Here is a 72,089-nt window from a genome sequence, read left to right as displayed (position 1 = left end):
TGTCAGTTATTTCCCTTCCTATGATATGTCTGCATCTAGAAGATGAACACACGGAGGATTACATATAATTTCAAGCTCGAATAGAAGGAAAACCTGGGGCGATGTATGGTTCTATTGTCTAAGTTTCATCTATCTAAACCCTTTCTTAAGACGTATCCAAGACCCATGCAACCAGGTTCCTCACAGATTAAACTTGGCGGCTCTGATACCACAACTGTAACGACCCTGTTCCAACAACAGGGCCACTACTAGCAAAAGAAAACAAAGTAAAGCAAAACCACATGGATTTTTTTAAAATACATGACTAATAACATGTTTTAACTAAAAGGAGAGTATTCTTATTCCAATAACCAATGGCCTATTACAATTTAAATTGAATAACTAAAACAAAATGAGTCCAAAGTACTGATAAAAATGAGTCAAGCATGAAAACAATTAAAACTACTAGAGGACATGACTATATCGTCATTTCCCAAACCATCTACGAATCACTCTCCCGCCTTGAATATGGGTCGCCTAGACTTGCTCTTTAGCGAAGGCGCTATCAGGCTCCTCCCCTATGAAATCTGGAGGGGGGAAACTAAGTTAATAAAGCAAGGTCATTTGCCTAAAAAGGAAACAAAAGTAACATAAATGACAATTCAGCATTATACATATGGTTCTCATGGCATTCACATATAATTTTTTAGAAACCGATGAAACATAACCGTTATTGCTAGGAACATAAAATTGCAATGACATGTGAGACCAATAGGAAAAAATAGCGAAATAAAGCAGATACAGGTACGTGGCCACATAGTGTCTCAGGAAACAAGAGTACTAAATAGAAGCCAATTAATATGTTTCGGGCATACAAGGGGTTGTCTATCAACATATGTATATATACAACGACCTCGTCACATTGTGGCCAACGAAAACCATATATATATATATATATATATATATATATATATATATAGACATCCCATCCGTAGTATGGGGCAAAAAGAAAAATAAGAATAGTAAAGTCATGTATATATATCACATGTCCTAAAAATACACATCCTATGTACAACATCTAATAGGGTTATACACAAGCAATTCAAGGAATACGAATACGAAGAGAATGCGAATGGGCATAGAAGACATAATATAATTACAAATTATCATCTATTGTAACCAGTGTGTCAGTCTTAGTCATCACTTGCCTTGCTCTTACTGGGTATGTGATATGATAAGGTCTTGGTCTGAAAGTAGGAGTGCTGAAAGTAAAAGGGTCTTTTTATCTCTCTTCCTCCTCTTTCTTTCTTCTCTTTTTCTTTCTTCTCTTTCACTCTCTTCTCTCTCTTTATTTTCTTATAATTCATTGCATTGTAGTTCTTTATTGACTTTACTGTTCTAGACATGTGCGGCAACGCATGTCACGAGGTGTTCGATATGAGTAAGCCATTATGGATGGCTTTCTTGATTATGTAATGGTATTCTAAAGTTTCATCTCGAAAATTTCATCATTTGCATAGATTTTTTTATAAGATTAAAAAATGTCATCATTTGCATATGTTTCCATACGTTTCTGTGATTTTATAAGATTTCCATGGAAACTGAAATATTTCCACTTCCTTGCTGACTGAAACCGAAATTTAAAACCTTGCCCACACCTTCAAGGTGAGATTCCTTGAATCCATGGTGAGACTCAACCATTTGTGACTAAACCATCTATCTCTATGTCTCTTATGACTGTTTCTGTTTGTCCCTCTGGTTTAGCTAGTTTCATTTGTGTTTTCAAAGTCTAAATTTAGGGCAATGAATTTTTCGCCCCCTGAGGATGATGCTCCCCCCTTTTAACGTGATTTGACGTCAAAAGCGTTAAAGTCTGCCCACAATTCACGTTAGGTGCGCGCATCATCCTAGAGAGAGAGAGAGAGAGAGAGAGGGAATCATGTCCCTAAATTTATTATCTCCTTGTTGGTTTTGTGTTTCTATTCGTTGTTTTCTATCTTTCATTCCTTCTTTCGTATAGAATAATGACACTATTTTTTATATCTTATGGACGTAGTGAGGCGCTATGTTCTATTCTCTCTTTTTTATTTATTTCTATATTTCCCTTAGATTATCATTTATGGTTTTTTCCTTCTATTTCCATTCCCACTATAGATTTCAGCAATCCATGTTATCATCTTGTTGTCAGAAAATCTCAAATTTGCAATTCCTGCAAATTCTGCAAATTCTGGAATTTCATGCATTTTTTTGTAGTTTTCTTGAGTCTCTTCCTTCCCATAGCTTCCCTACATCAGGTTCCCTAAGATCCAGTGGTGTGATGCCCTAGAGATCTATTTTCTTCATCTCATCTTATGTAAGCTTTCTTCTGGTGCTCTTTGTAAGCCCAATGGTTCCCACCTTGGCATTCCCATCTTATTTTGATGATTCCAATACACAAGTGATTTAAGATCACTAATGTGTTTGATTGTCTAAGTTGTAGATCTTAAATGTGCTAAGACAAGATTGGTTGGATTGAGGCCAAGAAGCCCTCATGGGACCACATTCGAAAGGCCAAAGACAACGGAGATCCAAGAAGGATAAAGACTTGAAGAATCGCATTGAAGATCGAAGTCTATTAGATTGTATAAAGATCCAACCTTAGTTTAGATTTTAAGAGGCATAAATAAAGTAATCTCACACACCCCTAAAATGTTTAAAAGATTGTCCTTGTGGTGTTCCAACAATGTCGAACCCTCATAACAATCCCAACTTGGTTGAGAGTTGGAAGCCCAATAAAACAGAATTGAAAATCTGCTGCTGATAGGCTTCTCGGAACTCCGAGAGAATTCTCGGAGCTCTAAGCTCGGAACTCCGAGAAATCCTCGGAGCTCCGAGAAATCCTCGGAGCTCCGAGATTTGGTTCAGTAGAAATTTTCCAACTTCTGTTTGTATTCCCGGAACTCAGAGAAATTCTCGGAACTCTGAGAATTTCTCGGAACTCTGAGAATTTCTCGGAACTCCGAGACCACTATAACGGTCAGAATTATAGTCGTTGGGAATTTTCGCAGGAATTACCACAATGCCCCCAACGGTCATATTTGGTTTTTCCTATATATATGGGTATTCTAAACATCCCAATGATCAATCTTAATACTCTAAAAACATACTTGAACATCCTAAGAGTGATTCAAACTTGTTTATGCCTCTCATCCTCTAAGATTAGGATTTGGATCATAGGCTCAATTTGTACATCTTCTACAAATCTTGTAAACCCTTGTGAGGGATTTTTATTTCCTTCTTTCTTATTCAAGAAACTTGTATTGGCCGAGTGTTCGGAGAAGCGTAGCCCACTCTCCGTGGTGAAGATTGCCACCAAGGTTAAAGGCGATCGGAATTGTAATCGGCATTGATCTTCGCCAAAGTTAAGAAGATCATATAGTGAAGCCATCAACGGGTTTGGTTGGTGGAGTGGAGTAGGCCTCGCGTTTGGAGGACTGAACCACTTTAAATCTCGGGTGCACTCTCTCTTAATCTCTTGCTTTACATTTGTATTGCACCTTTAGATTTAACTTGTGTGCTTGAATTTCATCTTGATCTCTTAATCTTCAAAATTGGGTTTCAGTTTTTCAAAAGATTAAAACTTGTTAGCAACCTAATTTTCACTCCTCATTTGTTGCCAATTCGGGACTGTAGACACCCCCATTTTGCTACGCTTTAAAAAGCAAAAGATTCGGTAGTATAATTGAGTTTTGAATCCGTACTCAGCATTAGATTAGGCATCCATGCATTTTAGGGTAGATTTCATTTCATTATGAGAGTTTTGAAGTTGATTCGCAATCCTGAAGGTCTCTAGGGGGTTCCTTTGGCCTCTGAAAGATGAAAGTTCAAGTTTCCAAGCAAATGAAAAAACCTGCTATTTTTAGAATTTTCAGGGTTTCCCTCATTTTTGCCTATTTTGCACTGCTGGGGTATTTTGGTCATTCCCGATGTGTCTCGTTTGACCCCCGAGTTATATTTGAGAAATCTTGAGTGATTTTACAATTTTTTGAAAAAGCTGCTATTTTTAGAAACGCATGGGGCTTCCACATTTTCATCATCTTATGGATATTTCAATCATTTCTCATATGTTCAAAACCATCTCGAGGGTACGGCTGATGGATTTTGAGTAATTTCGTAAGTTTTAGGAAACCTGCTAAATTTATATCTCTCAAGATTTTCTCTTAGTCTTGCACTTCGGGGGTATTTTAGACATTTTCAAACATATCATATTTGGTCCCTAAGTTGTGTCTAAGAAATCTTGAGTCCGTTCATAAATTTTTGAAAATCTGCTATTTTTCGAATTTCTCAAGGTTTTCCCTAGTCTCGCCAAATTCTAGCACATCGGGGTAATTTGGTCTTTTCCTGTGTATTCCTTTTGATCCCCGAAATATGTCTGAGAGATTATGAATGATTTCCTGAATTTTGGAAAACCTGCTAAATTTAGAATTTCTCAGGAGTTTCGCTTGATTTGGAAATTCTAAGTGTTGAGGGCATTTTGGGTATTTTCAGGGGATACCAAATGATTCTGTTTAATACTGCTCACCGAAAGGACCCAATTTTAAAAGTTTCTATTTTTGAACTTTGACCACAAAGACTTTCCATTTTTAATTTTTCCCTTTAGGGGTGAACCAATCTGAAGGTATTTTGGTCGCATTTGGATGTCTAACAGTCAAGTATGGGCATTTTGGTCCGAAAAGTTATTTTCCAAAAAAGATGGTCCGATCATGTGTGAGGGATGCACCATAAATGTCAAATGGGTTGGGTCCATATATAGAATGTTGAATTTAGAAAGATTTTGTTGATTTTTTACGGAAAACCCGAAACCCGTGTGAATGGCCCATTGGGCTAAAGCCCGCAAAGATGGAGCTCATGTGGGTTCACCCATATGGGTTAACCACCATGGTGGGCGGTCCACATGGTTGACCCACATGAGTTGAGCACCCAACCTTGATGATGTCACAATGGTGACATCATATTTGTTAAAAGAAAAATAAAAAGAATAAAAAATGAAAAGAAGGAAAGAAGAAAAAGAGGAATGATTGCTTAAAAAGGTTTTCTTCCAAAGAAGCAATGTGGAATGAGAATAACATGTCTTGATTGACAAGAAATTAAGATTGGAATCAAATCTAATTTGGAAACAAGAAAGAAAGAAAGCAAGAAGGGAAAATTGGAAACAAGCCAAAAATGGAGCTTTCACATTGGAAATTACTATTTCTCTCTTAACCCTAACTTTTTTTGTATAAAAATCAAAGCAAACAATCCAAAAAACGATTGGAAAAAAATCCAAATTCGTCCTTTTTCTCTCTCCTCGCAAGAAAAAAAAATTTCTCTCTTTAAGTGTGATCTCTCTCTCAAGTGTTCTTCACAAAAGGAATTCTTGAATTCCTTCTTCTTCTCCAAGGCATCACACAATCAAGAATTATTGAAGTGTTCTTTCTACCTTTTTTTAGTGCATAAAAGGGTTGGACAAAGCGTATATCTTGGATCACCAACCCTAGAGACAAGGATCGCGATCAACGGTAAGGATTCCTCATCTTTGTGAAGTAGAAAAAGCATGCTAGGATTTTAATTTTGATGGATCAAATCAACGAGTTTTTCTTTGAAATTCCAGTATGTTATAATATAGATTATGAGTTTTCAAAATCCAAAATTTGATCCAAAAATTAATTTTCCTCCTTTTAAAAATGATTTTCTTTTGTTTTTATTCAATATGGATTTAAATTAGATTATCAAAGCAAGTGTTTGAAAACATGGTTCTTTTTAAAAGATGATATTTTCTGAGTTTTATATAAAATACAAAACTACTGGAAACTTAATTTCCAACCGCGGTTCAGCCGTTTTATTTTTCATTCTATTTTTCAAAGAATAACCCGAAAAGGGTTATTTCTTGATGAATGGAGCCAAAAGTATATCAAATCATGTCCAAATTTAGTGAAAGTTTGTTTCCAGTAGTTTTACAAGATTTTTAGATCACCCAAAAATTTTCATATTTTTTAGAGTTTATTTAATTGGATTATTAATTATTTTAAATTTCGGCTATTTTTAATAAATACCAAATCATTTTAAAAATTGATGAAACTTTCCAGAATTAAAGCCTAATAATAAATGGAAGTTTTCATTGAAAAATATATTTTTTAAAAATATGATTTTTACTGTTTTCTAATTGCTTCCCCGTTTTACGTGCCATAATTCCTTTTCTTATTAAATTAATATATTTTCAAAAAATTTCTTTATAAAACAGTAACTTTGGTTACTGGAATGTTAGAGAAATATTTTCAATTAATTTTGCAAAGATTTAATAAGGTTTTACAATTTATTTTAATAAACGAGTTTTAACGCCTAGGAAACAAATTGATCTCTTATATTTAAAAACCAATTTTATGGAGGAGATTTAAGTTTTAAGTTTTGAAATTTAGGTAATAAATTCTATAATCTATTATATATCTACTGAAATTTTTCATTTGATTTTAGGATACCATTAGGTTTGCTTTTTAAGTAATTCTTTGGTTTCATCTGATTTTTGTGTGAATTTAAATGAGCATCAAATCGTCATAAAAATTCATGAAAGTCATACAGTAGTCTAATATCATGATTATATTTATACTATAAGAGTTTAAGTTGATTTGAAATTGATATGCTATAGGTTGCTGTGTTAATCTATAATCTGATTTGGATTTTGAAAAATCGAGAATTGATATCAACTGTTAATGATAATTCATGAAATATTTCCAGTAAGCCACAATCATCCATATCTTATTACTGGAAACGTTTCAACTGATTTGGAGTTCGATTGCTTAGGGTTACTGTGTATTCCTAGCAATCTGGTCTTAATGATATTAAATCACAATTTAATAGCAAATCAATACAAAAGTCAGTAAAAATCTCCAAAAAACCTTAAGTTTTCATCATAAATGCAATCCCTGTAGACACCCCATTTTGACAGGGCCCTAAACCCGCATATTCGAATGAAATCTCGAGGTCAGGCGGAAAATGAATGAATGTAGGGCCCGCTGATGTGGGACCCGTTTGTGTGGAGCCCGCTGATATTGGACCCGTTCGTGTGGAGCCGCTGATGTGGGACCCGCTTGTGTGGAGCCCGCTGGTGTGGGACCCGCTTGTGTGGGGCCCGCTTGTGTGGGACCCGCTTGTGTGGGGCCCGCTGATGTGGGACCCGCTTGTATTCAAAGAAAGAAGAAGGAAGACATCATCATTTTCTTTTGATTTTTAAAATGGGCGTAATGAGTATGTTTTTTGTTTTCTTTGGGTATCCGATGCATGTAATGATTTTTTTATTTTTATTTTTAAAAAATTAAGAAAATGGGGGGGGGGACATGAGGGGGATAAGGACTCATCATGAGTTCTTCTCCTCATGATGAGCCTCCCCACTCAAAGGGAGGTGGGATCTCTCTCTCTCGCGGAGGAGAACCAGAGGGAGGGAACCAGAGAGAAAAAACCAGAATAGAGGAGAACGAGAACCAGAGAAAAAAAAAACAGAGAAAAAAAAAGAAAAGAAAAAAAACCACAACTTCTCCATCTTCCTCCTCCACCGAGCCACCACCACTGCCATTCCCTCCTCCACCAGCCACCATCGACAACCCTTCCATTTCTTCTCCTCCACCTCCATTCTCATCTGTCCACCGCCGGCCTCATCTCCGACTCCAACCTCTGCAACTTCCGGCCACCCAACCATCTCCGGCCACCCAATTTCCTCCCTAAGCCACCATCCGAACCCCATCTCCACCCAAACAAAAAAAAAAAAACCTTTCTTAAAAACCCATTCTCACCTTCTTCTCATTTCCCTCCACCTCCATCTCCATTTTAACCACCACTTCCACCCCATTTCTGGCCAGCCACCACCTTCCCATCTTCCCACCGGCCAGCCACCTCCTCCACCATTACTCCTCTGCCATTTTCGTCCCAACCCACCTCCATCTCCACACAGCCACCACCTCCCACCGGCCAGCCACCTCCTCCACCATTTTTTCTTTCTAAACCCATCTCCACCTCCCGAAACCCACTTCGATTTCCATCCTCTCTGCCATTAAAAGCCAATCAATCCAAACCCATTTTAGAAAAACCCAAAAAATCCACCACCACCTCCATTAAACCCTCTCTCAAAACCTACCAAACCCACCTCCACCGTACCCTGCCACCTCTGCAACTCCATCGCCCATTCCAAAACCCATTTTGCCCCTTTCCACTGTTTTCCACATTTCTGCAGATTTCTTCTCCACCCATCTCCGACCAACTCCGGCCAGCCGCCCATCCTACTCCGGCCAGCCACCTTTTTCCCTTCCACCTCCCCCCATCAAACCCTCCTTCCACCTTCACCCTCTTCTCTGACAAGCTGTGCCGGAATCCGGCCCTATCTCCGACCAACCACCATCTCTGCTCAAACCCATTTCGTTTTCGCATTGCCCACTATCACACCCATTTGATCCCTTCCCATTTGATTCCACCCCATTTGTTCCACTGCAAAAAAAAATAAATAAATAAAAGGGAAGAGAGGGAGTTGCAGAGGGAGAGGAAGGAGTTTTAAAAAAAATAATAAATTTAGAAGAGTTCTTGTATAAATATATATATATATATATATATATATATATATATATATATGTATAATATATACATGTGAAAGAAAGAGAGGAGAGGGGAAGAGAGAGGGGTTTGCTGCCCACCCTTACGGCCACCATTTCCACTGGCCGTCTCCGCATCTTTCATCACCTCCGCCATCTCGAACCGCCTCCCATAACAATATCGCCCCCTACACTCTCGATCGGACCATCTTTCATCTCCTCCCTCTCCACCTCCGTCCACCATTGAAGCCACCCACATCCCCTGTTTTATGCATGATCTATTTCTAACCCATTTCATTTCACCAAACCCTCTTCGAACCCCCCCAAATTTCCCATCATTTTCGTTCTTTGTATCTAATCCGAAGAAAGGAGAAGAGGGTCATCACATTGCCGTCTAATACCGCCATCGTCCCTCTCACATCGGGCTGCGTCTGTTGCCTTTGCGTGTCCGTGAATCCACCATTGCTAGCGGACTTCCCAAAGAATCAAGGAGCTGTCCGTAGCATCAACCTACTGTAAGTGTAGATCGCCACCTTCAAATCTCTTTGTGCCTTGTTCTTGATCTTACGATATTTTTAATGTGCACATCATTGCTGCTAGCGTGGTGCTGCGATTTACATATGTTTTGTGTGGAGTTCGAGATTGTCATTAGCATTCGATACCTTCGTCGATTTTTGAAAAAAACTTCCCCGGCAGAGGCTATGACGGAACGTATCTTGAGCCAACCCCTTCCCTTCCTGCCTTAGAGTCTTCGCAGGTTAAGGGATTTCTTCCTCTTTAGAGTCAGTCCTAAAGAGTTTAGGAGTCAGTCCTACCATCCTAGGGTTTAGGTGTCTGTCCTACCCCTGTAGAGTTTAGGATTCTGTCCTATCCCTTCATAAAATTTAGGATTTCGTCCTTCCATCTTTCAGAGTCAGTCTTCAGCATAGGAGTCAGTCCTTCAGTCTTTCAGGGGTCTGTCCTATCATCATAGGGCTTAGGATTCTGTCCACGCTCTCATCAAGTCGTGCGTTTTTTCTATCCACTCCTGCAAGGTATAGGATGCTGTCCAACCCTTGCAGAGTTGTTATTCTGTTCATTCCCCCCGCAAAGCATAGGATGCTGTCCAACCTTTGCGGGGTATCAGGAGTCTGTCCTCCCCTTGTGATGATAGGATTCTGTCCTCTTGTGTCGGAAAAAAATCAAAAACATCTGAAAAATCAAAAATCTCAAAAATCTCGAGTCATTAGAGTGTAGTTAGGAAAATCTGTTCCGAACTACGGATGGCTTGATCCCTAGCTGAGGGGTACGTAGGCAGCTCAGGCGTGCAGCTGGCATCTTGAGTTCAATCACAGTTTCCTTCACTTCATCATTTTTGTAAATATTTCTCACCTTCCGTCCGAACTACGGATGGCTTGATCCCTAGCTGAGGGGTACGTAGGCAGCTCAGGCGTGCTGCTGGCATCCTGAGTTCAGTCACTCTTTATTTTTACACCATTTTTTAAATCACCATTTTACAAATATTTCTCATCTTTTCGTCCACCCAAGTTCAGTCAAACCTTTCAATAAAATCATTTAAACCCTTCAAAAAAATCATTTCAGTATCCAAAAATATCTTTCAAGCTTTTCCCAAAAATACAAAAAACCAAAATGGGCAAGGATGGTGATTGCAAGGTCACTCGGAGCCTTCTTTTCATTTCATTTCCGATTTTGATCGTGGTTTGCCGGTTTTATCGGTTTTCCGACGCTTTTATCGCGTTTTGGGACGGGCGACGACGTAGCGTGGCCCCTTCGCAGGGATTGTCCTCGCTGAGCCCAACGATAGGCTATGACGATCGTGAGACCTATCCGATCTTCAGCGGATCAGGATTTTTGAGTTTGATTCATTAGAATCGCTCCCTGAGCCTATCGTACGCTCCCTTTTATTTTCCCTGGCATTCTCGGTCCTCATGTACCGTCGATTTATCGATTCATTTCTCTCCTCGCATCTTTTGTTTATCGTGTGTTTGTCTTTGGTTCCTTGTGTGTTTACTCTCAGCTTGCTTATTATTTGTGCCCTTAGTTTCACATGCTTAGCTGTGGCTATTTACTGCTTTTCTGCTTACCATATCTGATATTGCTTGTTTAGCTGTAGCTGTGCATGCGGATGTTACTGCTTTCCTAGATGTGATGGGTTAGGAGTAGATGCGGTGAGTTAGGATTTGGATGTCTATTTTCTTTTGCCCATCCCCGGGTCATGCATGCTTAGATAGACATTTTCTCGGGGATGCTCGTTCCCATTTCACATGATTTTCACCCAAAATTCTTCAAAGTTAATAATAAATGGCATAAGAGACCAGGTGCTCGCACTTGGGCGAATTGGGGGCGCCTAACCCCTTCCCCATTCGTCATCAGGCACGGACCTTTTGTATCTCTGGTTATCTGTTGCGACAGAGCACAGCATGGGATCCAGGGCCCACTTCCTTGGATGGCGACTCTTTCTTTGTTCGAGGTGCGTCTCGAATCCGGGCTGGTCCCCGAATCGAGAGGTATCTCACTTCACATCGCCGCTCATGCTGTGAGGGGCACTCTTTCGAGAGTTCCTTGGCGGGGCTCTCCTTCACGTGGATGATCCCGAGACTCGCGTGGGAGGCACTTCCCCCCGCCTCTCTCGGATCGCGGGTCCACAGGCTGGCGACTCTGCTGGGGAGTTTTTGAAACATTGCCTAACTCTGTAAAAATGCCATTTTTAATTAATTTTGAGGAAATTTGGGTCAAAACCAAGTTAAATGGGAACTTTATCGTTAGAAATCCAGGGGCACCAAGTAGGTGCGTAAATAAAACAAGGGATTCACACACTGCACATCATACATTGTCATATTCTTTATTTCTTTCGTTATTTTCATTATTGGCCTCAGGGAATAGATATGACGCGCACCAGATGGGAGCCGTTGTATCTATTTCCGAGCTATGCGCCGGAGCTGCAGCCGTAGACACTGGGTGTGCTGGTGTTCTACAGCAGCCGATGAGCAATGAAAATACTCTGTATAATGCTGGGTGTGCTGGCGTTGTACATCAAGGGTATGGTCATAAGCATAGTACCCTGCAGAAATGCCTGGGCCCTACTTTTATTTCATTATATTATGTATGTATATATTAGTTGCTCCCTTTAGAACCAAAATTAGGGAACCCTTGCTAGGACACTATATATATGTACTCATATAGGACGAACATATGTTGCTTACGCATGTGAAGCCTAGAGTTAGGAGCCTTGTCAAATTTATAAACTAGGGTAGCTCACCTGGCGTGGCTACAGCGCGGTCCTAGTACACTCATCAGTCGGTCACGAGTCGAGACCTCCTTGGCTCCGCTAGTTAGACTAGGGTTGGTGCCCCTGGTTAGGATGTATATATATGTATATATTTATTATTAGATTAGGGCTTGCTTCTTAGTCAGGTTTCCTTCTAATCTAATCAATTAGTCCTCTCTATCCATTCTGTGGTTTATCATCAGATGCTTGGCTCTCTTAGCCATGATCTATCTCCCATGAGTCTGATCCTTTGATTGATCCTGATCAGACCGTGTTCCACATGTCGATTGTGAGTCTATCTTGCCACTATCATTATCGGAGTGTGTGTTCTTGCTAAGACCCCTGCTTTATCTTGACCATGACGGCATACTCTTCATATTTAGTGGCTGAGACCCTCCTAGTATGGCCGTTATGCTGCCGAATTTTCTCCAAATACTTTGAGTGTGGTCATCATCCTTTTAGGCTTGTTGACGAACCATGTACTTGCCGTACCACATCTTCATGTACAGTTGTTATGCTGTCGGATTTTTATCCAAGGGAAGGATGTCTTTGTATTGCCTTTTGTTTTAACTTGCGCATTACATTGCCATGCGATTAATTCTCATTGAGCCTAGTGTTTATGGTGTCCATGACAGGAGTCTTAGTCACTCGCCTACCATTAACCCCAAAAGAGCTTTCATCTCTGAACTTGCTTGGTCTAGCTAGTCCGTTGTACCTATTTCCTCTCACATTGCCTAGATGGCTGAGTATACTGAAAATCTCATCTTGACAGAAATGAGAAATATGATGGTGATATCCAGGACCTGATAGACGGGGATCCCCTCTCTTCTTGAACTCAAGTGCTTCCAAGAACCCTACACCTAACCGTGTTGCACCTCCTACACCCACCATGGGAACCACTCTACCCTTTCAACCCTTCATAGATCTCACCACCTTTACCTGTACCACTTCTGGGCTGGAAAATGATTAGGAAGGGAAAAGAAAAATGTCAGAGCTTGAACTCCTTGAAAACATCATACCAGAGAAAGCCTTGCCATTGTCAGGTGCTAAAGAACAATTTGAGCTGGGTCAACAGAGACTGAAGAGGCCCTCCCTTCTGAGATTCTAACTCCAGGATTGCTCTCTCCAATCATTATCATCATTAATGAAGGCACGTTGTCCTTGAACTTTCAGCGCCAATCCGTTGCCTCTGATGAAGTATCTCATCTTTGAAATTTGTCTTGAAGTGTGTATACCAACCTCCTGTCAAAGTTGGTAAACCTAACCGTGTCAATATCAATTCTAACTATGTTGTGTTTATTGGTCTCTCTCATTGTGAACCAATGTCCAATCTTTTGTTGAATTTGATGGAGAGCCTATCGTGGCGCGTCAAAAATCAATGTATGTACTTCAAACATTCAATGCAACGAACATTTGATTCCAGTGTCGTCAGTATTCTTGTATATGTTCACTCTTGGATCTAATGTTAATAAACAAATTAAGACACCCTCCTCGGACGAGGATGCCGATGAAATTCTCCTCGAGATTTGAAAGATGATCAGACGAGAGGAAGAGCGTCGAGCAAAGCCACTTAAAGATGAAATCGATACCGTGGATAGTGGTATCCAAATCCGAAACTCGGGAAATAAGAATTGGCAAAACTTTATCTCCCGAAGAGCGCAAAGAATCGATAAACCTATTTACAGGCGTTCAAGGAAGCGTTGCTTGGTCCTAGGAGGATAAACCGGAAGCGTGCCTTGGCATTGTTCAACGTACATCACCCTCAGCTTCAGACATCAGGTCAAAAAAGAGAAAATTTCAAATGAAGAATACCACACATCAAATGAAGTTAATGAAAAATTGAGAGAAGACTTTCAGACAACAAAGTCATGAGCATAGAACATGAACTCTAAAAAGAACACTTGGGCTATACATTCCGATGGAATTCAAGTCAAAGTAATCAAAGAGTAAGGGCATTCCCGCATTTCAAGTGAAAAAAAAAGAATGAACAAAGAAAACAAAAAGATAGAATCCAGAGAAGAAAGGAGAAGGGAGCATGCCCCACGTCAACTTCTTGAGACCGTCAGAATCTCAAAAAAGCAGAGCTGATAAATAGATTGAAAGATTTCAAAATCTTCAGCATTCAGAGAAGACCCAGAGTCGTAGAATCCCGAATATCAGTGCGAGATCCCAAAGAAAAAGTGGGAATTCAATCAGTCTAGCTTGCACAGTGCAGATGAAGTCTTGCCAGGAAATGCCGCCAGACTCCTCAAAAAAAAAAGAACAGCGAGGAAAGTTCAAAGCCATTGAACCGTAGCCACTCAAGAAGCTTGTATGCCAAAACACCAGAAGGCCATCCTTGGACGCCTGCGCTTTAAACGCCAAAAATCCCAAGTTTTTAAAAAAAAAAAATCATTTTGCAAACACCTTCGAGCCTCAACAAAATCAAACATTATTTTCAAGCACCCACAAACCAGGGGTAGTTCGTTCCGAACTACGTCTGACCTGATCCCTTTCTACAGGGTACGTAGGCAACCTGATCAATTCAGGTTCGGTCAAACTTTGGAATAAAAGTCAAATTATTCCCTTTCAACCTTTGGAATAAAAGTCAAATTATTCCCTTTCAACCTTTGGAATAAAAGTCAAATTATTCCCTTTCAACCTTTGGAATAAAAGTCAAATTATTCTCTTTCAACCTTTGAGCTTAAAGCCAAATCTTTCTGTTCCAAACCCCAGCAAACTACGCGGACCTGATCCTCCATTTTTGGGGTACTTAGGCAACCTGACAAATCCAGGTTCGGTTGAAACTTTGAAATCCAAAGGAAATATCCAACCCTTTTGAACCCAAACACGCCTAGAAAGTCCTTCTGGTAAACAAGCAGAGGTTCAAAGTAAAAAAAAAACGGAGTCTGAAGACCCGCTAGGGTGAAAACCCGAGAGGGCGGTCTAGGCAAAATTTAGGGTCATTCACCCGCTAAGTTGACAACTGAAAAGTCGGCTTAGGCAAAAATTAGGGTATCAAGCCCGCTGGATTGAAAACCCGAAAGGGCGAACCAGGCAAAAGTTAGGGCAAGCGGTCCGTCAGATTGAAAACCTGAAAAGGCAATCTGGTCAATGGCAATGACTTCCAACAAAAAGCGAATCATTGAGATGGAGAAACAGTCTTCAACTAGGGTAAAATCTCAGAGGCCAAGTAGTGCCAGCAACTCTAAACTAGGGGCATTGAAACCGAGCAATCTGAAAGGGATAATAACCATGACATAAATACCGAAAGAGGAGAGTAGTGCCTTTTGACACGGTCTTCGAAATACTCTAAGAGTGGCTAAGCCATACCCTTGAAAAATAACACATCAGATCCAAGAGCGAAGTCGAAAGCGAGTCGAGTCCTTCGAACAACAAGAGTCTTCTTTGATTGAGTCCTTGGAAATCTGTTCCTCCTTCATATTTGTGTTCCCTTTCCTTGCAAAGTCCAAACTGTCGGGTGCTGGAAGAATGGGAGCGTGTCCTCCAAAATGCAAAGAAAATTCAGAGTAACTCCTGGTTTCAAACTTACCAGAGACCTTAAGCCTCCAAAAGTGAGCAATGCGAAAGAAGGGATTCTCAGACCCAGCCATCATGGTGATTGTCCTACTCTCTCCATACAAAAAAAAACTGTGCAACCTCAAGCCTTCGTGAAACGAAGCATCTTTTCTTCAACCATCATTGTCCTGCCTCTTTAAAACTCCTGTCATGGAAACACAATATACTAGGGGCATCTTTTATGACTCGCGTCATAAAAGATGTCAAGCACACAAAGGCAATCAGTAATAAGGCCTCCAGCAAGTTAAGATAAGAGGGGTACGAGCACATCTCAAGCCAAACCTCTAAACTCCTCAGTTGATTCCACTCTTCAGAAGAGTCAATTCTCCAAGAAAATCAGTTTCCCTAGCGAAGTCTAGAATTTGCTCACGCAGCCTTCAATCTCCAGCAGAATTAAGTTCTCTCAGAAGAAGTGGTCAATACTCAGAACCTCAGCAGATCATGTGAGTCTGGTCCTCAGCAAAGAACTCGCACTCCCACTTTCTCGGCAAGAGACAAAGCAATTTTCAAAGGAATCAATCTGAATCAATAAGTCAATCAATCAAAATCAAAAGAAATATCCATCCCTTCCAAAGTCCCCTGAGGCATCCCTTCCGTGTAAGACCCCTGAGGCATCATCTGTGTAAGACCCCTGAGGCATCATCTGTGTAAGACCCCTGAGGCATCCCATCCGTGTAAGACCCCTGAGGCATCCCATCTGTGTAAGACCCCTGAGGCATCATCCGTGTAAGACCCCTGAGGCATCCCTTCTGTGTAAGACCCCTGAGGCATCCCTTCTGTGTAAGACCCCTGAGGCATCCCATCTGTGTAAGACCCCTGAGGCATCATCCGTGTAAGACCCCTGAGGCATCCCTTCTGTGTAAGACCCCTGAGGCATCCCTTCTGTGTAAGACCCCTGAGGCATCCCATCCGTGTAAGTCCCCTGTGGCATCCTTTCCAAAGTCTCCCTGAGAGCACCCAACCAAAGTTTCCCTGAGAGCACCTAACCAAAGTCTCCCTGAGAGCACCCAACCAAAGTCTCCCTGAGAGCATCCAACCAAAGTCTCCCTGAGAGCACCTCACCAAAGTCTCCCTGAGAGCACCCAACCAAAGTCTCCCTGAGAGCATCCAACCAAAGTCTCCCTGAGAGCATCTAACCAAAGTCTCCCTGAGAGCACCCAACTAAAGTCTCCCTGAGAGCACCTCACTAAAGTCTCCCTGAGAGCATCCAACCAAAGTCTCCCTGAGAGCATCCAACTAAAGTCTCCCTGAGAGCACCCAACCAAAGTCTCCCTGAGAGCACTTCACCAAAGTCTCCCTGAGAGCACCTCACTAAAGTCTCCCTGAGAGCACCCAACCAAAGTCTCCCTGAGAGCACCTCACCAAAGTCTCCCTGAGAGCACCTCACTAAAGTCTCCCTGAGAGCACCTCACTAAAGTCTCCCTGAGAGCATCCAACCAAAGTCTCCCTGAGAGCACCTCACTAAAGTCTCCCTGAGAGCACCCAACCAAAGTCTCCCTGAGAGCACCCTCACCAAAGTCTCCCTGAGAGCACCCTCACCAAAGTCTCCCTGAGAGCACCTCACTAAAGTCTCCCTGAGAGCACCCAACCAAAGTCTCCCTGAGAGCACCTCACTAAAGTCTCCCTGAGAGCACCCATTCCGCGTTGTTCATCTATCAAGATGCTGTCTTCTCAGATCCCAATCTAGGAATGATCATGATGCTGTCTAATCATTCCGCTGTGTTCATCTGTCAAGATGCTGTCTTCTCAGATCCCAATCTAGGAATGATCATGATGCTGTCTAATCATTCCGCTGTGTTCATCTGTCAAGATGCTGTCTTCTCAGATCCCAATCTAGGAATGATCATGATGCTGTCTAATCATTCCGCTGTGTTCATCTGTCAAGATGCTGTCTTCTCATATCCCAATTCAGGTTTGATCATGATGCTGTCTAATCATTCCGCTGTGTTCATCTGTCAAGATGCTGTCTTCTCAGATCCCAATCTAGGAATGATCATGATGCTGTCTAATCATTCCGCTGTGTTCATCTGTCAAGATGCTGTCTTCTCAGATCCCAATTCAGGTTTGATCATGATGCTGTCTAATCATTCTGCTGTGTTCATCTGTCAAGATGCTGTCTTTTCAGATCTCGATTCAGGTTTGATCATGATGCTGTCTAATCATTCCGCTGTGTTCATCTGTCAAGATGTTGTCTTCCCAGATCCCGATTCAGGTTTGATCATGATGCTGTCTAATCATTCCGCTATATTCATCTGTCAAGATGCTGTCTTCTCAGATCCCAATTCAGGTTTGATCATGATGCTGTCTAATCATTCCGTTGTGTTCATCTGTTAAGATGCTGTCTTCTCATATCCCAATTCAGGAATGATCAAGATGCTGTCTAATCATTTCGCTTGTCCCAGATCCTAATTTCGGTTTGATCATGATGCTGTCTAATCATTCCGCTTTACAATCTCCAAATCCCTGAGTGGCTCAATTAGATGCTGTCTAATAATTCCATTCTGCAATTTGTGAGAGTCTGTCTCACTCCCCCTTTGAGAGTCCATCTCAGTTTTCTTTTCGAGATTTTGTCTCGTCAATCCATCTTATCATTCCCTCTCGATGAGAATCTGTCTCGTCGCGTCAATCCATCTTATCATTTCCTCTCGACGAGAATCTGTCTCGTCGATCCATCTCGTCACCCCGTTGCATCACTTCCGTTCGAAATCTTGGGCCAGTCAAAATGTGTTGTCTGCTCGGCTTTGGCTTTCGTGCGACAAGCACACTCTGCCAAAGAGGGGCATCTGTAGACACCCCATTTTGACGGGGCCCTAAACCCGCATATTCGAATGAAATCTCGAGGTCAGGCGGAAAATGAATGAATGTGGGGCCCGCTGATGTGGGACCCGTTTGTGTGGAGCCCGCTGATATTGGACCCGTTCGTGTGGAGCCGCTGATGTGGGACCCGCTTGTGTGGAGCCCGCTGGTGTGGGACCCGCTTGTGTGGGGCCCGCTTGTGTGGGACCCGCTTGTGTGGGGCCCGCTGATGTGGGACCCGCTTGTATTCAAAGAAAGAAGAAGGAAGACATCATCATTTTCTTTTGATTTTTAAAATGGGCGTAATGAGTATGTTTTTTGTTTTCTTTTGGTATCCGATGCATGTAATGATTTTTTTATTTTTATTTAAAAAAAATTAAGAAAATGGGGGGGGACATGAGGGGGACAAGGACTCATCATGAGTTCTTCTCCTCATGATGAGCCTCCCCACTCAAAGGGAGGTGGGATCTCTCTCTCTCGCGGAGTAGAACCAGAGGGAGGGAACCAGAGAGAAAAAACCAGAAGAGAGGAGAACGAGAACCAGAGAAAAAAAAAAACAGAGAAAAAAAAAGAAAAGAAAAAAAACCACAACTTCTCCATCTTCCTCCTCCACCGAGCCACCACCACTGCCATTCCCTCCTCCACCAGCCGCCATCGACAACCCTTCCATTTCTTCTCCTCCACCTCCATTCTCATCTGTCCACCGCCGGCCTCATCTCCGACTCCAACCTCTACAACTTCCGGCCACCCAACCATCTCCGGCCACCCATTTTCCTCCCTAAGCCACCATCCGAACCCCATCTCCACCCAAACAAAAAAAAAAAAACCTTTCTTAAAAACCCATTCTCACCTTCTTCTCATTTCCCTCCACCTCCATCTCCATTTTAACCACCACTTCCACCCCATTTCCGGCCAGCCACCACCTTCCCATCTTCCCACCGGCCAGCCACCTCCTCCACCATTACTCCTCTGCCATTTTCGTCCCAACCCACCTCCATCTCCACACAGCCACCACCTCCCACCGGCCAGCCACCTCCTCCACCATTTTTTCTTTCTAAACCCATCTCCACCTCCCGAAACCCACTTCGATTTCCATCCTCTCTGCCATTAAAAGCCAATCAATCCAAACCCATTTTAGAAAAACCCAAAAAATCCACCACCACCTCCATTAAACCCTCTCTCAAAACCTACCAAACCCACCTCCACCGTACCCTGCCACCTCTGCAACTCCATCGCCCATTCCAAAACCCATTTTGCCCCTTTCCACTATTTTCCACATTTCTGCAGATTTCTTCTCCACCCATCTCCGACCAACTCCGGCCAGCCGCCCATCCTACTCCGGCCAGCCACCTTTTTCCCTTCCACCTCCCCCCATCAAACCCTCCTTCCACCTTCACCCTCTTCTCTGACAAGCTGTGCCGGAATCCGGCCCTATCTCCGACCAACCACCATCTCTGCTCAAACCCATTTCGTTTTCCCATTGCCCACTATCACACCCATTTGATCCCTTCCCATTTGATTCCACCCCATTTGTTCCACTGCAAAAAAAAAAAAAAAAAAAAAATTAAAAGGGAAGAGAGGGAGTTGCAGAGGGAGAGGAAGGAGTTTTAAAAAAAAATAATAAATTTAGAAGAGTTCTTGTATAAAAAAAAAAAAATATATATATATATATATATATATATATTTATAATATATACATGTGAAAGAAAGAGAGGAGAGGGGAAGAGAGAGGGGTTTGCTGCCCACCCTTACGGCCACCATTTCCACTGGCCGTCTCCGCATCTTTCATCACCTCCGCCCTCTCGAACCGCCTCCCATAACAATATCGCCCCCTACACTCTCGATCGGACCATCTTTCATCTCCTCCCTCTCCACCTCCGTCCACCATTGAAGCCACCCACATCCCCTTGTTTTATGCATGATCTATTTCTAACCCATTTCATTTCACCAAACCCTCTTCGAACCCCCCCAAATTTCCCATCATTTTCGTTCTTTGTATCTAATCCGAAGAAAGGAGAAGAGGGTCATCACATTGCCGTCTAATACCGCCATCGTCCCTCTCACATCGGGCTGCGTCTGTTGCCTTTGCGTGTCCGTGAATCCACCATTGCTAGCGGACTTCCCAAAGAATCAAGGAGCTGTCCGTAGCATCAACCTACTGTAAGTGTAGATCGCCACCTTCAAATCTCTTTGTGCCTTGTTCTTGATCTTACGATATTTTTAATGTGCACATCATTGCTGCTAGCGTGGTGCTGCGATTTACATATGTTTTGTGTGGAGTTCGAGATTGTCGTTAGCATTCGATACCTTCGTCGATTTTTGAAAAAAACTTCCCCGGCAGAGGCTATGACGGAACGTATCTTGAGCCAACCCCTTCCCTTCCTGCCTTAGAGTCTTCGCAGGTTAAGGGATTTCTTCCTCTTTAGAATCAGTCCTAAAGAGTTTAGGAGTCAGTCCTACCATCCTAGGGTTTAGGTGTCTGTCCTACCCTTGTAGAGTTTAGGATTCTGTCCTATCCCTTCATAAAATTTAGGATTTCGTCCTTCCATCTTTCAGAGTCAGTCTTCAGCATAGGAGTCAGTCCTTCAGTCTTTCAGGGGTCTGTCCTATCATCATAGGGCTTAGGATTCTGTCCACCCTCTCATCAAGTCGTGCGTTTTTTCTATCCACTCCTGCAAGGTATAGGATGCTGTCCAACCCTTGCAGAGTTGTTATTCTGTTCATTCCACATTTTTTCTATCCACTCCTGCAAGGTATAGGATGCTGTCCAACCCTTGCAGAGTTGTTATTCTGTTCATTCCCCCCGCAAAGCATAGGATGCTATCCAACCTTTGCGGGGTATCAGGAGTCTGTCCTCCCCTTGTGATGATAGGATTCTGTCCTCTTGTGTCGGAAAAAAATCAAAAACATCTGAAAAATCAAAAATCTCAAAAATCTCGAGTCATTAGAGTGTAGTTAGAAAAATCTGTTCCGAACTACGGATGGCTTGATCCCTAGCTGAGGGGTACGTAGGCAGCTCAGGCGTGCAGCTGGCATCTTGAGTTCAGTCACAGTTTCCGTCACTTCATCATTTTTGTAAATATTTCTCACCTTCCGTCCGAACTACGGATGGCTTGATCCCTAGCTGAGGGGTACGTAGGCAGCTCAGGCGTGCTGCTGGCATCCTGAGTTCAGTCACTCTTTATTTTTACACCATTTTTTAAATCACCATTTTACAAATATTTCTCATCTTTTCGTCCACCCAAGTTCAGTCAAACCTTTCAATAAAATCATTTAAACCCTTCAAAAAAATCATTTCAGTATCCAAAAATATCTTTCAAGCTTTTCCCAAAAATACAAAAAACCAAAATGGGCAAGGATGGTGATTGCAAGGTCACTCGGAGCCTTCTTTTCATTTCATTTCCGATTTTGATCGTGGTTTGCCGGTTTTATCGGTTTTCCGACGTTTTTATCGCGTTTTGGGACGGGCGACGACGTAGCGTGGCCCCTTCGCAGGGATTGTCCTCGCTGAGCCCAACGATAGGCTATGACGATCGTGAGACCTATCCGATCTTCAGCGGATCAGGATTTTTGAGTTTGATTCATTAGAATCGCTCCCTGAGCCTATCGTACGCTCCCTTTTATTTTCCCTGGCATTCTCGGTCCTCATGTACCGTCGATTTATCGATTCATTTCTCTCCTCGCATCTTTTGTTTATCGTGTGTTTGTCTTTGGTTCCTTGTGTGTTTACTTTCAGCTTGCTTATTATTTGTGCCCTTAGTTTCACATGCTTAGCTGTGGCTATTTACTGCTTTTCTGCTTATCATATCTGATATTGCTTGTTTAGCTGTAGCTGTGCATGCGGATGTTACTGCTTTCCTAGATGTGATGGGTTAGGAGTAGATGTGGTGAGTTAGGATTGGATGTCTATTTTCTTTTGCCCATCCCCGGGTCATGCATGCTTAGATAGACGTTTTCTCGGGGATGCTCGTTCCCATTTCACATGATTTTCGCCCAAAATTCTTCAAAGTTAATAATAAATGGCATAAGAGACCAGGTGCTCGCACTTGGGCGAATTGGGGGCGCCTAACCCCTTCCCCATTCGTCATCAGGCACGGACCTTTTGTATCTCTGATTATCTGTTGCGACAGAGCACAGCATGGGATCCAGTGCCCACTTCCTTGGATGGCGACTCTTTCTTTGTTCGAGGTGCGTCTCGAATCCGGGCTGGTCCCCGAATCGAGAGGTATCTCACTTCACATCGCCGCTCATGCTGTGAGGGGCACTCTTTCGAGAGTTCCTTGGCGGGGCTCTCCTTCACGTGGATGATCCCGAGACTCGCGTGGGGGGCACTTCCCCCCACCTCTCTCGGATCGCGGGTCCACAATCCCTAACCTTTTTTAAACAGAAACCTTAGGGTTCATAGATTGCCTTTGTAAATTGGCTATTTTATGACAATTTAACTGCCGAGATCGCAACCGTAATCGTATACTAATTGCGATTAATCCTGCATAATTGGAGTACGTAAATTATAGTATGATATTGGCTCCGAGGTCCACTGTCCACAGAAATCCTGAGAAATATGCCAGGCAATAAGATACTATAATTTATGTGCTAAATTATACAAGGGTTGAGAGCACGATTCCCTTCCATGGTTGTGATTCGAGGCCAAAACTTACGAACCATAGAGCTTTTGGTATTCCTTAGATGTTTAGGAATAAAAAATCTTCAAAAATTGAAAATCATTAAGTTCAACAAATCAAATTAACTCGATCCGTGTCTTAGGAGCCGTTGGATTACGGTCTCCTATCGTAGGAACCTTTAGGGCCCCTTAAGAACAATTACGTCACGTTGTGTCCTAGGTTTTAGGGAGTCCTAGAGTTAGGAGTCCACCCTCATCACAGGCGTTTGCTATGGATAGCAACCGTGCCATAGATCTAGTTACACTAGTCACCTCACTTTTCCCTAGGACAAACCTAGTTACCTAGGATGTAGGTTCACCTGCATTATTCTAAGGGATGTCTTGCACATAGATAGGACCATATAGCATCTTAGATGAAGTCCTAGGATAATAAAATCTTCAACTTGAATTAAATAATTTCTCTTAAAACTGTTGAAACAGTCAATCCAGTTTAGATCGATGTCCTAGATGAGTTAGGCATAAGTAGCTTAGTTCAGGTGCACCGAACTACGGAGATTCTGATCCCAGTGAGGCTTGGGTACGTAGGCAGCTTGGATGCTTGATGGCATACCAATCTCGAGTCGGCCCCACACACAAATGGTGGGGTTTTGTATATTAGTTTTCTTATAAATTATTAATTAAAATATGTAGGATTTCCCTCAAATTAGCATTTTAGGAGAACTTTCACTTAGATTGAATTCAAACAAATTAAGAGAATCAAGATACACATTTAGGAATTACATTGAAATTAGATCTTAGGATGCATGTCACATAGTTCGCACATTAATATAGAGTTAAATGAGCCATTTAAAAGAAATTCAAAAGAGTTAACTTTTGAAATTGAAGACCGATTATCGGGCAGGAATGGTGCATGTGGTGGTAACTCCCCATGCCTTCCATTCTCGTAACCAGGTAACGAGTCTAGATTTCTAGTCAATTATGGGTCCTAGATCCCACATCTAGGTGGCGACTCTGTCACTCTCTTTTGCGTGAAATTCGGATTGCCTTAGTGATCTCAAGTTCACGAAAAAGATGAATTAAATCACACCTTACTAGGCTCGGCGGCTTACCCCTGCCCTTATGGGTACTGGGTTGCACGTTTGTTTCCACCCTATGGCTTGGTTGCTGCCTGCTTGGTTGGGTAATTAAAATAATTAATAAAAAGCACACGCCATTCGCGTTGGTACGAGAGACCAAGAGAGAGCGTGGCGGCACGCGCTCCACCCCTCTCGCGGGATCGGGTCCCACAGGGACTACCCTTGGAATTTCACTTGGTATCAGAGCCTTGGCTCTTAAAAGATTTTCCTTTCTTAAAATCTTTGGTAAAGTTTTCTTTAAATTTCAACAAGGGAAAGATCATAAGATCTTTGGCAACTTTCTAATTGTGAAATGGCAAACAAAAATGGAACCGAACTTCTGGAAGGCCATTCCACAACTAGACCTCCTCCTTTCTTTGATGGGTCCAACTATAGACATTGGAAGACAAGGATGCGCATCTATCTTCTTTCAATAGATGTGGAACTTTGGCATATTGTTGAAAATGGATACATTTTGCCTTACAAGCCATTTGAAGAATGGAATGCGGTAGAAAAAAGGCATGCAAATTTAAATAACAAAGCTATAAACTCTTTGTTTTGCGCCTTATCTACGGAGGAGTTTAATAGAGTAGCTCTTTTTTATTCCGCCAAGGTTATTTGGGATACTCTTGCCGTTACCCACGAGAGAACATCACAAGTCAAGGATTCCAAAATAAACTTGTTAAAGAGCAAATATGAAATGTTTAGAATGGATCAAAATGAAAGTATTTCTGAAATGTATACCCGATTTTCTAAAATTTCTAATGAATTAGCTAATCTTGGTAAATCTTATCCTACTGATGAGCTTGTGAGTAAGTTGCTTAGGTCTCTTCCTCCATATTGGGATCCAAAGGTAACCGCCATACAAGAATCAAAGAATCTCAAGACGCTAACCATGGAGGAGCTTGTAGGATCTCTTATCACTCATGAGATGCTCCTCACTAGCCGACAAGAGGAGAAGAAGCCAAAAGAGAAAGAAAAAGAGAGTAGATCCTTAGCACTCAAGGTGAAAGCGGACTCATCATCCTCAAGTGAGGCGGATAATGATGAAGAAGAGCTTTAAGAAAATTTAAAAGCTTATGGAGAAAGAAGCATAAAAATGATAAAAAGAAGAAGAAAGTGAAGTAGAAGGAGGAATAAGGTGTTACAATTGTAAGAAGACCGGACACAAAAGACCGGAATGCCCTCTTCTCAACTCATCTTCCTCGAAGTACAAGGGAAAGAAGAAGGATTGGAAGAAGCACAAGGTTCTTGCAGCCGCTTGGGATGCTTTGAGCACCTCGGGACAAAGCTCAAGTGAAGGGGAAGCAAAAAATGATGATCTTTGCCTCATGGCACTCTCCCATGAAGTTGAGGTAAATTCTAATCTCTCTTATAATTCATCAAGTAGTGATAGTGAAAAAATATCCTATGATGAATTGTGCTCAACCTTGCATTCTCAAATTTCAAAAAATAAAGTTAAAAAAAATCTATTTCTAAATTAGAAAATGAACTTGATGTTTTGAAAAATGAGTCATCTTCTTCCATATCAAAATCTCAAGCACAAATTGAAAATTTTAAACTTGAGATTAAAACCCTTAAGGGTTGTTTGGATGAGAAAACTTGCCAAATTGTTAAACTTCAAGATGTGGCAAGCTCTTCCAAGTCTTATGAAGATGACACTAATGATTTTCTAAATCAAATAACCCATCTTCATAATGAAAATGAAAGGTTAAGATTATGTCTCCATGGATTCCTAAATGGTGATAAAATAATTGACATAATCTTAAAGAAAGCTAGTCATAGACCTAATCATACATTTTATGATAGGACTAGCTTATCTAACCCTCATGTTAGATGCCATTATTGTGGAATAAATGGTCATTACCAATTCCAATGTGCATCTAAGATTAGGGATTGTGGTGGAACCAAGAAAGCGTGGGTTCCCAAAGCCCCCATATGATTTTCATCATATGTGCTTAGATTAGGCGCTTGCCTTTAAAATTGTATATCTTTATCTTTGAATTTTAAAAACCCCTCTTGTATTGAATTTGTTTTCCAAATAGGGGGAGTTCTTTGTTTGTCTTTTTTCTTGAAAAAGGGGGAGATTAAAATTGTAGATTTTATCCCTTTAATTTTTCTTTTACCCCATCTTTTTTATAGATGCCAAGGGGGAGAGAAATCTAATGTAAGGAAATATATGCATGCTTTTATTGAAAATCTCTTGTGCTTGTCATCATCAAAAAAGGGGAGATTGTAAGCCCAATGGTTCCCACCTTGGCATTCCCATCTTATTTTGATGATTCCAATACACAAGTGATTTAAGGTCACTAATGTGTTTGATTGTCTAAGTTGTAGATCTTAAATGTACTAAGACAAGATTGCTTGGATTGAGGCCAAGAAGCCCTCATTGGACCACATTCGGAAGGCCAAAGACAACGGAGATCCAAGAAGGATAAAGACTTGAAGAATCGCATTGAAGATCGAAGTCTATTTAGATTGTATAAAGATCCAACCTTAGTTTAGATTTTAAGAGGCATAAATAAAGTAATCTCACACACCCCTAAAATGTTTAAAAGATTGTCCTTGTGGTATTCCAACAATGTGGAACCCTCATAACAATCCCAACTTGGTTGAGAGTTGGAAGCCCAATAAAACAGAATTGAAAATCTGCTGCTAATAGGCTTCTCGGAACTCCGAGAGAATTCTTGGAGCTCCGAGATTTGGTCCAGTAGAAATTTTCCAACTTCTGTTTGTATTCCCGGAACTCCGAGAGAAATTCTCGGAACTCCGAGACCACTATAACGGTCAGAATTATAGTCGTTGGGAATTTTTGCAGGAATTACCACAATGCCCCCAAACGGTCATATTTGGTTTTTCCTATATATATGGGTATTCTAAACATCCCAATGATCAATCCTAACACTCTAAAAACATACTTGAGCATTCTAAGAGTGATTCAAACTTGTTTATGCCTCTCATCCTCTAAGATTAGGATTTGGATCATAGGTTCAATTTGTACATCTTCTACAAATCTTGTAAACCCTTGTGAGGGATTTTTGTTTCCTTCTTTCTTATTCAAGAAACTTGTATTGGGCGAGTGTTCGGAGAAGCGTAGCCCACTCTCCGTGGTGAAGATTTCCACCAAGGTTAAAGGCGATTGGAATTGTAATCGGCATTGATCTTCGCCGAAGTTAAGAAGATCATATAGTGAAGCCATCAACGGGTTTGGTTGGTGGAGTGGAGTAGGCCTCGCGTTTGGAGGACCGAACCACTTTAAATCTTGGGTGCACTCTCTCTTAATCTCTTGCTTTACATTTGCATTGCACCTTTAGATTTAACTTGTGTGCTTGAATTTCATCTTGATCTCTTAATCTTCAAAATTGGGTTTCAGTTTTTCAAAAGATTAAAACTTGTTAGCAACCTAATTTTTCACTCCTCATTTGTTGCCAATTCGGGACCACCCTTGGAATTTCACTCTTCTTGTTGTAAACTTGAAATCGTGTTTGTTTTTGCAATTCTAAGATTCAAAGGTCTTGTGGGACATTTCTTTGAGCATTAAAGGCTCTAATGATCAACTTTTATCTTAATTCCTATGGACAGATTGCATTAATTTTGTCCAAAGCCTTCTCAATTTTGAGATTTAAAGGTTCTTGTGAGTTACTATTTTTGCTCTAGAGCATACTTAAAACGTACACTCAAAATCCTTAATCGATTGAATCTGATTGTTTTTTCATACCATAAAAAATATAATACCTTGGTTTTCTTAACTAGTTCTGATGTCTTAATATGAGAGTAGGATGTCCAAGGGAGAATTGACGGAAACACAGAGAGACCGGTTGATGACTAATCGATTTATCAGAATTTTGTCACATGATAGTAGGATTCTCATTATCTATAAGCTATGCTAGTGGAACAGATTTGAACCTATGAGTCATGCAGGAGATCTCATGAAAAGGGTCAAAGTGGACATACTAGATTTTAATGGTAGCACTATCTCAAAAGTATTCCTTGATTGGCTACCTGCCATAGAAGAATATTTTGACTGGTACGACACTATCAATAACCAAATAGTGAGACCTCCTACAATGAAGATGGTTGGTCATGATAAGATATGGTGGAGGAATGTTGAACTGAGACTTCAAAAGTTAGAGCAACCACCTATCACTCATTGGGAAGAGATGGAGAACCAGTTAAAGGATACATATATTTACTGGAAATGTTTCAGAGAAATGAGTATTGCTTAGATGTGGTGAAAGGTTAGAGAGTGGAGAAAATGAGAAGACAAAGAACAGTCCATGATGGTGGTGGAGGATGGAATATGATCTGTATTCCCTCCTCCACGACCATATCTGTAGACACCCTCATTTTGCTACACTTTAACCAATAATAACCTAATATATTGATCCGTGGAATTTCATTGGTAAAGTATGCATCCTCAAATTTTCTGAAAACCGAAATGATAAAGAGATGTACCTGGTGAGATGATTAGATCCGAAAAATTGAAAAATACCCTGATTGGTGAATTTAGTGTGTTAAATCCATGTGAGAGCCCATCTATCATGGATTTATATGTTTTAGGTCATTAATATCTCGATCTGACTTTACGGATCATCAATCGGGACAAAATAAGCTAGGGTCATTTCACAGCCCGGGACCTGATTCCATTCCGAGACCCGATTTCCGTAAATCGTTAGATCAAGGGCAGATCTTAACCTGGGTGTCTTTCCTTACTAAGAATTTGTGATCATTTAGTCAAAATAGGATCGATCAAGGTTAATCTCAAATTCAGATTAAACATTGTGTCACTTAATTGAGCAAAAACCCAGTGAAAAATCACGGATCAATGTGGGTGAACGAGAGCCGTCGAAATAATTTAACCAAATTATCAACAACAGTGCTTTCAGTACTTTAATTGTTGTCAAAATTCATATTTCAAAGGTTAGGATCAGTCATCAAAAATTGATTAAGTTGGTTGGATCAATCGAATCGTCAATTTGATCAACGGTTGGAAAAACGATTCGCTGTTAAAAACCGACGGCTCGCATTGGTCAAAAATTCTGAAAATAATATTTCTATGGCAACATTGGGCTTAAATGAAAGAGGAAAAATCAACGATTTTAATGGCGAAAGAATTATCGAAATCGGACTTCAAAATCTCCTGAAAACCGCGTTTTTCGATTTTTACATTCAAAATATTTAAAAAATCTTTTACAAGATTCTGGGAGATTTGGAGGCATCATCTCGTCCATTCTTTCGATCGAAATTGATCTCAACCACCCAATCTTATTCCATATCATTGCAAAGATTTCAGGATATTTGGAGACCCGATCTCACCCGTTCTTTCGATCACATGGAGATTGCAGTTAATCGCAACCATCCAAATTGTTGCCATTCTCTACAAAGGCAACCAAATTGGACATTTCCCTTGCCTTGAAATTTGCTTCCAAAATCTACAAAGATTCCAAGGACAAATGGCATCATCTTGGACCTTGAATTGTTCCTAAATCTTTAGTACTTAATCCTGGCCGCATAAGTGCCTGCCATTTTTAACATAGCCATGGCTTAAATGGAAAATGCCAAAGAAGAGGGAGAATATTCTAGAAAAATCCGATCTTGGCCATTCTTTCCCCTTCCTTTTTTCCATCACTCAATCTCCACCCTACACCTCTAGGCCCTAAAGATGGCAACCTGGCTCATCCCTCACCTATAAATACTCATGCTCTCTTCTTTCAGAAAAGAGAAAAAAAGAGGAAGAACACTCAAAGAAAACTACTTGAGAAATCCTCCATATCCCCGCCTTCAAATCTTGTCCTATTCAAATGATACCCAAAATCTCCATCACAGGTAGGTGCACTATTCTCAGATTTTTTTCAGGATTATTTGATATTTTTTTATGTATTTTTGCAAGATTTTTAGCATTTAATTGAATTTAATTCAATATTATATGTGTGTGCTCAAAATCACGATCTACATGAGTGTTTCAATTCCAATTCGTCCCGAAATTTAATACACTGATCTATTTAAATAGACTAAAATAATCATCGGATTGGATCGGACATTTAATCAAAGGATTTCAAAAATTTGAGTGATGAGTGGAATTTTATTTAAAATAATGGCTGAGAAATTACAAAATTTGAAAAAATAGCCATCTCAGGATGATCTATTTTTTGGAATTTTAAATTTTTCTTGTGTTCATCATACCAGAACAAGATTAAAGGACGTTTTCCGGAGTCGTAATTTCCTCGAAAATCGTGTTTTAAAAATGGGAAACTCTTCAAAAATATCTTTTCGACGAAGAAAAATAAAACATATACTAAATGGATTCCAAAATTAATCAAATTTTGTGAGAAAATAATATGGTACTGATACATTCTACCATGAATTTTTAAGAATTTTTGGATTCTGTTTGATATATTATTTAATGCTTTCATTGAAAATTATCAGATTTTGTGAGAATTTTTACTGAAATCAGATAACCATTAAAATTCACAAAATTTTTACAGTAGTCTTATATTTCATATGTATTGCTGCTGTAAAAGTTTCAATTTATTTGGATCTTTTTTCCTATGGGATTTAGTGTTAATTCATAATCTAGTCTGAAAATTGACAAATCCGAAATTGATAGTAAATAGTTTTTAAAATTCACGAAAATCTCACAGTATGCTATTTTTAGTTATATCTTACTACTGTAGAAATTTCAATGAATTTTGATTTCTATTTCTAGTAGTTTCTGTGTTATTTTTACAATCTGGTCAATTAATTGTTAAATCAAAATTAAATATGAGCTTAATGTTAAAATCTGTAAAAATCTTTCAGTAAGCTACATCTTATCATATCTTGTTGCTGTAGAAGTGTCAACTCATTTCGAGTTCGTTTGCAACAGTTTCACTTCTAAAATCACTCATATGATTAAAATTGATAAATCCTATTGAAATTTCGAAATTAATTAAAAATCAGTTTAAAGCTTCTAAAAGAATCTTAAAATTCTGTCACATGTTCACTCATCAATTCATTGAAACAGAAATTTTAGGATCTTTAGATTTTCCTGGAAAAATGGCCAGTGCATCCATGATCGTATCTCAATTGCAACCGATCTTTGACAATTTGATTATTTAAGCTATAGCACGTTGTTGGCTCCGAGGTTACTGTCCACGGAAATCCTGAGATATGCCAGGCAATAAGGTGCTATAACCTAAGTATTAAATTGCACAAGGAAAGAGCGCACGATTCCCTTCCTTGGATGCTATTCTGGGCCGAAATTGGTGAACCCTAAAACCATTGGTAATCCTTGAATGTCCAGAAACTGAAAATCCTTAAAATCTGAAATTCATTAATTTCAAGAACTGAAATCGATTCATCTCGTGTCTCTCGGAACCATTGGATTATGGTTTCCGTCGTAGGAACCATTAGAGCCCAATTTAGGAACACTGGTGTCAGGTCGTGTCCTAGGTTTTAGGGAGTCTTAGGTTTAGGGAGTCCTAGAGTTAGGAGTCCAGCCTCATCACGGACACTTGCTATGAATAGCAACCGTGCCATAGGTTTAGTTACACTAGTCACCCAATCTTTCCCTAGGACAAGCCTAGTAAACTAGGATGTAGGCTAACCTGCATTAGTCTAAGGAACAACTTGCATTAAGATAATAATCATATAGCATCTTAGATGAAATCCTAGGATAATAAAATCCTCAACTTGAATTAAATAACTCCTCTTAAAACTGTTGAAACAGTCAAATCCGTCTAGGTCGGTGTCTTAGTTAAGTTAGGCATATGTAGCTTAGCTTAGGTGCACCGAACTACGTCGACTCTGATCCCAGTGAGGCTTGGGTACGTAGGCAGCTTGGATGTCTGATGGCATACCAACCGCGAGTCGGCACTACAACAAATTGTGATGTTTTGTATATTAATTTTCTTGTAAATGCTTAATCAAATCACTTAGGATTTTCCATGAAATTAGAATTTTAGGAGAACTTTCACTTAAATTGAATTCAAACAAATAAAGTAATCAAGGTACACACTTAGGATCTACATTGAAATTAGATCATAGGATGCATGTCACATAGTTCGCACATTAACATAGAGTTGAGTGAGCCATTTAAAATAAATTTAAAAGAGTTAGCTTTTGGAATCGAAGACCGATTATCGGGCAGGAATGGTGCATGTGGTGGATAACTCCACATACCTTCCATTCTCGTAACCAGGTAGCGAGTCTAGATTTCTGGTTAATCATGGGTCCTAGATCTCACATCTAGGTGGCGACTCTGTCAGTCTCTTTTGTGTGGAATTCGAATTGCCTTAGTGATCCCAAGTTCACATGAAAAATGAATTAATATCAACAATAAAAATGCACACGCCAATCGCGTGGGTACGAGAGACCAAGAGAGAGCGTGGCGGCTCGCGCCCCACCCCTCTCGCGGGATCGGGGTCCCACAATATCAATTCAAGGAAACTATAGCACCGTCGATAAAGGAATGAGAGGTTGCAAAAAAGATTGTAGAGAAACTTCTTGATACAACTGTTTTATCGAATCAAACGTGTTCAAAGGTTTGCAAAGGGGTTAGCCAATTGAATATTACTATTATGTTTTAAGGCACTCAATTGAGTTTATAATAAAGATGGGGCCCTCAATTTCCCAAGACCTGTTAAGTGGGGGGAGAGTTAAGTCATTGAGTTTAGAGGGGGTTCTTATTTTTGTGAGAGCCTTTTTGAGGTTAGGGTTTTAGCCTAGTGGGCACATGAGTCCTGTGTTTATGTCGTAGGAAGTTTCTAGGCTTGTGTGAGAGAACTCTATATATTATAAAGACCTTATGGTCATCATTGTTTATGTTATATTATGAATAAATGAAAAAGAACATTGTTTGTGCAAACTTTGGATGAGTGGTTCTCCGTCGATCTTGGTGTGATGCCTCAATCAACCTAGAGGTGTGATGCCCTAGGATCTAGTGGTGTGATGCCCTAAAGATCTATCTTTTTCTTTCTCATCTATATAAGTTATTTCTCAACCTTATCTCTAATTCTTTTCTTTTTATATACTTAAAATTATTGCTGTTTTTGCAATTCTAGGATTCAAAGTTCTCCTTGGATACTGCTTTTGATGTCTTGATACTGAAGGTTCTAATGATCAACTTTGATCTTAATTCTCTGGATTGCATTAATTATGTCGTCTCTGTTTGTTTCTATTTTGAGATTTAAAAGTTCACTTGAGTTACTGTTTTTTTATCTAGAGAATACTAAAGGTTAGAAATATGCACCCAAGACCCTAAATCGACTGAATCTGATTGGATTCTTTATTCCATCGAAAATATTAAAACTTGGTTTTCTCTGCTAGTTCTGCATCACTTGTTGTGAGCACCACTTTTTGATTGGTGGCAGTAGATACTGAACCAAAATTAATGTACAATGGCTTGGCTGGCCTGTCTTTTTAGTTGCGGAATCGCCAAGGTCCACTAACTGTCAGGGATAGCAGTTTCCCCTTCCAGGGGGCGAGCTAGGTTGATTTACCTGCCGACGCTGGGGAAGGCTCGTCGAGACCTCCATGCCATCTTTGGCTCTTCTCTTGCTAGTCAAACAATCTTAAAACTTCCAACAAGTAAAAGCCTATCCCTTGCATTTCTCAAGCAGCGCTTTGTTAGCAGAGATTCCAAGACCAATGATAAAAGCTATCACATGGTTTGTTATACTACTATAATTTGTTCATTTGTCCCTCTCTCGATTTAAAGGGTGAAAATAAGTTTCACATATTTTATTTACTACAGAATAATGAAAGCAGATCCTCAAGGGAAAGAGTGTCACATGCCATCTGTTATTTCTATGTAAGGACAAAATTACCGTATAGATTTCCACATTTTTGGTGCCTATTTGCTAATGTTGAAATGCTTATCACCTCTTAGATGGCACATGAAAGTTTCCATTAATAAAATAAACTGAGAATTGGAAAAGATACTTGTATATAATGTTCTATGAAATTGCTGTCCATGTGATACTGTAATATGGATGTGCACAGATATAGATTGTTGGAAATATAAACCAATTAAATACTATGTATTGGAATGTAGTGGGAGTTGGAAAGTCGGTTTTGAAAGTCTAAGAGAGTTATTGCTTGATTTGACTAGTCTAGAAGTACTCAATAGCTAGAATGTTCTCATGTATTTTATTTTATATATCCATGTATGGCAATAAAAAAGGACTGAGAGAAAAAGAAATATAATTTTAGTCTCCTCATCTCCTTCCTCTCTAAAAAGTTTATCTTTCTTCATTTTTATCTCTAACATTGTGGTATCAGAGCTATGGCAAAAAATACAATAATGTCCTCCGATTTTCCGGTTCCCCAACTTAGTGATAAAAAATATGAAAATTGGTGTATTCAAATGAAAGCTTTGCTTGGCTCCCAAGATCTGTGGGATGTGGTAGAGAATGGCTACACCGAACCTGAAAATGAATCGGCGTTGACAAATGCTCAAAAGGAGGCCTTGAAGACCTTAAGGAAGAAAGACAAAGCGGCCTTGTACCTCATCTACCGAGCTCTAGATGAAGGCACTTTTGAGAAAGTTGTGGCTGCCACCACCTCCAACGAAGTATGGGACATGCTCAACAATGCTTTTAAAGGTGCAGAAAAGGTGAAGAAAATTCGCCTCTAAACTCTTCAAGGAGATTTTAAGTCTCTTAGAATGAAGGAATCTGAAGCTATTTTAGATTATTTCACAAGGGTCCTTGCCGTTGTAAACCAATTGAGAAGAGATGGTGAAAAAATTGAAGATGGGCGAGTTGTAGAAAAAATTCTACGTTCATTGGACGCAAAGTTTGATTATGTTGTTGTAACTATAGAAGAATCAAAAAATTTGGAGGAAATGTCAATAAATGAACTTATGGGTTCATTGCAAGCACATGAACAACGGCTTATGAAGAAAAAGGAGCCGATTGAAGAGGTGCTTCAAACAAAGCTCACCATTAAGGATGATGAAGAAAGCTCGAAAGGAAGCAACAACCAAAGAGGTCGTGGGCGAGGATGGAATCGTGGCCGTGGAAGAGGCCGCGGACATGGTCGAGGCCAAAGAGGAGGCCGAGAAGAAGATCAACAAAATTTTCAAAAATATAACTATCGAGGTCGAGGAGGACGTTCCCGAGGAGGCATGGCAAGAAATCAACGGTATGACACTTCTAAAGATCGTTGTTATAATTGCGGAAAATTTGGCCATTATGCATCGGATTGTTGGTACAAAGATCAAGTTGAAGAAAAATCAAACCTTGTAAAGGAAGATGAAGATGTACTACTGTTATCATGTGATGGCGACACTGGCAACCAAGATGCGTGGTATTTGGATACCGGTGCAAGCAACCACATGTGTGGAAGAAAAGAACTCTTTGTTGAGTTGGATGAATCACTGAGAGGCCAAGTTTCTTTTGGAGAGAACTCAAAGACTTTGGTGAAAGGCAGAGGTAAAATTTTCATCCGTTTAAAGAATGGATCTCATCAATTTCTTCATGATGTCTATTACGTGCCGAATATGAAGAAAAAGCTTGGGACAATTACTTGAGAAGGGTTATAATATTTTTATGAAGGACCGAAGCCTAATATTGAGAAATCAACAAAATCATTTGATCACAAAAGTTGATATGTCAAAGAATCGAATGTTTGTGTTAAACATCAAGAATGAAGTTGCAATATCCCTCATTCCCGAACGATCCCTTGTATTTCGAACTTTAGGCCATGGAGACAACATGTTCACTTCAATAGTGAACTCGAGTGGTATAACTGGTTAGGAACCCGTGCAAATGATGATTTCTCTTGGAGAATCCCAAGATCTGATACTTTTACCATGAGTACTGCCAGAACCAAATACGTTTGTATCCTTGGTTTAGAGGACACATCTTTCTACATTCCTCATCGAATCATGCGTCAGTATAGAGGAAAGCAACGGCCGTGGGAACCTCTCGTTTCTATCCACCTGCAGAATTCAGTCAAAGCATAGCCAAAACTGTGTATACCGCATGGGAAAATTGCAGAGTAGTCTCCATGCACAACATCTATGTTCCTCGTGAAGACAGGAAACATCCATATTACTACTCAACGCTTCTCTCGCACATCCTTTCAGACGCTGAGCCTTCAAAAGCTTCATAGCTCCCTGCTATCTTCCTCACGGTTCAGATCTACCAGTTGATGGATTAGTTTCATACAGAAGATATCAAGTTTTCTTTCTTTTTTTGCAAAATCTTGTAAAAATGTTGTAAGAAGTCAGTCTAGCACAGACCTCTGAATAAAATAAGATAATTCTATGAAAAATCTTGTTTGTAATCTTCAAAATTGTCTGCATTACTCTTCTCCTTGCATGGAAGAAGTTCTAAAGCTAGTATATATTCTCATCTGCAGGTAGAAAGTTCATACACTTGAAACCATTGGACCTAGGAAAGTAAAAGCCTGGCTCCGAACCGATTCTCGTCTAGTGAGAACCTCAGAACTACTTAGTTCTTTATTTCCTACTCATTTAGTAGAAATTTCAGAACCATCTAGTCCTTCAACTCCTTTTGCCATTATGGGAGAACCCACGGATCAATCCAAGGACATTCAGGATCTGCAACAGTCAATAGCGTAGGATCTGCAATAGCCAATAGCGCCAATGTTGGATCTCTTTCTGCAAGAAAGACTTCGGATAAGGCAACAGAACTTGACTCCCCTCCCCCTACGTCACATGGTCGTTCATTATTTTGCAAGTCTAAAGTGCTTCATAGACACCGAAAGCAAAATAGCGACCCTAATGGTTCATAGATGGATTTCTGAGGCTCGACTTTATACGAAGACCATTGTTCAGAAACCTCCCGTACCCAAAGAAGTTAACATGACGAAGGAAGTTACAGATGCTTCTGAACCACCTGTTGTCTAGCAACAAAGTGGTGCACCCCAAGGGCCTCACATTGTGAAAAAATCTCTAAGGGAATTCATTCCCTTACCCACCAATCTTTCCTCCATCATGAGGGTACTTCTCCAGCAGAAGAAGTTGTTCTTACTCGTACCCCTCAGCCTCCTAACCTTCTGCCAAAAAGTTGGAATAGCAGAGAGTACTGTGAGTATCACCAAGGTAGAGGACACCTAACCGATAGATGTCTCGCTTTGAAACATGCGATCCAGGACCTTCTTGAGAAGAAACAGCTCGTCCTTCCATTGGAGCCAAACTCCGAATCAATGTAAACGAGCCCGATGAGGACGTGTCAGTCAGTTCTTCTTCTGATGTATCTTATCTTGCATATCAATGAAAAGAACTTTCTCTGTACTCGCCTTTGTCTCTTAATCCTTCTGAAACAAATGCTTTAAATAATAATGAACAACCCTTCTCGGACGAGGATGCCAACAAAACTCCCCTCGAGATTAAAGAGTTAGTCAAACGAGAGGAGGAGCGTCGAGCAGAACCTTTAGAAGATGAAGTTGAAATTATTAACATCGGCAGTGAATCCCTGCTTCAGGAGATAAAGATTAGTAAAACCTTATCCCCTGAAGTGCGTGCGGAATTAATCAAATTGTTAAAAGAATTCAAAGAGGTCTTCGCCTGGTCATACGAAGATATGCCAGGATTAAGTGAGGAAATCGTCCAGCACCATATCCCTCTCTTTCCAGAAACTAAGCCGAAGAAGCAGAAGCTCAGAAAAATAAGACCTGAATGGGTCCTCAAAATCAGAGATGAAGTGATCAATCAATTGAAAACAGGATTTCTAGAGATTGTCACATATCCCGAACGGTTAGCAAACATCGTTCCAATTCCTAAGGAGGACGGAAGAATACGGTGTTGTGTTGATTTCAAAAGATCTGAACAAAACCAATTCAAAAGATGATTTCCCTTTGCCTCACATTGACATTCTGGTTGATAACACAGCAGGTCATGCTTTGCTTTCATTTAGGATGGATTTTCTAGGTACAATCAGATAAAGATGGCTCCAGAAGACAAGACCAAGACAGCATTCCCTACGCAGTAGGGAACCTATTGCTATAGGGTGACGCCGTTCGATCTCAAGGATGCCAGCGCAACCTATCAAAAGGCTGCTCTTACATGACTTGATTCACAAGGAAGTAAAGGTGTACGTCGATAATATGATCGTCAAAGCAATGACTAGAGCAGAACATGTTGAAGCCAACAAGTGTATTTTTGAAGAAACTTCAGAAAAACTATTAGGTCTCCTCGTCAACCATAGAGGGATTGAAATAGATCCTGCCAAAATCAAAGCATTCCAAGAGATGCCGTCTCCAAGAACAGAAAAAGAAATCAGAGGTTTCTTGGGAAAAGTGCAGTACTTGAGCCGCTTTATAACTCAGCTTACCAGTACATACGAACCAATTTTCAAACTTTTAAAGAAGAATTCTTCCAAGCAATCTAACCATGAATGTCAAGAAGCCTTTGAAAAGATCAAAGATTGCTTATTGTCTCTGCCAGCATTAACACTTGCAGTCGCTGGATGATATTTTCTTGTATCTTTCAACCACTGACACTTCTCTCGGATGTATGTTGACAAAAGAAGATCCTTAAAGAAGGAGAGAAATGGCAGTTTATTATCTCAGCAAGAAGATGTTGGAGTGTGAACTGAATTACACTCCGTTGGAGAAGACTTGTCTAGCATTACTTTTGGCGACTCAAAGCCTCAGACACTACTTGTTATCTCAAAAGATTCTCCTCATATCTCGAATGGATCCGTTAAAGTATCTGTTTGAAAAACCCACTCTGGTCGGCAGGACCGCTTGTTGGTTGTTGTTGTTGTTGTTAGAATTCGACATCACATACATCACTCAGAAATCTGTCAAAGGCAGCGTCATTGCAGAACATTTAGATGATACACCTACTGAAGATGCAGAGCTGAGCCATAAATTTTCAGAGAGGGGGATATGGTGTTTAGAGAATGCCGAGCTCTTGTCTTTGATCATAGGGAAAAATTTAGACCTAACTAGTCTGGCCCCTACATCGTTGATGAAATCCTGTCCAGAAAAGCCTTAAGACTTTTTGACTAAAATAGAGAAAGAATGTTAGAGCCTATCTATCTCGATCAACTCAAAAGATATTATTCACGAATATCAAATGCCTCCGTGCACCGATCAGAGCCTAAAATGACTCACCTACAAAAATAAGAAACCCTTTGAAGATGCCTTCAAGCCCCGAACTATGCGGACCTGATCCCAATCTCTTTAGGTTACGTAAGGAGCCTAATCATTTTAGGTTCGGTCACCTTTGGCAAAGACAACAGAATTCATTCGCTTCACCATATTCGATCATTTTCCCCTAGCAGAAAAGCTTCGAACTACGCGGACGTGATCCCAACCTTCCTTGGTTACACAGGCAACGTGACAAAAATTCAGGTTTGGTCACATTTGGCAAAGCCAAACTATCCAATTAGTATCCCCGCAAAAAGTCTTGAACTACACGGACATGATCCCAACCTTTTCTTGGTGTACGTAGGCAACCTGATTATCTCAGGCTCGGTCACCGTTGGCAAAACCAACAAACCTTCTTTCAAATCTCCAACAGGACAGCCTCGAACTACATGGACCTGATCCCAACCTTCCTTGGGGTACGTAGGCAGCCTGTTGAATGTAGGTTCGATCACATCCTGCAAAACATCCCAAAAATCTTCAAGACTTCACAAGCAAGTCTTCCCAATATTCAAAACAAGAAGATCTGAAGATCCGCTAGGTCAAAAATCTGAAAAGGCGACTTAGGCAAAGTTTAGGGTCATCGACCTGTAGAAATGAAGAATAAAAAATGTGTTTCTAGCAAAACTCAGGGTGCCAACGGTCTGCTAAGTTGAAAACCTGCAAAGGGCAACCTAGCTGTTGGAAAGGCATGCCTTTGAAAAGATCGAGCGAAGCACTCTTTGATCTGAAACAAAATGCATTAATACTTCGAACAATCTAAAGGGTCTTTGGACCATGATTGAAAAACTGGGGACAGGGAACACTGCCCATGAACAAATATGTTCAAACTCATCCTCTAAGGTTTGACCTACCTAAAATAAATCAAAAGCATTTGTTTCAGAAAAGTTCGAGACTCCTTCCTTTCTTCCTTACAAAAAAATTCAGGAAAAAGCAAAGCTCCTTTCCCCAGCAAAGCCATTGCCTAGCAAAGGTAATCATACGTTGACGGAAAACACACCGGACCTCTCCCCTACAAGAAGGAATCAGGGTCCAGCATGGTACTTATTGCACGGAACAAGAATATTCAGAAAAATGTATTCTCTTGTTCAAAGATTCTCAAAGTGTGTCCTCTTTCTTTCATTGCAATGAAATTGCCTTTGTTCCTTATTTTATGTCAAACTCTCTTTCTTTGGGAATGCATATACTAGGGGCATTTTGTATTATTGGTCATAGAAAGGTATGACTAATAATATAAAATGTTTGATCAAATTATCAATAAAACCACGTAAGGGGCATTTTGCATTTTTAGTTGTTCGCTAAAAATGCAAAATGTTCCATAACGTTGTCTAAAGAACTAAACTAGGGGCATTTTGTATAGATACTTGCCTAGAATGGCAACTATTTATACAAAATGTACTTTATTTCATACAGATAACAACATAAACAATTGTAGATAAGACAAATAAAATGATCCATATATCTCAATTAAATACATGTCTGATCAAACCAAAAAGAAACAAATGGATCTCATCCCAAAATCAGGGTACAAAGAAAGGAAAAAGTGCAATCACTACTCAGCCGGAGGGTCTATCGAACCCTGCTCCTGAGGATCCTGGACTGGGGCTGAGGCGGACAGCTGGCCTGCTCTTGGTTGGGAGACTGAAGGCTCCCCTGGCTCTTGAGATCCCTCAAATGATCTCTCTGCAAGGTGATGCTCAAGCGAGCTCACTGTCATCGCCACGTCAAAAAGCTCTGACACTAACGCCGGATCCACTCCAACAGTGGCAGCAACTGCTGGTCTCTCTCTCTCTCTCTCATATATGATATATCACCACCCTATGTGCATTGAGCTAAGAATCCATGAAATCTATGGCTGATTCAGTAGCAAAACAACATGTGGAGGACAAAAGGAGAATGAAATTCTCAATAGGAGGGGAACCCAACTTTCTAACACAAGATCTTCACCGTGCTGTTAGGAATCTTTCGGCAGAGCTCTATGCAAAAGACGTACATTTTCTCATGGAGCTCATACAACTCCCGTCAAAGATGTGCATCAACACACATTCAAGGAATAGCCATCACATTCTATTTCACCAGGAACCCTGGAATAAACAAACATTTAATGATGGCAAATTCACTATACTCAAAGGCATCACCTCTTGGATCCTGAAATCGGTCTCCTCCCCATAGGATCAGACTATTCAAAATCTTGAATTGCCAAAGATTTGTATATCTTTCCCCACTGAGTCTGTATAAAGCATTCTCGAGGCAATCAATGCTTTTCGAAAAGAGTCCCTTTAGCAGGACCTTGGAGGCAATACCATACCTCCTCAATCATCCCTGGTAGAGCTCACTAAATCCGAATGGATCGCCTATCATGGCAAAATTAATTCGAGGCACATGATTGCCCTGGCTTTTCCCCAGCTGAGTGTTTGAGCATCCATTCCTTGGTGAGTCTACTCCAAGCCAATCCAATGTCTTTTTTCATACAACCTACAATGGAAAGCAGAGTACTTCATAAATGTCCCTGGCAGAATTTTCCACACGACCAAACTGCTTTGAGTTCACACAACTCACCAGATCACAAGGCCCTTTCGCCTCAAATCAGTGATCATCTATCAAAGTTCTTCCATCCCCAATGGAACCTTCAAGGCAACTAAGTGCCACCCCAAGCCTCTCCAACAGTGCCCAAATATACTCTCCAAGGTCACTCCGAGACTCTCAAAAGAGTCCTCGCCCTCATAACATCTACTCAAAAGATTGATAGGCTCCGGTTTGTCTTTCACAAAGTCAACTGGTGATCTTTTTTCCAAGTAGAGTCAAGGTGGGCAAATGCCTCTCAATCATTCCCTGATAAGGACCATTGTTTGTACAATCCTACAGTCAACGGACTTATTATCCCAACCAATTTCAAAACGGTCGGCAAATGTCCACCATCCCCTTTCAGAGTCAATTCTTCGCACAGTCAGCGGGACATTGAGTCCACTACATAGCCGAACCCTCCCCTTTAGCAATGCCAACCCCGGTTCACTCTCAGCCAAGTCAAGGCAACCGAGGTACCGTTTCAGCTATATCAGCCCCTATGGTTTTCATCACTAGAATTAAGACAACATATCATCTGCAAAAGGTTGCCAGACAACCAAACATCTCTCAGAGAGTCAGGAGCCTGTCCCCACTTTCTGAAGGTTTTGTTAATAAGCATGGCCATCAAAATCAGGTCCCAGCAAAGGTACTTCGTCAATCAAATCAGGACCTGTCATCACAAATCCCATTGTTTTGACACTTATGTCCTAAGAGAGAGTCATCCGCGTCCAGTTCTGAACAGAGAACGTGCGCTCCAAAATTCTCCGACATAATGTAGCAAATCCCCAGCGGAGTCATTCGAAAATTACCTTCAAGATATCCATCTAAATCGGTGTGAGTCCCCTAAGGCATCCAACAAGTATGAGTCCCCTGAGGCATCTAAATCAGTGTGAGTCCCCTGAGGCATCCAACCAGTGTGAGTCCCCTGAGGCATCTAAATCGGTGTGAGTCCCCTTAGGCATCCAACTAGTGTGAGTCTCCTGAGGCATCTAAATCAGTGAGACTCCCTTGAGGCATCCAACCAGTGTGAGTCCCCTGAGGCATATAAATTGGTATGAGTCCCCTGAGGCATCCAACCAGTGTGAGTCCCCTGAGGCATTTAAATTGGTGTGGGTCCCCTGAGGCGTCCAGCCAATGTGAGTCCCCTGAGTCATCTAAATCGGTGTGAGTCCCCTAAGGCATCCAACAAGTATGAGTCCCTTGAGGCATCTAAATCGGTGTGAGTCTCCTGAGGCATTTAAATTGGTGTGAGTCCCCTGAGGCATCCAACCAATGTGAGTCCCCTGAGGCATCTAAATCGGTGTGAGTCCCCTGAGGCATCCAACTAGTGTGAGTCCCCTGAGGCATCCAAATCAGTGTGAGTCCCTTGAGGCATCTGTTAGATTGGTTGTAAAACCCCGAGCAAAATCGCTATACGTTGCGGAAGAATAAACCGTTCAGAACAAAAATTTTGCTCTAACCCAGGATTCCTAGGGACTAATTGATTTTATTGTGATTCAATAAATATAAATATAAATACCTCTATGTAGAAAAGAACTTGTCCGCTTGATCTACTCCTCGAAAATTCGCCGACGATCAAATCGACGCAAAACCGCAAGTTGAATCGATGGATTCTTTTTATTACGCAAAGGATCTTGTGTACAACTCTTTGTTCACTTCATAACCTGATCTAAATCATATTATATTATGAGAATATGTATTTAGATCAATGGAGCTTGGTTGGATGTTTGTCTTTGATCTAGAAAAGACAAAACTAGTTGATGGAATTGACAGAGAAGAAGAAGAGAAAGACTTTGGGGTGTCTCTACCTATTTCCAACACATGAAATTATGGAAGACCTCTTGAAAACTCCAGATATATGTCTTGTATTTATAGAGTTCTCAATTTTCATATGTACAATCCAAATTTTCTAGAGAAATCTCACAAAACAATGAAAACTGGCTACAATTGGAAGCTTCAAAAGAGCAAAGCAAGCTCCAATTGGGCAATCAAGCCACTCCCCATTATGGAAACCCATATGGGACATTCAAGGGAGCTTGGCTTGCTGCCCAACCAACCCTTGGTTGCCCCATGTGGTTCCAAGTTTTCAATTTTGGCTTTTGTTGCCTCTCTCTCTCTCTCTCTCTCTCTCTCTCTCTCTCTCTCTCTCTCTCTCTCTCTCTCTCTCTCTCTCTAATTTCACATGTGTTGCTTTAATTTGAGAAAACAAATCAAGCAATTATATTCCAAATATAATTTGAATTCCAAATTGATAATAGCACACCACATGGGGCGTGTGGCAATGGGTCCCACCTAAATTCGTCCCATGTGGGTCCACTTATCCAATTCATATTCTCGTTGCATTTCATATTTAATTCCCAAATAAATTATGCAATCCAATCCTATCCAATAGGATTAAAGCTCCAATATATTTTATGATATTCTCAAAATATCCTTATGGTTTATACTTAACCATTTTGGTATTCCCAATGTATCCCATAGTGCAAATACACTATATACATTGTGTATATCCTTTCAATGCATCCAATGCCATGAAACTAGTTCATGTAAGCAACCAAATAAATGCGGGACCTCTATCTAATAGATTATAATAGGTCAATCGAGTAGTGAGTGAGATCGTAGCAGGGATTCAACGGTAGATCCTGCTGAACTCAGAAGTGGGCCCCACTGCGATTATTGTTCCATAGCCAATGCTACAATCACATTGAGTCAGTGGCCTCCATCAAGATGTAACCCTGAAGATAACCGTGAAATCTTCATACCCCTAATCACATGAAATGTGCAAGTCCTTTCTCCAAGTCCACATCTACTGAGTTGAGTCCTACGGGGGGTGGACATCAACTACCCCCTGGGCTCACTCACGGTATACCTTTCAGTCAAACAGTGTTGGCCCACAAATGCATTTGCTAAAAACCATTTCAAAACTTATTTTGTGAAGTCCTTTTGATATACACTCAAATCCACCTAGCCAGGTATTTTTCTAGGCCTACTCCTCTGACCAAAACCGTATATGTTATCCTATAAAATAGGTGGAGAATTCCATGTCGGGTATCACTATTGACCTCGAAGGTTTGTCCAACACTCTAGTACTATCCTCTAGTGACTCCAAGAGAATCACGGTTAGATAGACCAAGAATGAGAGACTTGCCAACAGACTAATATGACCCCTCGGGTCAAAGGACATGTAAAGGGTCCTGTCTAGTTGAATAGCTCAACTATCTCATGTCCACAAGCTATTCTAATGTGATCTTGTTCAGTACGCAATCTCATTGTCGTACCCATTCTATCTTGCTTAAGGTCCACCACCCGATTGATTGAGATAAGTCACTCCACATCTCGTGCATGTTAGCAATGTGGAGATCTAAAGGATGTGAGGGGGATCCATTCCTCACCAGTCTCAGGATCGGGTTTCACACAAAAAGAGCAAAATTAAGGGTTCTAAGCCCAAAGTAAACGAACCCCTTTGGTTACTGTTCCTCCAATGACACTCGGATACATATCCCTTTTTCATCGGAAAAACAAACACGGGTTCTAGGCCTTAACCTATGTGGCAACTCTGAGTTTCTCTTTCTTGTGAAGTCCGGACTACGATCCAGAATTCGTAAGAAACGGAGATCAACTAACACTTCCAGAAAACCTGACGTGGTGATCTCCTGACGCCTAACGCGCGCCTCGAGAAAAACTGGCTTCCACAGACAATTGATTTGGCATGGGGTGCGTGGGGGGTCCAGTCAATTGCCCCTGCACTTGATTCTCACATTTTGTTTTCAAAACCTTTCCAACTTTTAGGGCTTTCGTCTTTGGGCCATGTCTTTTGTTTTAAACACACTTTGGGGCCTTTGAAGTAGATTTTCCATGAAATTCAATAGGTCCAAGGGTGGTTTTGAAAATGGTTTACAAACTAAGTTAAATATGCAAAACCACATGTGAAGTATCTCCAACACAATCTAAAAGATGTAAAGACACTAGACTTCCTTGATTGCATTGGCTTCAATGAGCTTCCTTGGGCTTTTGCATGTGATTGTGAACCTTTGGCTAGACTTGAGCATGTGACTCCTCCAACTTCTTCAGGCTCGGGCATCAATGGTACTTGTGCAAGTTGTAATCTATACTTGATTTACCTATCTAATGCACATCACTTGCAAAGAACATTATTGAACTTAATCAGTTTTGGTTTGAGGATCATCAAAATATGGGTAGGGTTGAACCCTTGGGCTAACAATAAGAGTATTGTAAGATCCCACATCAGAAAGGGAGAGAAAGTACCTAGGTTATATATGTGATCTCTCCTTCTCCCTTTGTAGACATGTTTTTAGCATCTCTAAGGGGTGGGGCCTGCGGAGTGGGTCGGGCACGGTTAGTGCTGCTAGAAAACAAACTGGGGAGGGTAGAAGACCCAGAACCAGACAATATTTAAATGGTGGGAATGGGGTATGATAAACTGGTATCAGAACCGTATCTCCAACAGTACGGTGTGCCAGCGAGGAGACATGGCCCTAATGGGGGTGGCTTGTAAGATCTCACATTGGAAAGGGAGAGAAATTTCTTGGGCTATATATGTGAGCTCTCCTTCTCCATGTGTAGATGCATTTTCAGAATCTCTAACGGGCGGGGCTCGCGGAGTGGGTCGGGCATGATTAGTGTTGCTGGAAAACAAAACTGGGGATGATGGAAGACCCAGAACTAGACAATATTTACACAGTGGGGATGGGGCGTGACAAGTACACTTAAAATAGAATTCAAGAAATAAAAATTATAGAACCCTATAATGAGCATATTTGTTGTTTTGGACTCAAGTTAACCTTTCTTTTTCATTATTGTGAGAGGAATAGTTCATATGCTCATCGACCAAGGAACATGGGATCATCCTGTTGGTCCAACATGGCGAAGTAATTCACTTATGTGATTTTAGTGGAGGTTGTTGACTTTTAAACTTATTAAAGTTTGTTTCACTTCCAAATGTAAGTGGAAATTTAATTTTTATTGCTTTTAATTGTAACTTGCAAAACTTTGAAAGGTTTAGTCTCATTGTATGGAGCTAAACATCATCTTGATCATAAAAGTTTGTAGGTGATCTAACTGTTAGGATCCTAAAAGAAGTAGATAACTTCTGGGAACTCTTTATAGTATGTGTCTGTGTGTGTGCCTAGAGAGACTATGTTTGTAGCATGCATGCATAGGTGCCTGTAAATGGCCCCCAACTTCTTACCTTGAATTGAATAACTTCTGGGAACTCTTTATAGTATGTGTCTGTGTGTATGTGTGCGCGCCTAGAGGGACTATGTTTGTAGCATGCATGCATAGGTGCCTGTAATGGCCCCCAACCTCTTACCTTGAATTTTCTTCTTAATCATTTATTTTTTTCGCTGCAGTTGTATTTGTTGTTTTGATCTTTTTTTAAAGAAAATCTAATGTTAGCAATTAAGAGCTGCTATGTTTGCTTAATTGAATGATTAGTTGAGGGATTGACTTTCATGAAATGAATGAAGACCATATGTGCAATGATTCTAACTTTCTATTGTTATTTTTTACAGGCCCATGTGAAAAGTGCATTATAATAGGTGAGGCTCTCTGCCATGTTTAAACAGTCGACAAATGTATCCTAAGAACTTCTTATTAATTTCAAAGCTATTATACGTGCAGGTGTCAACATAGGCATCTTTGTTCTCTTAGTAGCAACCCTGGTCTGCATTAAGGTCTACAATAGATGGAAATCTGATAGAAAGGAAATAGAAAACCAACTCAATGTTGAGAAGTTCTTGGAAGATTACAAATCTCTAAAGCCCACGAGATACTCTTATGCTAATTTGAAAAGGATGACCGATCAGTTCAAGGAGAAATTAAATCAAGGAGGATATGGCTCTGTGTTCAAAGGCAAGCTTCCCAATGAAGTCACTGTTGTCGTAAAGCTCCTCCAAAACTCTGGTGAAAATGGAGAAGAGTTCATTAACGAAGTGGGTACCATTGGTAGAATTCATCACGTCAATGTGGTTCGCCTTCTAGGCTTTTGTGCTAACAGATTCAGGAGAGCACTTATTTATGAATTCATGCCGAATGAATCACTTGAGAGATTCATCTTCTCGGCCAATTCTAAAGACCCATTGCTTGGTTGGGAAAAACTTCGAGATATTGCAGTTGGTGTTGCTAGAGGAATCGAATATCTACACCAGGGTTGTGAACAATGCATTCTCCAATTTGATATAAAGCCTCACAATATTTTTCTAGACCATAACTTTAATCCGAATATATCTGATTTTGGACTTGCAAAATTATGTTCAAGGGGACAAAGCATTGTATCTATGAAAGTTGCTAGAGGAACCATGGGTTACATTGCACCCGAAGTCTTCTCTCGAAACTTTGGAAATATTTCTTACAAATCGGATGTCTATAGTTTTGGAATGCTGTTGCTAGAAACGGTTGGGGGTAGAAAGAACACCGATGCAACCGTGAGAAACACTAGCAAAGTTTACTTTCCCGAATGGGTATATAATCAACTCAATCAAGGAGAAGGATTGAGACTCAGGATTGAGGAGGATGGAGATGCTGAGATTGCAAAAAAACAAACTATAGTAGCTCTATGGTGCATACAATGGCACCCAGTGGATCGCCCTTCTATGAAAAGTGTAGTCCAGATGTTGGAAGGAAGTATGGAAAGCATAATGATGCCACCAGACCCGTTTACTTCTACAGGTCCACCAAATACTAATGTAACACTACCTGAAGAAACTCAAGGTACAAAACTGTGAACCATCACTGAATTAGAATAAGTATGAAGGTGTTTTACTCTTTCCATTGAGAAAGTGTTATGATGTGTTTTGTGCGTCCTATAATTGTACACATTTTCTTCACAGCGGGAATATTTTTCTTTGAGCACTGATTACAAAGAACCATTGTAATTGATACTAGTTATCAAAGCTACATCGCAAGAATGGAGAGTAAATCATGCTAACTAGTCTTGTTAGCAAATGGTATATTATTTCTTAGGCTCTATTAGTTTTAGATTTTGGGAATTGATTTTAATTCCAAAATTGATTAGTAGACTCAAAATCCAAAATGTATATGGCTTTAGTAATTTACGATTTGTCCACATGTAAAATTTTGGCCCATGTGGCAACCCAAGACTGGGGGTGAATTAGGATTTAAAAACTTTTGTCCTCTTAGAAATGATTCAATTACAGAACCGAAGAGTAAAGAGAAGAGTTTAGAAGAAGGGTACCAATTTTATAGTGGTTCAGCCCAATTCCGGCTTACATCCACTGTCCAGAGATGTTCCCTCTCGTGGCTCCACTATCCTGGTCTTTTTACGGGTGAAGACCTAACCGTTACAAGCTTTGCCCCTCCAAGGCTTGATTGGGTGCCCTCCAAGGCTCCAACCAATCCAAGGCTTTATCCCCAAGCCTTGAGATCGAAGGTTGATGCAGTGTCCTTCTCACCAAATTACAACAAAAAGAGAAACAAAATTATCCTTGTCTAAGGAGGATTTACCAAGTATAGCTCATTACATAAACACTCAAGAAAGATTACAAGTGAAATCCTCACTAATCCCTCAAATGGTATGCAAATAATGGAACAAGGGGTTTAAACACATGTGCATAGGTGAAGGTTAATCTTAAGTGTGTAAGGGGCCATTTGGAAACATGGATTTTGAAATCTAAGATTATAAAATTCTGGTTTTAGCCTGAAATTAGTATTTGGATAGCTGAAATCCTGGATTTTAGAATCCACCATCTTGGATTTTAACTAAGAAATTCATGTTTTAGAAATCTCTCCCCTATCCTAAGATTTCTAAAACCTAGATTTAAAAACAACCACATGACGAGACGATCTTGATGCAAGCCTCTCCTAAGCTTCTTGGACTAAGGATCGGGAGAGTGATAGACACACACTCAGGCTCTCAATAATTTGGATACAGGAAAATAGATTTGTGCAAGTTCAGTAAAATGAGCGTATCCCCTTCGATATAGGTCGGAATGATCTGACTCTAAAGCCAAATTTTCAAGGACTCACAGATCTAGAACTTTGATGAAGAAAGTTTTTTCAAAAAAGCACTGCAAAGTACTCAAAAGTATGCTGGAAGTAGGATGTCCATCAAAGATTGAATTCAAGGTAAAGATAACAACTTCAATGGCTACTCTTCTAGGTTGCCAAGGAAGATAGGTAACATCAATTCTTCTAGATTGATGGTTGCAACTCTTCAAGGATGCAAACAATAAGGGAAAGCTCATACTCTTTAAGGAAGGAGTGAAACTCTTCTAGGTTTCAAGGATGAACTCTTCAAGGTTCAAGGGAAAATACACTAGGCAAATTTTCATTCAATATTCAACTAAAAAAACTTCATTACAGATGTTTGCTAGACTTTTATAGAGAAAATACAATAGAGAAGACATTCAAGCTAGCCTACTAACTATTTTAGGGACTTACAAAACTCATAAATAACTTACAAACACATTGCTAGTCAAAGTCCTACAGACATTGTCTACTAAAATGGTCATAACTTTCCAACCACTTAGTCAAATGAAGACCATAAATATCCGTTTGAGACAGAATTCAAAAATCTACAAATTCTTAGTTTACCATTTTCCATGATTATTCCATCTAAAGGTCCAAAATCGTACTTCAAAAATGACCAGAATCATTATGACGGGAATGCAACTAGATCAGGCCCGAATTGGAGTGTCCATGATCTTGGGCTGGGGCTGGCCTTTATGCTTGGTGGATTCAAGTTGAATTTGGGCCTTGTGTTGGGCTTGAATGCGGGTTGATGTTCTCACTTGCTTGGGATGGTCAATGTGGGCTTCAAATTTGTCAGCCACATGGGTGTGGGCTGCATCACATCTCCTTCTCTATCAGTCCATAGATGGGTGACAAATCAGGAAACGAGAGTAAAATTCATGGGCTTATTCTTCTCTCTCGGTGTCCCATTCACCTTTTTCCTCATAGAACAAACGACTCTGACTCATCGGACCCATCTGTATGCCCAAATCGATGTTACAAACCCAAATCGGTTCACAACAGTTTTGATCTTCTTAGAGGGAAGATCAGCCTCTTGACCCACTTCAAGGGAAGGGTCGTTCCTCCTTTCTGTGGAAAAACACAATTTTGGGGATAGATTCCTTCATTAATTTGAAAATACCCTATTACAAATTATTTATACCACTAACAAGCAAGAGACCTAATCCTATAAAACTCTTAAAGATATAACCACTAACCCTTATCCAAAGAGTCCTACTAAATCTAAAAAAAGGAACACAAAAATCTAATCCTAGGTACGTAACATTCCACCTCCCTTGAAATCAACCTTATCTTCAAGGTTAGAGATTAAGCCAATATGTGAAAAATAAAATCTTCTTGTGCATGCCATTCCGAAATTACTTTCTCTTTTCATTTCCTTTGTGCTCCTTTTCTTTTTCTCTTCGTCTTGCGATTAGTCACCATGATCTCATCGTGCCGTTCATCGTAGCTCATTGGCTGTGCTTTTTTGAAGTTACTTATATTTTGATGGACATATGGTTGTGGGTAAGAATCTTTTCGATTGCGTCAGACAGATTGAGAGCAAAATGAACGGTAGACTCTTCGACGATGGCCTTTCTTTTTTGTCTTCTTCATCTTTTCTTTTATCTAATTTATTTCTCTCTTCTTTTCTCCCATTTTTCTGTTTCTTCTTTTCTTTTTCATCACACAAGCCTTCTAGACGATCCTCTCATTGAACTCTTCATTCAACTTCTTCAAACATGGGGGCTCTTCTATCTTCACGCCAAGCGAGAGCGCTATCTTGTTCAACTTGGCATTCATGGAAGCTAGGTGCCTTTTGATCTCTAGGCTTCGATATTCATCCCGATTTCATTCTCTCACTATCAGTTGAGAAGGTAAACCCATTACTCCTTGATCGAAAGGAATTCCTATGAATCCAACACAAGTTATCGTCCCATCCTACGGATCCATTGCTCCTTCGATTTTCTTCTCCACAGTCCATATCGTGCTACTCTGATACCAATTGTTACGAACCCAAATCGGTTCACAACAATTTTGATCTTCTTAGAGGGAAGATCAGCCTCTTGACCCACTTCAAGGGAAGGGTCGTTCCTCCTTTCTGTGCAAAAACACAATTTTGGAGATAGATTTCTGCATTAATTTGAAAATAACCTGTTACAAATTATTTATACCACTAACAAGCAAGAGACCTAATCCTATAAAACTCTTAAAGATATAACCACTAACCCTTATCCAAAGAGTCCTACTAAATCTAAAAACTAACGCAAAAATCTAACCCTAGGTATGTAACAATTGACCAATCCTCTCTGGATTTTCTATCCTGTGATGGATATAAGAACTGTAATCCTAACTTAAACCAAAACCCCCTTTTGCAACAACCAACCCTCCTTTTTAGCTTTATAGAATTTAAGCCTTCTGACATCCTACTTTTTGAGGTTCTCCACTGCTAATTTTGAACCCTAACCCTAATACCATCCGCTTTCTATGCTAGAACATGAGTCTGTTTATTGTCCTTTGATTTGTTCTTTTTTAAAGTCAATGTTTCTGCTTTCCCCAAATATGAGGGTTTTACTTATACTTTTAGTTTGAATTTAGTTCCTGAATTTCTTTTCATCAGATTTATTTGGCCAGTGGGTGCAGTTTTATTTTTATTTTTGAGAGTTCACAACTGTATTTTAATAGATGATGTTAAAGATATTAAACATAAAAAATCAAAATTAGTGTTTTCGAAGTCTAGAGTTGCATCCAAACAGCCCTAAACTTAATTCTTGGAAATTGAGGGATGTTATCCAAACAGCCTATTTTAAAATCCATAATTTAGTAATCAGATTTTCTCCAATCTAAGGGGACGTTTGGATACGCGGATTTTAGAATCCGGGATTTCTTCAAAATTGTAGATGAGAGATAAGAGAAGAAGCAGACCAGCCATCATTTTCTGATTTCTTGCCCTCCTTTCCGTCGGCAAGAGAGTAGCAGGTCATCCCATATTTTCAGGTTTTAGAAATCTCAAGAAGAGGGAGAGATTTCTAAAACATAGATTTCTTACTTAAAATCCAAGAAACGCTGTCAGGACAACATACAAGAGCTTGATCATGAACCCTCTTTTACACTATTTTCAAACTAAAACCAGATTTCTAAAATCTGCGTATCCAACGTCCCTTAAGATTTTGAAGAAATATGAAATTTTATAATGTTGAAATCCAAATGGCCCCTAATGGTTTAGGGGACGAACAGAGTTTCAAACGATGGCAATTGAAGATTCACTTTCACCTTTTATTGCATCGAGTTGCGTATGTTCTCTACACTTCATACCCCATCGGAATGAACAATGAGGGAACAAATAGTGAAGGGACGAATGAAGGATATACAACGAAGCAATACAAGTGGTTGCAAAATGACTACTTTTGTTGAGGTATGATTTTAAATGCAATGAGTGATAGGTTGTTTGATCTATTCAAAAAGTACAAAATTGCTTTAGAATTATGGAATGTACTTTAGGCTAGGTATGATAATGAAGATGCCGGAAATAAATTATTTCTCATCAATAAATATATTGACTTTAAGATGGTAGATAATAAGCCAATTATTCAGCAAGTTCAAAATTTACATCAAATTGTTCAAGTCGTTGAAGCCATTGGAGAAGCAATATATGAAACCTTTCAAGTCCCAACAATAATTGGTAAACTTCCTCTTTCATGAAATGATTATAAAAAATTATTAAAATATAAATTAGATTTGCAGACATTGGAACGACTTCTCCAACATCCACAATTTGAAGAACAAGCTATAGAAAGGAATATGTTAGAGGAGAAACACAATAAAGTGGATAAAGTGAACTTACAACAAGACCGAGTTTTCCCTACGGACAAATTTGTAGGTAAAAGTTAGGGGTGTAACTCGGGTCGGGTTCAGCCTGAACCCGACGGGTGAAACCCGGAAAAAGGTCGGGTCGGGTCAGGTTGACTTTTGCTAACCCGGGTTGAGTTCGAGTCGGGTTTGGGTTGAGGATTTGACAACCTGACCCGTGTGAAACCCGATATTTTTTTATGATTTTTATTTTTTTAAGCTTAAAAACTCGGGTTGGGTCGGGTTGAACTCAGGTTTAATACGATATTGGATGAAAACAAAAATACTTAAAAAATGGAAACACAATAAAATGCATTTAAAATTTGTTGTTTACAGACAATAGTGGGGGTAAAGTTGAAAAGTTGTCAAATAGAGCGAATTTAATATGTCTAAAATGTGTTTTAAATGGAAAAACTCATGTTTAAAAATGTTTTCAGGTGTAAAAGTTTTAAACAGAGTATTAAACGGCAGTCTAATAAAATGTGTTTTCTTTTTTTTTTAAAAGTACAGTACATAAAATGGAGTTTTGCTAACTATGGTTAATAATAGACGGGACCCAAACGTTGATCCTTAGCTAAGGCGGGACGCATATTTGGGATAGCATATAAATACAACACTTTGCATGCCAAGCATTATCATTGTATATTACAAGTTCTTATCAATCCTTAATTAATTTACTATCACATGTAAGGGATTTGATTCTGTGTGATCTTGCGAAACTAACCCATATTCAGAAAGAGTTGTTAACGATCCCATGCTACCCATGTGTCCCGCATCATCTTCATTAGTCCCCCGAGTTGGAGAGGATAGAAAAGGCTTGGCTGGTATTTGTAGAAGATCCATACTTCCCTCAAGCATCTCTAACACTTTGCTCATTGAAGGACGATCTATAGGCTTCATTTGTATGCACCATAGTGCCACTATAATCAACTTTTTTGCTATTTCTTTTTCATCCTCCTCAGCGTTTCCAAATCCCATATCATTTCCTTGATTAATCTGGTCATATATCCATAATGGGAAGTAAATTTGGCTCGAATTCTCCGCCTCCGCATTCACATTCCTCCTCTTCCCTGCCATTTCCATTAGAAGCATACCAAAACTGTAGACATCAGACTTGTAAGAGACACCCCCGATATTTTTATAAAATAGTTCAGGGGCCATATATCCTAGAGTTCCTCTTACGGCCGTGACCGATACAATGCTTTCTTCCGTTGGATAAAACTTAGCTAGTCCAAAATCCGAAACTTTTGGTATATAATTTCCATCAAGAAGGATGTTGTGAGGCTTTATATCGAAATGGAGAATTCTCATGTCGCAACCTCGATGTAGATATTCGATCCCTCGTGCTATTCCTAATGTGATCTGGTACGTCCTCTCCCAACTTAAAGGGTTGGTGCTTTCTGGCTGAGGAAAAATGTATTTTTCCAAAGACCCATTTGGCATGTAGTCATAAATAAGAGCCCTTTTCGAACCCTCTGAGCAGAATCCGATGAGTTGAACCACATTGACATGATGAATCCTTCCTATGGTAGCAATTTCGTTGATGAAATCTTGCCCGTTCCCTTTTGATTTGGCCAACATCTTTACCGCAACCAGACGACCGCTTTGGAGCTTTCCTCTAAAGACAGTGCCAAAGCCTCCTTGGCCTATTTTTTCTTTGAAACCTTTAGTCATCTTCTTAATACGTGAATAAGAGTATCTTGTTGGTGTCTGATATCTATGCTTACTCAAGAACTCTTCAACAGTGGCATCCATCCAAATATGTCTGGTTCTTAACTTATGTGCCAAGAAGATAGCTAGGCAGAATACCCCAATTAATGTTCTTGCTGGTAAAAGAACTTCTCACGGAGAACCAAATACATAATATTCATTAGATTTGATAATAAAAGCACTGCTTTAATTGCAATTTAGATTGTCAAGTGATCTTACCTCTGATGGCAAACGGTATTTGCACGGGGAGAACTAGAAAAGGAGACAAAAGACAACCAAGTCATCAGGGTCAACTATAGATGGAAAAAGCTTCACACTTTCCAAAGAAATTACAAAAGAAAAGAAGGCCTTTTGAAAGCTTTACCATAAATGAGGCACTGTATAAACCGGAAGAAATCTGCATAATCCAACACATAATTTGTATAAGAATAAGAGTTGTTTTGCTATGTTAAACACACTAAACTACTGTTTTGATATATTTTATTTTAGGATTTCTTATTGGCTCTTACAATTCCCAATGAACCATCCTTAATAATGGAATGGAAAATGTTATGAACTCATTAGTGACTTGATATTTAACATAATACATGATCTTTTTCACTTTTCATGACACTAAGAATTTTCATTTACTAATTCAACAAATAATTATTTACTCAAAATCCCAACTTTTAGTAGCATCATGTGCCTAAAAGGCAAAGAATCAAGGTTTTCGAATTTTGAAGAGAGATTTTAGAATAATTTGCAAAGCTTCTATTCTATGATTAAATGCAAAAATTGAAGCATTGTAATGCTGATTTTGTGAATAAGAAGGGTGTTGGGACAGCAACAGGCTTTTGTTTCCCTCGAGTATTTTGGGTTTATCTTACTTGTTGAGTTACACCTGATTTTTCTACAACATTTTGTTGGGGGGAATTTGACGGTGGAGATGGTGAGAAAATGAAAGTAGAGATGCATCATGGCACGTAGTCACTATCCTTAATACGATATTCACCCCCACCAATAGTGTGCAAGGGGAACCATGAATTTGCCTCCAAGATACAATTGAGCATGATGAATCTTCACCCTCTTTTGATGACGTATAGCACTAAACAGCAACAAACCCCGAATCACCCTTGGATTGGTAAGTATTTGAAATAGTTTTTTGAGAATAACAATACACTAGAGAGAAGAGGGTAAAAACGAATTTGGAAAGGGCTTCATGAGAGTGAAAGTTGCTTTGGAATTTCTCAAATCCAAAATCTCCACTTGTATTTTCGGATTCTCTACAAAATGGTGCGTTTCTGATCATTTGATAGAACTTATGATGCCTTTTTCATATTGAATTGAACCTTTTCGTGGCACCTGATCGTGGCGGGCTGCTTATTTGATCGTTAGATTACACTAGATCGCGATTCTATGGTCTAGGATTGTCCTGGGGTGACTATTAGCTTGAGTAAAACATCCATCCTCTCCCATAACAACTAGATTGTCAAGCCACGGCTCGGATCGCAGTTGATTGGCCTTTGATCATTAGGACGCGACTAGTCGCGATTCGACGATTCACATTGAACACGCATGGACACTAGCAGTTACCCGCAATCCTTCATTCCAGATGACACCTGATTGAGCACTAGCCATTGGAAACATCCGAGCACGATCCTATGGTCTATTTCACAACCGGTCGAGATCAACATCCGATCACACCGACCTAGATCAACGGCTCGGATCCTATGGTCTATATCACAGCCGGTCGGGATGGCAAACAGTATTTGCAAGGGGAGAACTAGAAAAGGAGACAAAAGACAACGAAGTCATCAGGGTCAACTATAGATGGAAAAAGCTTCACACTTTTCAAAGAAAATTACAAAAGAAAAGAAGGCCTTTTGAAAGCTTTACCATAAATGAGGCATTGTATATACCCAATGAGCAGTACAGCAAATGAACCGTCCTTAATAATGGAATGAAAAATGTTATGAGCTCATTAGTGACTTAATATTTAACATAATACATGACCTTTTCCACTTTTCAAGACACTAAGAATTTTTATGTACTAATTTCAACAAATAATTATTTACTCAAAATCCCAACTTTTAGTAGGATAGGTACGTCATGTGCCTAAAAGGCATAAAATCAAGGTTTGGGAATTTTGAAGAGAGATTTTAGAATAATTTGCAAAGCTTCTACTCTATGATTAAATGCAAAAAATTGAAGCATTGTAATGCTGATTTTGTTAATAAGAAGGGTGTTGGGACAACAAGAGGCTTTTGTTTCCCTTGAGTATTTAGGGTTTATCTTAGTTGTTGAGTTACACTTGATTTTTTTACAACATTTCGTTGGGGGGAATTTGACGGTGGAGATGGTGAGAAAATGAAAGGAGAGATGCTTCAAGGCACGTAGTTGGGTGTCCTTAATACGATATTCACTACCACCAATAGTGTGCAAAGGGAATCACAAATTCGCCTCCAAGATACAATGGAGCCTGGTAAATCTTCACCCTCTTTTGACGTTTTGCACTAAACAGCAACAAACCCCAAATCACCCTTGGATTGGTAAGTATTTGAAATAGTTTTTCGAGAATAACAATACACTAGAGAGAAGAGGGTAAAAACGAATTTGGAAAAGGCTTAATGAGAGTGAAAGTTGCTTTGGAATTTCTCTAATCCAAAATCTCCACTTGTATTTTCGGATTCTCTATAAAATGGTGCATTTCTGATCATTTTATAGACCTCATGGTGCCTTTTCATATTGAATTGAACCTTTTGGTGGCACTTGATCATGATTGGCTGTTTATTTGATCGTTAGGTCACACTAGATTGCGACTCTATGGTCTAGATCAATCCTGAAGTGACTATTGGCTTGAGTAAAACATTTGTCCTCCCGCAAAACAGCTAGATCGTCAAGCCACGGTTCGGAACCCAGTTCATTGGCCTTTGATCATTATCCAACGATTCACATTGCACACGAATGGACACTAGCCGTTACCCGCAATCCTACATTCTAGATCACACCTGATTGAGCACTAGCCATTGGACACATCAGAGCGCAATCCTATGGTCTATATCACAGCTGGTCGGGATCAACATCCGATCACACCAACCTAGATCAACGGCTCAGATCAAATCTGGAAAAATCTGACAATTCACAGCGCCCAATCAGAAACTAGCCATTACCCACGATCCTACATTCCAGATCTCACCCGATCAAGCACTAGTCATGACGGAGGACACTAGGTTACTAATATTTTGGTTTTATCCTTTTAGAAATTAGGTCATTAGTTTCTTGATTTGTATTAGTTTCTTGATTTGTTAGGATTTTATTTGCTCGTTTGGATCACTGGAATTAGGAATTGGAATCAACATAACATTCCATTCCTATTCCACTTGAACCTATAAAGGGAACCTGATTCCAATTATAATGTTTGGTTAAACATTAGAGCTCAAAGGAATGAATGAAGACTCCACTGCTTTGAAGTAAAGAAGAGATCATAGAAGCAGAAAATTAGAAAAAACTGACCGAAGGATCCAAAGGGAGCGCTGGTGCAGAGAAATCAGCCAGCGATTTCTAGGATTTCGATGCAGAAAACTTATCATTTTTTCTCACTTTGCTTTCTTCTTTCATTTTATTCTTCAAACCCCATTTACAGTTATCTGTAATCAACCCGGCTATTGTCGAATCAGTAGAACATCAAATCGTGCCTTTTACGTTTTCTCCTCATTCTCTTCCTCTCAACGAAAAAACAGGGGTCACTTCACCTTCTAGGAAAAACAAGAGCGGCTCAAAATCCAAAGAAATCAATGCCTTAAGACATTATTAATCCAGTCTCCTTCCTTTACACATAAATTGAGATTTGATGGGGATTTTAATGGTTTTTCTAATGAGAATTATCTTAAATTGAGATGTGGACTGGCAGGTTGAAATTCCCGCTGGGCTCAAGAAGTCCATTCTGAATTAAAGGAAATGGCTTTGTGGGATTGTTGGTGCAGATGTCGTGGAAACAACCAGGCTTATCTATGGAGGGAATGTAAATGGAGGGAAAGTAAATGGAGGAAACTGTAAAGAACTGGAAGCAATGTTGACGGGTTTTCATGTCCGCAGAGCTTCTCTGAAGGCAGAATTTGAAAAATTTATCAAGTCTGCTACAGTGAAGAAGACTGCTAAGAGTGTAATCAGGTTCCACTTTTGATTTGGACTCTACACATAAATTGAGATTTGATGAGGATTTTAATGGTTTTTCTAGACATAATGAGAATTATCTTAAAGCAAAACTAAAGGAGCAATGAAACGAACCACAAAAGCTTGTCTCTAATATACCAGACCAAGGAACTAAAGTAAACAAAAAAAGTGCCAGGCGAGAGATATATATATATGAGGAATAAGAGTGTGCGGTCGACCGCACCTAAGCTTAGGTGCGGTCGAGGGCCTAAACACATGGGTCCCACACTTTTTGTAGTGATCAAAACCATTCATTTGCAAGGCCCCATCATAGATAGGGTGTGTACAAAAAATCAGCTCCATTGGATCATCCAAACCCTCTAAAAGTGGAGGGCAAAAATTGGCAGATTTGTGGCAAACGGTGTCTGTCCATTTTGCCCTCCACTTTTGGATGGGTTAGGATGATCCTATGGAGCTGATTTACCTAAGCTTGGTGCGGTCGAGCGCACACTCTTATTCCTCTATCTATATATATATATATAGCATGAGAACTGAATGAAGAAAGCAAAGCTCCATTGTACGTGCATTTATTTATGTGAGTCTTGAACGGATTTGCTTTCCATTGTGCTTTTATTTATGTGAGACTTGAAGGGATCCATATTGGTCAAGAAAAGTGAAACCGGTGAACGCTGATTCTTTAGTATTTTGAGGAAGAAGGGATGCACAGGATCGTGCGGAGAAAAAGTAAAAAGGCAGAATTTCCGCCCAAAAGTGAAGAAGAGGGTTACCGACTACCTTTTTGACAGGTTTTTTAACACTTTTAATCTGGTCCGCTCATGGCAAGGAATCCTTTTCTCTTGGGTCGTGACGCAGGTGAAACGGCCTCTTTTCCAAAATGGGGTTTGTTATTGCAGAGAGAGTGAGAGAGAGATTTGCTTGGGAGTCAGAATACCACCTCCTTCGGTGGGTAACGTGTTCTGTTGAATATTCCCGATTTATTTCCGCCCCGGAGTCCCCATTCCATTAATGAGACGGAACCAAACGCCAGAATAGGCGGTGAGGGATTAAGATGCCGTTTCTTATTTCCCATTCTAACAATCCAAACGGGCCTAAGTGTAGTACGATTGCACCTCAAATTATAGGTGCTTTCTTTTTGTGGTAGGATTTTAGGGCTTTCTTTTAAGAGAAGTTTACTAAGTTAGGGATTGCCTTTCTTTATATAAGACATTGTAAACTATAGTTTTTAATAAATCATGAAATAATATTAAAGACGTTTTGTCTCTCTATTTCTCTCTTCTTCTCTTTTCTTTCCTAGTGGATTCTAGGGTTCTTGTTCTTCCTAGTAGATTGTAGGATAATTTTCGGATCGGATCGTACGCTTCGGGTACGATTCCTGTTTGATCCGATGCGTTAGTTAGTATCAGAGTGAGGCTTATCCTCGGATTGGACCCGCTTGCGTCCACGATCAAACCACCACTAATCAAGAAGTCCGGATTTATGATGCGGATTTTCCATGGTCCATCTTTTATCTTTGAGGTAAGTTCTCTTTTCCGTTAATTTTACCTATCTTTCCTCCAAAATACCTCGTGATCTTTTAGCTGCCCAACTTCTCTAAACCCATCTCCAAAACCTTTTTTTAAATCAACCTTTCACCTTTTTCTAGACACAGCTGCCTGTCAACCTCAACAAAAAAAATACCAACCTTTTGGTTTATTTGGGCCCTAATAGCGACCTTCTCAAAATTTCCTAATTCTCAGCCCCATATTTCTGTCCCTAAACCCCTTTCCTCGGCCACTCCCTGCGCCACCTTCCTTTTCTATACCAACCATCTGCATATAGTTTGAGCCACAGTTTTCTTGTGAATCAAAAAAGGGCGCTGATATTTTCCCCCCTTGGAGGCTATATGACCCCCCTTATGACGGACTACCTCTAAACGTTAGACTTTAACGTATATGTCATGTTTCCCACCATTTGACCGGTGTCTCTCTACACAATAGGAACAGATGGTGGGCCCATCTTTGGGCCCATCTTTGAACAACATAGGCCCTGCCCATACTTTTTAAAATGAACGCCACACCATAGGATGATCCAAACCGTCCATTTGATGGGCCACAACATAAATAGGTTGCGTCCCAAAATATCATTTTCCATATGCTAATCCTAGCCCTCTGATCTAAATAGAAACTACATATTATGCAACCTCTGTAAATTGTAGGGTTGCAATCATCCTATGAAAATGATTTTTGGGGCACATCCTATTTAAATTGTGGCCCATCAAATGGATGGTTTGGATCATCCTATGAAGTTGGTTGTACAGTAACATTAAAGCCCAATCGTAAGAAAATGATGTGTACCGTCCAGACCGTAGGATGATCCAAGCCGTTCATTTGATGGGCCATAACGTAAATGGGTTGTGCCCCCAAAATCAATTGCATAGGATGATCTCAACCCTCCAATCCATAGAGGTTTCCATAATAAGCAGTTTCTCTTTATATCCGAGAGCTAGGATCATCATATGGAAATGGTTTTTTAGGACACAACCTATTTGCGATGTGGCCTATCAAATGGACGGCTTGGATCATCCTATTGTGTGGGCCATAGTTCATTTTGATAAAACTAGATGGAGATTGCGAGAGAGAGAGAGAGAGAGAGAGAGAGAGAGAGAGAGAGAGAGAGAGTAAGCGGTTATCTAGTCCCCAGTTTTTATAGATACCAATTTATTTTGTAAATTATGAGTTGTACGCTTGGCCACAAAGTAGAATGATCCAAACCGTCCATTTGAATTTTAAAAGTTTGTCTTATTTAATTACAAAACTGTCACCTTAAACTCTCCCTTAAACCTTGTTTTTGTTCATTTCGTCTGTCTCCGCCCATTACTTCACCGTTATTAAGAAATTATTTTGCCGTTAACATCATCGTTGATGTCCCGGTTAAAGTCGTGATTTACCAACCGGCGCCAAAATTACTTTACCATCAAGTTCACCGTTATTTTGTATTGTGACCGACGGGATGCAACCTCTCACATCTGTAACGTCTAGAAAATGGCTCTTTCTCTAATGCGTGTTTAAGGGGTCTCATAATAGACTTAAAGGGTGCATTGAACAGAATTTTTTGCTCTATAAAAAGAGAGATTAATCGACGTTTTGTGTACCAACTGATTGTGAAAAACCGAACAGAAACCCTTATGTTTTTATTTTTTTGTTCTCTGTTAACAATGTCATTTTGCTTTCTTCTTCATCTTTCAACTTTGCATATTGTGTTGGGCAATCAGAGTTTTCGTGTGGTTCGATTCTCTTCAAACGTGATCGACGGGCGGGCTGTTGTATCCTGGGGTGATTGTGGCTAGAAATCTGCTGCACCGGAATGAGATTCCGCAGAGGCGTAAATTCGTAAATTCACTCGTAAAGAGAGAGACATAGTCAGTGCCTCATCTCCAGCATCGAAAAGGTTACCCTAACTCATCTATTTTCTGTTTTTCACATAAATCAGATACGCCATATTTATAATTCGGAGGAAATATCTTCAACAATATTTAGCAGTTAAAACCCTTCAAATAAGTTTGTAGTACTCACAATTAGAGGAATGAAATAGCATTATTCTATGATCAATACATGTACTAAGATCAGTCCACTGTCCATCCCAAAAGGCTTTTTGCAGCTGGTCTGTCACACTTCATACCAGCCACCTCGTGAATGAAGAGAAAACCTGTTGTCTCAATTCACGATGTACCAGCCACCTCGTAAATGAAGACAGAACCTGTTGTTTCAATTCACGATGTGGCTGGTGCGACAGACCAGCCATGAAAAGCTTTTTGCGACGGACCTTAGTTATAATTTGAAGGAAATATCATCAACAATATTTAGCAGTTAAAACTCTTCAAATAAGTTTCGAGTACTCACAATGAGAGGAATGAAATTCAATGTACTCAGATTTGTCCATGCATCTATTCAGATCTGTCCACGGTCCCAGACCTGTCCACGGTCCCAGACCTCCCCACGGTCCCAACTTGTAAGCATCATAGTCAAAAGAGTATGTCATACTATTGTGTAATGCGAAGGGATTCATCCATCTGAGATAATCCTTCCAAGAAACATGAAACGAATATCCCCAAGAGAGCTCAAAACCCATCAGCAACAGGTCGTGAATCTTAGAATAGTTATGTTCTTGAGTTCCGGGCAATAATTTAAGGACAGGGACATTCATTAGAAGCTTGCAGGACGTATCGAGATCAGATATTTTCATTTTCTGATCCGTGATGACATACAAATAATCATGAGTAATGGAGCTATTAAAGCATGTAGTAGCTCTATACAAACTGCTGGTCATCGGAACTGAACAGTTCACGAATGAAAAAAGAGGCCACCAATAATCGTCTATCACCAGAGACCAGTAACTGTAATCGTCATCTTGCTTCCATGAATGGCGAGGGAGAGAAGAGCAGTTGTCTCTTTGTAGACCGGGATCGACGACTCGGATGACCTGCCTCTCGTAAGAAATTTCTTCAACATAATATTCGTTGGACATGAGATGCAAAACGGTTCGATTGTTTTCGCAAGACAGCTCGAAGTGGATTTCACCGCAGTCGTCAGCGTCGGTGTTTAAGCGAAGTGGGTAGGTGATGTCTTGGAGAGTTCCACAGGAAGAATGGCAATCATGTCTCCCAGCATTGCAACAACCTAGAAAAAAGAAGATAGCAAAAAGAGAGGCTAATCTGCTCTTCATGGCTAGAGATGAGAAGGAAATGAGGGTGGGCCTTTGTATCTATAGAAGAAGAACAGGATGCTGAGAAAGACTTAGACTTTAATGTTTTTTGCATAGTATTTTCCTACCCAGCAGAGGCTAGTCAACGAGAAGGGCGTCATGAAGCGATAAGGATATTGTTATGGTGAGAAGTGAGAAGTGAGAAGTGAGAAGTGAGAACAATAAGTAGAAATTGGAAAGAGAGGAAGCTCTCCTTTATAAGATGGGACTTTTCAGCAGATTTTGTCTTCATTTGTGATGTGGCCGCTGTCAGATGCAACTGGCAATCTACGAACTGTCTTATGGGATGGACGCTAGCAAATCCCTCATAAGATATTATCTATTGAAGGGGCTTGTGGGTGCTGGAGAACCACACATTCATTTTAGGACAACTCTATAGATAGGGCTTGTGGAGTTGTGGGTGCTGGAGAACCACACATTCATTTTATGACAAGTCAAGTCGTGGCTATGAGAATTTAAGTCCGCGGCACACGTAATAGACGCCTCCAAACATAATTTTTCTTAGTATGATAACAAATCCGCACCCCATGTAGGATTATTCGCGCCCAATATGACGGGATTTAACGTCAAAAAGCGTTAAAATCTGCCACAATTAAAGTTGCCGGGGTGCGAAATATCCCACGGGGGGTGCAAATTTATCATCTCCGTTTTTCTTATCCTGAGTCAAGTCAAGTCGTCTCAAACTTAGCTATGACAAATCTAACACCCAGTAAATTGCTCAGAACCTTCCTCTCTTTTACACAAACCCTTGGTGGGGTCCAACAACGAATGGATTACATCTTTCCATTAGGCGGTGTTAGAATTTTAGTGCTCCGAAATTTGTGGTTGCAACTCGGATCGGGTTGGGTCGGCACCCGACCTGACCTGAGCTCAACCCGACCCAACCTGAGTTTTAAGCATGGTTTGAAATTCCGGTTTTGGACCCCACCGAAATCAAAATTTAGGACGAAATTTCAAAATTTCAGCCGAAATTCAGCGAAACAAGAAAACTACTATTTTAATGGATATAAAATTTCGGTCCAAATTTCAGTAAAATATTTAATTAATTAAAAAAACAGATTTTTGGTTGAAATTTCGGTCGAAATTTAAAACCATGGTTTTAAGCTTAAAAAAATCACAGAAAACTGTCAGGTTTTACTCGGGTCGGGTTGCAAAACCCTAAACCGAACCCGACCGGAACTCAAGCCAGGTTGGCAAAAGTCAACTCGAACCTGAACCCGACCCAAACTCAACCCAACCCGACCCGACCTTTTTCCTGGTTGAACCCGACCCGAGTTGCACACAATTCAAGTTATGTTATTTCCAGCATTATTACAGATAGAGTTGTAACAATTGTTCCTAATTTCTTAAGAATCAAACGATTTAATGGTTCAGATTACAAACGATGGTCTGTTGCATGAGAGAGCAGCCACATAAGCTCACTTTTCAACAAAGTTTGTCTTTATTCATGAGGTGGCTGCTCTCTCGTGCAATAATTAATCCATGAAATGCCTTCTGCAATGGTCCCTAGCAAATCCTATACAATAAATAAAGACTAGTTGTTCAACCTAAGAATAAACCAGCACCAATTGCTTCTCGTTGCAGTCACACAAAGCCGATGTGGGCCGCTGTGCCAAAGGCCAATAAACCACCGCTAAATAAATATTGGTGATGGATGTTGTTCCGCCCCCATATTTGTTGTCCCTAAAGACTAACGGCAATAGTTAGACAGCCATCTCTTAGTATAGATAATGGGGAGGGTATTTGATGTCCCAAAAGTATATTTTAATATATGAGAAAAGAGTTCCTACTCCCTAGAATAGATAACTTATATACTCCCTAGCCTTAAAATTCAGTGGGGGCGCTTTGTTTGCGTGATGCAAAGCATTCATTTGATGGGCTCTCACATAGATAGGGTGTGCCCAAATAATCAGCTCTATAGGATCATCCTAACCATTTGAACTGTGGAGGCACAAAATGGATAGATTTGTCAAGGTTTATACCCGTCCATTTTTACCTCCACAAATTTAAGGGTTGGGATGATCATATGGAGCTGATTTTTTGGGCACACCCTATCTATGTGAGGGCCCATCAAATGAATGGTTTGTATCACCCAAACAATGTGGCCCCTACTATATTTTAAGCCTAGGGAGTAGATAACTTATCTACTCTAGGGAGTAGGAACTATTTCCCCTTGATATATATATATATATATATATATATATATATATATATATATATATAGAGAGAGAGAGAGAGAGAGAGAGAGAGAGTGAGTCTAGTCTGCCGACTAGAAAACACTCTCTAGTCCTCCCAGTTTATAAGCCGTTGGATCTCAAGTGAATGATCCAGGCCATTATTTTAAATTAAAAACCATCGAATAGGTTTTGAGTCTCAATCCAGCGCTAAAAACCCAGACTCTCAAAACACATTTCAGCGCCCAAATCAAAACCAAAAAAGAAAGGGGTTTTGGCTTGGATCCCTCTTTCCTCGTTCGTTTTCAACATTAATGGGTTTTGATTTGGGTGAGGTATGTAAGCAAAGCTGATCAGACTCTCAAAACCCATTTCAGCGCCCAAATAAAAAAGAAAGGGGTTTTGGCTTGGATCACTCTTTCGTCGTTCGTTTTCAACATTAAATTAGGTACTTTCTCTCTAACTCTCTCCTCTTTCAAGATCTCTCTCAGATTTCTTTGTTTTTTTTCTTTTGAAGCCATGGATTGAAAGCTACGTTTTTTGTTGGAAAGATCTGTAGCTTTTTTTGAAGCCATGAAAAGAAAGCTAGGGTTCACTCTCTCCTCTTTCAAGATCTCTCTCGGATTTCTTCGTTTTTTTTCTTTTGAAGCCATGGATTGAAAGCTAGGTTTTTTTTTTCGGAAAGATCTGTAGATTTTTTTTGAAGCCATGGATTCCAGCTCGTTCCTCGTTCCTTTTGAAAGATCTGTAGCTATTTTGAATTGAAAGGTAGGTTTTTTTTGGGTTCGAAACCCTAGCTGCTGTTTTTATTTTTTTTCCATTTGTAGCTGCTGTTTTGGTTTCGAAACTAGTTTCATCTTATATCCATTTGTAGCTGCTGTTTTGGTTTCGAAACTAGTTTCATCTTATACCCTATAATTTGGTATAAGATGAAAGTAGTGTTTTCCACTCAATAAATCTATGTTCATTTATTTTAAATTAAATGGCAGAGGAGGAACTAGGGCTTTTTTACAACTGGTAAGAACTGATTTATTCTATGTGCTCAGATGTTCAGAACTATGTGCTCACATGTTCTACTATGTTTTACTTGTTGTTAAATACATGGCATTTTATTTTGTTGGCATTGAGAGGCAGTTATTTTGCTCAGATTTCAGAAACCACAATCTTGGGTTTGGGGTTCATAAACGTTTAGATCATTGCATTTCTCACTTTTTATTTATTTGTTTTGAATCTCATGAGGGTGGCCATGACTTTGATTTGATGATCCTGCCATTCTACTTTCCGAGTTGTATTGTCTTAGCTCATTTTTTTTATTGTCAATGAACATCAAAAATAGATTGAACTGGTTTTTAGAGGTTTTGACAAATACTCGGATGATCTCATCTTTCCGGTTCATTTCACAAGCTTATTCCCAGAGCTTTTTCCATATAGCTTGGTGCATGTTCTTATTTAATTTTGCAGGGAGCTAAAATAAATTGATGGCTTCATCTTCGAATAGTGATGGAAGGTCAAGTATGTTCAGAATCCCCGTACTTAAATGTAAATGTCAGAAGAAAGCTACTCTGAAAATAGCCGAGACTGATGTGAATGATAACCAAGAACGGGTCTTCTACTCCTGTCATTTCATTGTAAGTAGAGATGGTTTAAGTGAAATTTTATTTCTTGGCAATTTCAAAGGTCGAACTTACATCTGTATAACGCGCATGATGGTATTACTTGGAGGTGCAATTATTTTGTATGGGTGGATGATGTTTTAAACAAGCAGGAATTTGGGTGCCAGAGGGAATCCAATAACCATCAGAGAAGGTTGGGAGATGAGGTAGCCAGATTGAATATGTCGACGCAAGAGACGAAGGAAGTGGTAGCTGAATTGGGAGATGCATTATCCAGATTGGTAGGGTGCCAGAGGGAATCCAATAACCATCTGAGAAGCTTGGGAGATGAGTTATCCAGATTGAACATGTCGATGCAAGAGACGAATGAAGCAGTAGCTGAATTAAAGGTCTTGTTGCGACGCTTGAAAGTACTTGAGAATGAAAAGGGGTGGAATAAAGCACTTAGAGTTCTTGCCTTTTTGTTCTTGACTTTTTGGTACCTATTTCAGGGTATTTGAAAATGAAATGACTATCTGTAGGAATACGTTGTAAAGAGTGTGTTTTTGTTCTTGTCTTCTTGTTATTTCCTGAAGTGCAGTAAGACTTGTCTTTTTTATTTGGAAATGCAAAGCTAAGTATAGGAATTATTTCAAGAGATTTCAAATATTATATCTCTGCAAATGAAGATGCCTAGACATTGTCCCTCATAGGAATCAAAGTCACCACCAACCATTCATTTATTGGACCCTGACCTAAATTTGCCGCTGATATGGACCATCCGATTTATAGATGGAGGGTACATTATAAAAAAGATAAGGTGAGTTTGTGTATTCATCTAAGCCCTCTGAGGCCAAAACAAATAGCCCATATGGTCCAATAGAGCCTTCAACATGGGCTTCCTTTTGACTACACAAGATTTGGGGATTAACCCATGAAGGATCAAAGATCTCAGCCTTTTCTAAGCTTGGCAAATCAAACTCCACTTCTACATCAGCCTGTAGAAAAAGACAAGGTTGAAATCCAAACTCGATCTAAGGGAAATCAGCCTTTTCTAAGCCTGTAGAAAAAGTCAAGGCAAATCAAACTCCACTTCTACATGAGCCTATAAACCATTATTAAGGGAAGTGATATTTATGCCCCTTTTGATCACCAGGGACATCCAGCATCAGTGTATGTGGCAATCAAACCCAGTGGATTCGCCCCCTTTAGTCATGTTGATACACTGGCGCTGGGTGTCCCTCGTGATCAAAAGGGGAGCAAATATCACTTCCCCATTATTAAGTGTATAATTGGTCATCCTAGCATGTCTAAGTGTGGGTCTAGTCGTATAGACACTGTACTGGTTTGTGATTTGCAGCAAGATGATAATACAACACCATATATCTGGCGACAATATATCTGGTTTGTGATTTGCAGCAAGATGAATACACAGCCTTTTCTTCTTAAAAATGGTTTCATCCAAGAATGATGAACCACTCACTCACTTTGTCTGCATATGTATCTCAATACCTCAAAAAAAATAAGACCATCAATTTATCATGGCTTAAACATCAATGCGGTAATAGTATGAATTAAAAATCAGTTCTTACAACAGTAGTTCAATTTGATAATAGTAGGAATTCCCAAATTCAGTAGGGAATTACACATCCACTTATAAATGACATTCCATGTACACAGGGACAAACGAACATTTAGAGCATGCCAAAGATTGAAATCAAAAGAGCTGCAAGCATAACACTAAATAACAGAGCATAAGACTCCATAACATTGCCATAACATAAAGTTCAATCCATAAACATTTCCCAATTTAGTAACAAAAGGAAAGTCTTCACAATGTTCTTCAAACAGTCTTAAAAAAAAAAATTTAGTCTTCAAATAGGATATGAAATAGTCTTCAAGAAAAATAGTAGTCTTCAAATAGTCTTTGCAAAAGGTCGTGCAAGAGATTGTAAGCCCAAAACAATTCGCAGAATGCACACAATCTGTTTGGAACTTCAAATACCCTGCATGAACAAGAATAAGGATCATCATCAGGCCGTTAGAACTGATACAAATAAACCATTTCATGTGAAGTAGAAATTACCTCCATATTGTTGTTCAATCTATATTCAGGTCCTCTTCTTCGTCTTCCTCCTCTGCCTCTTCATCTTCCTCCTCTGCCTCTTCGTCTTCCGCTACGTCTTCATCCTCCTGCACCTCCATTGTGGGCACCTCTGTTGTGGGCATCTATCGACACATATATTAAAGAAAAAAAGGTACTACATGTTAAATCCCGTGAACAATTAATATTTAAGGGAAAAAAAGGAAAATGTTAGCAGTAATCCAAACCTTCCTTTTCTTTTTACACGTTGTCTGGTAATGGCCCAAAAGACCACAAATTCCACACTTCTTGCTCTTGCGCTGGGTTTGAGACACCTCTAAAGGAGATTTATGTCGTGTTGCTTTTTTCGGGCGACCTTTGCCTCTCACAACTTTGGGATCGCGAATAACAATCTCAGGGGACCTTTGCCTCTCACAACTTTGGGATCGCGAATAACAATCTCAGGGGTTTCCCTGATAAAGTTAGAATGCACTTGGCTGCCACTACATGGCATTGAAATTTGCTCAACCAACTTATTTTGTTCACATTCCGCTAACCAAGCATCAAAAGCTTCATTCATCTTCTTGAAGAGACTCTTATCACTCTGCATTTCTTCTAGAAGGCGTTGATGCTTTCCTATCAGGCACCATTTCTGAAGAGGAGTAGCGTCATCACTATCTTCTTCTCCTGTAGGCACTCCACCACCAACATGATATCTCGCCCCAATACTCCATCTATGTAAGATATATCTCGCAGGAATGCTCGTTAAACGCTTCAAGGTCATAATGCGGAGTATATGTCTACATAAAATCCCCTCAATTTCAAACTTCGCACATGCACATGTAACCTTTACACCCTCTTTAGATTCCTCATACACAACCTTCGACCATTTCCATATTGGGTCATCACTGAAACCAACAATGTATTCGGTGACGTTGCCATTCTTACATGTCTCATCTTCCCACAGATCAATACTTTCAGTAAACTCTGTTTGGAATATGGTAAACAATGCCCTCGTATAACAATCTCCTGCTTGGGTTTCCAACCGATTTTTTCCTTTCAATACAGCTTTTGTTGATTTAGTATTGAAGTCTTCTTGAGATTCGGACTTACGACGAGCAACGAGTGCCCTATCATGTTGTTGGACAAATTCTTGTAAAGTTGTGTTTTGATTGACGAAGCCATCAAAGAAGGCATTTATGCTCTCACTACGTGAACCGGATACCATGCCAGCAGTGAACGTGCCTCTAAAATAAACTGGCACCCAATACTCCGCGACTCCCACATTTTCGCTAGCCAGTCTTTTTCACCAATGTTATATTTCTCAACCATCTTTTTCCACTCCATCTCAGAATCTGATATTGTTTTCCTATAAAACCAATGAGAATAATCTTTTTCGAAGTCACTAGTTGGGTCTCTAAAAGCTGGAATATGCTCAACTAGATGCTTCTTGATGTGCCAATAGCAGAACCGATGGCGAGTAGTAGGGAATACACTCTGAATTGCATTTCGCATTGCCCCATCCATATCGGTAATTATGCAACCAGGAGCCTTCCCAAACATACACCTCAACCATTGCTCAAACAACCATGTAAACGTCTCTTCCTTCTCGTCTTCTAGTAGTGCACATCCAAAGATGGCAGACTGTCTATGATGGTTCACCTCAGTAAATGGAGCGAAAGGCATCTGATACCTATTAATCTTGTACGTAACATCGAAAACAATTACGTCACTAAATGTTAGGTACGCAGTCCTTGCCCGTGCGTCCGCCCAAAACATAGATCTTAAATTGCCCACCTCATCCAACTCAATAGAAAAGAAGAAGTTTGGATCTTCTGATCGTTTCTTTTGGAAATGTTCTGCTACTATGACTGCTTCTCTCCCCATATTGTTCTGTCTTCGTATTCTCAAACGGGAAACCACTTGATTGGTTGTGATTTGTGCATCTGATCCTTTACATGACTCATTAATAGCCCTCGCAATACCAGCAGGCGGCAATCCACTATCTCGCAGCAAATCTATCAAATTCTTACAGGCATTGCTCTTATGGAATCCATTATGTGAACGATGCAATCGTATTCTGTTAGGGGAAGTGAGAGCATGACAATGAGTGGGTTGAAAAGCAGTGACAACCCACTTACCATTTTTGCGTGATATCTCCAACTTCGCTTCACAACCCTCCCGCTTATGGCGACGCACTTTCAC

At 40.0% G+C, this 72,089-nt stretch overlaps 4 protein-coding genes and 1 pseudogene across 4 annotated transcripts in view; 2 read left to right on the top strand and 3 right to left on the bottom strand.

Moving 5' to 3' along the window:
* Positions 1 to 37,908: 37,908 nt before the first annotated feature.
* On the top strand, positions 37,909 to 38,349 carry LOC143855729 (putative mitochondrial protein AtMg00860). Its single transcript, XM_077365810.1, has one exon. The coding sequence runs from the start codon at positions 37,909 to 37,911 to the stop codon at positions 38,347 to 38,349; it is 441 nt and encodes a 146-aa protein (XP_077221925.1).
* Positions 38,350 to 46,715: 8,366 nt separating this feature from the next.
* On the top strand, positions 46,716 to 48,571 carry LOC143856340 (rust resistance kinase Lr10-like). The gene is made up of 2 exons (XM_077366535.1): positions 46,716 to 47,156; positions 47,239 to 48,571. Exons 1-2 carry the CDS (start codon positions 47,075 to 47,077, stop codon positions 48,339 to 48,341), a joined length of 1,185 nt encoding a protein of 394 aa, XP_077222650.1. The 5' UTR covers positions 46,716 to 47,074; the 3' UTR covers positions 48,342 to 48,571.
* A 5,425-nt stretch (positions 48,572 to 53,996) lies between these two features.
* Positions 53,997 to 55,190, bottom strand: LOC143856731 (rust resistance kinase Lr10 pseudogene; annotated as a pseudogene).
* A 158-nt stretch (positions 55,191 to 55,348) lies between these two features.
* Positions 55,349 to 64,126, bottom strand: LOC143856732 (uncharacterized). The gene is made up of 3 exons (XM_077367010.1): positions 63,174 to 64,126; positions 55,508 to 55,540; positions 55,349 to 55,395 (listed from the first exon to the last, which is right to left on the bottom strand). The coding sequence occupies exons 1-3, from the start codon at positions 63,994 to 63,996 to the stop codon at positions 55,349 to 55,351; spliced, it is 903 nt and encodes a 300-aa protein (XP_077223125.1). The 5' UTR covers positions 63,997 to 64,126.
* Positions 64,127 to 69,901: 5,775 nt separating this feature from the next.
* Positions 69,902 to 72,089, bottom strand: part of LOC143855728 (protein FAR1-RELATED SEQUENCE 5-like) — a 2,647-nt gene continuing 459 nt past the window's right edge. Inside the window, exons 1-3 of the mRNA XM_077365808.1 lie at positions 71,110 to 72,089; positions 70,321 to 71,014; positions 69,902 to 70,030 (exon numbers count right to left, since the gene is read on the bottom strand). The exon at positions 71,110 to 72,089 is cut by the window's right edge and continues 459 nt beyond it. Coding sequence (XP_077221923.1) covers positions 69,902 to 70,030; positions 70,321 to 71,014; positions 71,110 to 72,089 — 1,803 coding nt within the window. The remainder of the gene's footprint in view (positions 70,031 to 70,320; positions 71,015 to 71,109) is intronic.

This window comes from Tasmannia lanceolata, unplaced genomic scaffold (genome assembly GCF_043159265.1).
Source record: "Tasmannia lanceolata isolate RefF3 unplaced genomic scaffold, GAP_Taslan_0.1 ptg000023l, whole genome shotgun sequence".
Lineage (NCBI taxonomy): Eukaryota > Viridiplantae > Streptophyta > Magnoliopsida > Canellales > Winteraceae > Tasmannia > Tasmannia lanceolata.
This window is presented reverse-complemented; position numbering and strand designations above follow the sequence as displayed.

What these genes read in the sequence shown, in the direction of transcription:
- LOC143855729 (XM_077365810.1), top strand. Translation starts at nt 37,909, where the DNA reads ATGCCAGCGCAACCTATCAAAAGGCTGCTCTTACATGACTTGATTCAC.
- LOC143856340 (XM_077366535.1), top strand. Translation starts at nt 47,075, where the DNA reads ATGAATGAAGACCATATGTGCAATGATTCTAACTTTCTATTGTTATTT. An exon ending in TGAAAAGTGCATTATAATAG is followed by an intron (nt 47,157 to 47,238) that starts GTGAGGCTCTCT and finishes TTATACGTGCAG; the next exon opens with GTGTCAACATAGGCATCTTT.
- LOC143856732 (XM_077367010.1), bottom strand. Translation starts at nt 63,996, where the DNA reads ATGAAGAGCAGATTAGCCTCTCTTTTTGCTATCTTCTTTTTTCTAGGT. An exon ending in TGAATTTCATTCCTCTCATT is followed by an intron (nt 55,541 to 63,173) that starts GTGAGTACTCGA and finishes TGGATTATGCAG; the next exon opens with ATTTCTTCCGGTTTATACAG. An exon ending in TATACAGTGCCTCATTTATG is followed by an intron (nt 55,396 to 55,507) that starts GTAAAGCTTTCA and finishes CTCCTTTTCTAG; the next exon opens with TTCTCCCCGTGCAAATACCG.